This window comes from Gadus morhua, unplaced genomic scaffold (genome assembly GCF_902167405.1).
Source record: "Gadus morhua unplaced genomic scaffold, gadMor3.0, whole genome shotgun sequence".
Classification (NCBI taxonomy): Eukaryota; Metazoa; Chordata; class Actinopteri; order Gadiformes; family Gadidae; genus Gadus; species Gadus morhua.
Genome location: NW_021964147.1, coordinates 140,933 through 213,021, shown reverse-complemented (window position 1 = coordinate 213,021; position 72,089 = coordinate 140,933). Strand labels below are relative to the sequence as shown.

General features: G+C 44.2%; 5 long non-coding RNA genes across 6 annotated transcripts; all 5 read left to right on the top strand.

Annotated features, from left to right (window-relative positions):
* Window positions 1-21,783: 21,783 nt before the first annotated feature.
* Window positions 21,784-27,270, top strand: LOC115539285 (uncharacterized). Its single transcript, XR_003975806.1, has 7 exons — window positions 21,784-21,819; window positions 22,548-22,573; window positions 22,705-22,741; window positions 25,291-25,313; window positions 25,453-25,483; window positions 26,896-26,957; window positions 27,216-27,270. It is a non-coding gene; the product is annotated as an uncharacterized LOC115539285 (long non-coding RNA).
* A 4,466-nt stretch (window positions 27,271-31,736) lies between these two features.
* LOC115539290 (uncharacterized) lies at window positions 31,737-32,955 on the top strand. Its single transcript, XR_003975811.1, has 2 exons — window positions 31,737-31,780; window positions 32,363-32,955. It is a non-coding gene; the product is annotated as an uncharacterized LOC115539290 (long non-coding RNA).
* A 6,146-nt stretch (window positions 32,956-39,101) lies between these two features.
* LOC115539282 (uncharacterized) lies at window positions 39,102-42,165 on the top strand. 2 transcript variants are annotated; one of them, XR_003975802.1, is made up of 6 exons: window positions 39,102-39,429; window positions 39,541-39,666; window positions 39,950-40,082; window positions 40,528-41,001; window positions 41,333-41,358; window positions 42,155-42,165. It is a non-coding gene; the product is annotated as an uncharacterized LOC115539282 (long non-coding RNA). The 2 variants fall into 2 exon arrangements; XR_003975801.1 differs by lacking the exon at window positions 42,155-42,165 and having other exon boundaries at window positions 41,333-41,751.
* Window positions 42,166-58,885: 16,720 nt separating this feature from the next.
* LOC115539291 (uncharacterized) lies at window positions 58,886-60,116 on the top strand. The gene is made up of 3 exons (XR_003975812.1): window positions 58,886-59,128; window positions 59,260-59,293; window positions 59,969-60,116. It is a non-coding gene; the product is annotated as an uncharacterized LOC115539291 (long non-coding RNA).
* Window positions 60,117-62,751: 2,635 nt separating this feature from the next.
* Window positions 62,752-64,846, top strand: LOC115539288 (uncharacterized). The gene is made up of 2 exons (XR_003975809.1): window positions 62,752-62,867; window positions 63,688-64,846. It is a non-coding gene; the product is annotated as an uncharacterized LOC115539288 (long non-coding RNA).
* The last annotated feature ends 7,243 nt before the right edge of the window (window positions 64,847-72,089 follow it).

Here is a 72,089-nt window from a genome sequence, read left to right as displayed (position 1 = left end):
CAGCTCTTTGGGAAAAGCTGTTCCTCAGTCTTGTGGTGCGGGCCCGCAGTGTGCGGTACCTCTTCCCTGATGGGAGGGGGACAAACAAGGTGTGTCCAGGGTGAGTTTTACCTGTGCTGATTGACCTTGCCTTCCTCTTCAGGCGGTCAGCACACACAGAGTCCAGGTCTGGGAGCTTAGCTCCTATGATCTTTATTGCTGACCTAACCACCCTGGCCAAGTCCCTCCTGCTCTCCGCTGTGCAGCCTGCATACCACACACTGCAGCCCTGGCAGAGGATGCTCTCAATTGTGCTCCTATAAAAGTGAATGAGCAGGTGTGTGGATAAACCAGCCTGTTTGAGATTCAGTAGAATGAAGAGCCTCTTCTGGGCCCTCTTTACAAGGTCGGAGATGTTAGTAGCCCATGTTAGGTCCTTGGTGTTGTACGTTCCCAGGAATTTAACAGAGTCCACCCTCTCCACTTCTTCCCCGTTGATGGTAAGTGGGGTCTGCGTGGTCCTCTTGGACCTCCTAAAGTCCACGAGGATCTCATTTGTTTTGGTGGTGTTTAGGACCAGGTTGTTATCCACACACCACTCTGCCATGTGTTGGACCTCCTGCCTGTAATGGCCCTCATTGTGGTCACTAATGAGCCCCCCCACAGTGGAGTCATCAGCTCATTTGATTATGGTGTTGGATGATGGATGGGTACGCAGTCATGGTGTAGAGGGCTGGGCTGAGTACACACCCCTGGGGCGCACCGCTGTTCAAGGTTATAGTTGAGGATGTCAGATCCCCTACTCTGACATTCTGCAGTCTGTTTGAAACAAAGTCCTGGATCCATGAGCAGAGTGAGGTGGGGAGACCAAGATGAATGAGTTTGAGGACCAGTTTATGGGGGATTGTGGTTTTGAAGGCAGAGCTGAAGTCCACAAAGAGCATCCTTACATATGTGTTGTGGTACTCCAGGGGGGACAGGGCTGTGTGGAGTGCGATGGAGACATCGTCCTCTGTGGATCTGATTGCCTGATGGGCAAACTGGTGGCTGTCCAGGTCCACAGGGAGGCGGTCTCTGATGTACGCCAGTATCATCCGCTCAAAGCACCTCATGATTACTGGGGTGAGGGCGACTAGGCGGTAGTCATTGAGGCAGGTAATGGCAGATTCTTTGGGGATAGGGACGATGGTAGTAGGGCTGTCAAAATTGCTCAAAAATGACATTCGAATGTTCGTTTGGAAAAAAATCACGAATTCGAACTATTCGAATATCTGGTTGCCTATTTTACGCAGTTGCCGTCAATATGTCAATAATGCGACAAAACCATGGTTCAAATTAGTGGGATATATATATATCCTATAAACAGCCCAGTAACGTGGAGGCCTAATCATAAGAAAGCAACAACTTTGTATCGCTTGCATTTCACCACCACACCTGCAAGCGCGCAAAGTAATCTGAAGAAGACGCCCGCTTCTGAATGTTACAAAGTATGCTAGTGGTAACGTTCCTTGCTTTGCTTACCATTTATCGAGAAGGCCTATTAAAATCGATAAAGAAAAAAATGCATGTCGCCTACGTCTTCCACCATGCCAGCGAAAGGGCCAGCACTACGCACCGTTCGGATTCATGAAAAAAAAGCTGTCTCGGACTTTGCCGAGAACATTGCGTTATAGCAGCTTTCACCAGCCAGACTACTAGCTCCCTGAGCTCTACTTCGGATGCTTATTGAATGGCATAGCCGAGCACTGGAATACCTATATCCAAGTACGGAAACCCCGAGGGGATAAAATACATTCGCTCTTCACAATACTAGTCTGTTACACTGGATTGCACCGCGGGAGTGTTTTTTCACATTCGAATATTATGAGGGACATCGCGAACAGACAGAGGCTCATTCACAAAGCAGATAGAGGCGCTTGTACCGCGGGAGTGTTTTTTCACATTCGAATATTAATTTTCACGTTCGAATTCGCGTTTTTGGATACATTTCGAACGAATATTCGAACTTCGAATATTCGTTGACAGCCCTAGATGGTAGTGGTCTTAAGGCAGGTGTGAACTGCAGCTTGTTGCAGACAGAGGTTGAAGATGTCTCTAAAAGCTCCTGCTAACTGGTCGGCACATGACCTCAGTATACGTGTCACGACACAGAACGGGAATCAATAGCAGATCAAAAAGGGTTTATTTCCATACAGTCCAGCGGGCAAATCAGATTCCAGGTACAGGCAGGGTTCGTAAACGGGCAGGCAGGCAGACAGATACTGACGGACAGCTACAGGCAGGAGATCCAAAAACTGATAGGCAGAAGGCTTAATCCAAACAGGCAGGGTTCAAAACCGGGAAGAACAGAAACTATTGTCTCTCTTTAAAGAGCTTCACGCTAGTCGCACTCACGTGGCAGTCGGGTAGCAAACAGTACCTAACGTGACGATCTGACAAAGTGAGCAGAAAGGGCAGCGTTTAAATACTCCACCAATCAATACAAAATGAGGGACAGGTGGACAGAGAAAATGGAGGGCACAAACAAAAGGCAGGAAGTCGCCCAAATAAGGACATGGGTGTCACCCCGGACACATGACCAACACATGGCTCCAAACATAAACAAAGTCCAGAACAATCACACTCCAACAGGTAGGGGGAGACAAAAACAACAGTCCATGCGAGGATCCTGACAGTACCCCCTCCTCTACCAACGCCTCCTGGCGTTGACCGAGGTAGGAGCGGGATGCTGACGGTGAAAGTCTTCGATGAGCGAGGGGTCAACAATGTTCCGGGCAGGGACCCAGCTCCTCTCCTCGGGGCCGTAGCCCTCCCAGTCCACCAGATACTGGTGGCCCCGACCCCGACGGCGGACGTCGAGCAGGCGGCGAACTGTGTAAACCTCAGACCCATCAACGAGTCTGGGGGGTGGTGGGGGTTTGGGGCCGTAGTTGGAGCCCGGACGGCAACACCGGAAGGGCTTGACACGGGACACATGGAAGGTGGGGTGGATGCGGCGGAGGGCAGGAGGGAGGTTCAAGCGAACCGCAGAGGGGTTGACCACCTGGGAGATGGTGTAGGGGCCGATGAAGCGTGGATTCAATTTTGGGGAAGTCACCTTCAGAGGAAGGTCACGCGTGGAAAGCCACACCCGCTGCCCCTGGGTGTAGTGGGGAGCCTTGATGCGGCGACGGTCTGTCTGACTCCTCATTCTGGTCTGTGAGCGAAGAATGGCGGCCCGGGTCCGCCTCCACGTTCTGCGACAGCGTCGGATGAATGTCTGTGCTGAGGGAACCCCAACCTCCTCCTCCTGGGTCGGGAACAATGGAGGCTGGTAGCCGAGGCAGCACTGGAACGGAGACAGACCAGTAGACGCAGATGGCAAGGAGTTCATGGAGTACTCCACCCATGGCAGCTGAAGACTCCAGGCTGTAGGGTCCTGTGACGTCAGGCACCGCAACGCTGTCTCCATCTGCTGGTTGGCTCGCTCCGACTGGCCATTTGACTGGGGATGAAAGCCTGAGGACAGACTGACCTTAGCACCGAGAAGGTTGCAAAAAGCACGCCAAAAATTAGAGGTGAACTGGGGACCTCTGTCTGAGACCACATCCACTGGGAGCCCGTGTAGCCTGAAGACATGCTGCACGAGTAAGTCCGCTGTCTCCTTGGCAGAGGGTAACTTGGGTAAGGGGACCAAGTGCACAGATTTGGAAAAGCGATCCACGATAGTGAGGATTGTAGTGTTACCGTGAGAAGGTGGCAAACCAGTGACAAAGTCCAGGGCAATGTGGGACCAGGGTCTCCTGGGTACTGGTAGGGGTTGTAGAAAGCCAGCAGGTGGTAGGTTTGATGGTTTATTCTGGGCACATACAGAGCAGGCTTCCACAAACTCACGCACACTCCGCTCCATAGCAGGCCACCTGAAGCGTTGCTTGATTAACGCGGTGGTACGTCTGACACCCGGGTGGCAGGCCAGTTTGGATGAGTGACCCCATTGCAGGACCTGGGAGCGGACGGATTGTGATACAAAAAGACAGTTAGGTGGGCAAGTGCTGGGGCCGGACTCACCAGACAGGGCTGTGCGGACAATGGTCTCAATATCCCATCTAGCAGCTCCTATGAGGCACTGTGGGGACAGGACGGTGCTAGGTGCAGGAGCAGGATCCGAATCTGGGAACTGACGAGACAGGGCATCCGGTTTACCATTCTTGGATCCTGGTCGGAAGGACAGACAAAAGTCAAAACGGGTGAAAAACAGAGACCAACGAGATTGCCTGGGATTTAAGCGTTTGGCCGAACGTAGATACTCCAGATTCTTATGATCCGTCCAAACTAAAAATGGCTCCTTAGCTCCCTCCAGCCAATGACGCCACTCCTCTAGGGCCAATTTTACTGCCAATAGCTCTCTGTCGCCAATGTCATAATTGCGCTCAGTGGGAGTGAGTTTGTGGGAGTAGAATGCACAGGGGTGGACCTTCTGATCTGCCCCAGACTTCTGAGAAAGAATAGCCCCCACCCCAACGTCTGAGGCATCCACCTCAACAATAAACTGACGGTCAGGGTCGGGTTGGCTCAAGATCGGGGCCGATGTGAAACGACTCTTCAGGTCATTGAACGCTGCCTCGGCAGCTGGTGACCAAGTGAACTTCACCCTGGAGGAGGTTAGAGCGGTTAGGGGAGCAGCCAGAGAACCATAGTTGCGGATGAACCGCCGGTAGAAGTTAGCAAATCCCAGGAATCTTTGTAGTTCCCGCCTAGATGTTGGACGTTCCCAGTCGGTGACTGCTTTTACCTTCGGACCATCCATCTGGACCCCTCCAGCTGTGATGACATACCCCAGGAAGGAAACAGTCTCTTTGTGAAATTCACATTTCTCCGCCTTAACGAACAGTTGGTTCTCCAAAAGGCGCTGCAGGACACTACGGACATGTTGGGAGTGCTGGGAAACCGACGGAGAAAAAATTAAAATGTCATCTATGTAAACAAAAACAAACTTGTTAAGCATATCCCTCAGGACATCATTAATCATACCCTGGAACACAGCTGGGCAGTTGGAGAGACCAAAAGGCATGACTAAATACTCATAGTGACCTGAAGGAGTATTAAATGCAGTCTTCCATTCATCCCCCTCCCTTACTCGGACCAGATGGTAAGCACTGCGGAGATCCAACTTGCTGAAAATCTTGGCCCCCTGCAACAACTCAAAAGCTGAGGACATCAAAGGCAGAGGGTAGCGGTTCTTCACAGTGATGTTGTTTAGGCCCCTATAGTCTATACAAGGACGCAGGGTGCCGTCCTTCTTCCCTACGAAGAAAAACCCGGCACCAGCAGGCGAGGAAGAGGGGCGGATAATACCGGCAGCTAGTGACTCACAGATGTACTTGTTCATAGCTGCGGTTTCGGGAGAAGACAAGGAATAGAGACGGCCCCTAGGAGGTGACGTACTAGGTAGAAGCTCGATGGCCAGGTCATAGGGTCGGTGCGGTGGCAGGGAGGTTGCACGGGCTTTACTGAACACAGCCTTGAGATCCAGGTACTCAGGTGGTACTTCAGACAGATCCATGGAATCATCTGTGGCTGGTGAGACTGCAGGCGGGGGGGTAAGGGCATTCTTAAGACAGTTATTCAGGCAGAATGTGCTCCAGCCTAGGATGGTGTTATTTGCCCAATCAATGTGTGGATTGTGCTTTACCAGCCAGGGCCGGCCGAGGACGATGGGAGCAGTTGGTGAGTCTAACATATGGAACACTAGGTTCTCTTGATGATTGCCAGAAATGAGTAGACTCACCGGGGGCGTGACATGGGTTATCTGGGAGAACCTTGCTCCGGTTAGTGCTCTTGCCTCCAGAGGCGTCTTCAGCTGGGCTGGGACGAGGTGTAGCTCAGAGACCAGGGAGGTGTTCATGAAATTGCCATCAGCTCCCGAGTCAATAAGTGCAGACACGGGGTGGGAATGAGCTCCTGTAAAGAGCGTGGCAGGGACAAGGGTACGGATGGTAGAAGAGGGATGAAGAGGAGTGACGCTCACCAGTAATCCCCCTTCTACGGGTGAGCGTTGCCTTTTGCCGGGCATTGGGCGGAGTAATGGCCCGGTTTACCACAATACATGCAAGAATTGGTGTCCCTTCTTCTCTGTCTCTCAGCTGGGGACAGATGGGTACGGTCCACTTGCATGGGCTCTGGTTGGCTAGGGTAAGCCGGCGCTGGCAGGAACGGGAGAGGGGCCTCCGAGGCGGGTGACCTCGGAGGAGGGCGGAACTCTCGCTCCCCGGCGCGCTGCTTCAGGCGTTTGTCCACTCGGATGGCGAGCTCAACGAGGTCATCAAAGGTGAAAGGCAGCTAATCGGTGGCGACCTCATCCTTGATGGCCTCAGAGAGTCCATAGAGGAAGGCATCATACTGGGCCTCTGGATTCCATCCACTGGTGGTGGCGAGGGTGCGGAAGTCTATTGCATAGTCAGAAGCAGACCTCCTGCCTTGACGGATCTGCAACATCGCTCGGGCGGCCTCTCTCCCGTGCACCGAGCGATCAAAGACCTTCTTCATCTCATCTATTAATACCTGATAACTGAGACAGACTGGGGAGTTGGAGTCCCAAACCGCAGTTCCCCACTCTCTTGCACGGCCCGCCAGGAGGGTAATGACATAAGCAACCCGGGACCGATCCGACGGAAAGGTGGCGGGCTGCAGCTGGAACACCAGCGAACATTGTGAAAGGAACGATCTGCAGGTTCCAGGTTCCCCGGCATAAAGTGCAGGAGCTGGCAGACGGGGCTCTCGGAACAGGTTACCAGGTGGACCGGGGGGGTCGGGCGGTGTCGCCAGTTGAGGCTGGGGTGGCCGCACCAGGGCCAGTTGGACCTGCTGCAGCTGGGCCGCCAAGTCTGTGATGCTGGTTGCGATGGCCCCCAGAGAATCTTCAACTGTCTGAAGGTGTGCTTGATGTCGACCGAGAAGCGCTCCTTGCCTCTCCAGCACAGCCTTCACCTGATCCAGATCTGCTGATTCCATCTTGGTCAGATCGTACTGTCACGACACAGAACGGGAATCAATAGCAGATCAAAAAGGGTTTATTTCCATACAGTCCAGCGGGCAAATCAGATTCCAGGTACAGGCAGGGTTCGTAAACGGGCAGGCAGGCAGACAGATACTGACGGACAGCTACAGGCAGGAGATCCAAAAACTGATAGGCAGAAGGCTTAATCCAAACAGGCAGGGTTCAAAACCGGGAAGAACAGAAACTATTGTCTCTCTTTAAAGAGCTTCACGCTAGTCGCACTCACGTGGCAGTCGGGTAGCAAACAGTACCTAACGTGACGATCTGACAAAGTGAGCAGAAAGGGCAGCGTTTAAATACTCCACCAATCAATACAAAATGAGGGACAGGTGGACAGAGAAAATGGAGGGCACAAACAAAAGGCAGGAAGTCGCCCAAATAAGGACATGGGTGTCACCCCGGACACATGACCAACACATGGCTCCAAACATAAACAAAGTCCAGAACAATCACACTCCAACAGGTAGGGGGAGACAAAAACAACAGTCCATGCGAGGATCCTGACAATACGGCCCGACACCCCATCAGGGCCAGTAGCCTTGTTGGTGTCAATCCTTCTCAAGGTGGACCTCACCTATTGGTGCTGAATTGTGTGTGTCTGCTCCTCCCCCTCGCTAACCAGTGTGGTCTTATATTTGTAGTCAGATAGAGTTTTGATTCCTCTCCACATGCTCCTGGGGTCCTTGTTTTCAAAGTGACCCTCAATACGCTGTCTGTACTTGCCTTTGACCTCTTTAAAGGGGACCTATCATATCACCAGGTGTGAGTGTGATTAACCATTACAAGCTGTTTTCAAAATGTGCAGCATTGTGACATCACAGGTGGGCATGTCCAACTAGATGTATGACGGACAGATGAGCAACGTTTGCTACAGTCCACTGGGTAGGCTGGTAGACTGAGCTATCCAGCACACATCTAGATGGACACGCCCGCCTGTGATGTCCCAATGCTGCATATTTTCAAACCTGCTTGTAATGGCTAATCACACACAGTTCTATTGGCCAGCATGTCCCCCGACCTGAAGGCAGTATCTCTCGCCCTGAGCAACGACCTCACATTACCGTCAAACCAGGGTTTCTGATTAGGGAACACCTTGATGGTTCTGGTGCGCAGTACTGTCTCAGTGCAAAACTGAATGTAGTCCAGGACGTTAGAGGTGTACTCCTCCAAGTTGGCTCCCTGAGAAAATACCTCCCATACTGAGCTCTAAAAACAGACCTGTAGTGATGTAACAGCTTCCTCACTCCATACCTGTACTGTCTTCACAGCTGGTTTGGTTCTACAGCAACTGGTTTATAAGATGAAATCAGTGTCAAGGAGATATGATCTGATAATCCGAGGTGTGGGGATGGTTCAGCTTTATATGCCCTGTGTATATTTGTATATACTTAGTCCAGAGAGTTTTTATCTCTTGTTGGAAAGCATACATTTTTGTGGAGTTATTAGAAGATGACTTTTAATGAACCCAATGTTGATATTTTATTTAAATTTTTATCTTATAGAAAAGGGAATCACTGAAAACTGATTGGACGTTAACTGGTAAGTTCTTATTCAACATGTTTCACTGTGTTCATGAGTAACAGATAACTTATTAATATCCAGTGATTTGCAAGGGTTACTGACTCACACCAAGCCAAATAATGTCGCTGTGATTCAAAACATTTCATCTAATTGTACCAGAGAGTCAGAGCCTACCTAGCAGAGGGACCAGAGTGGCAGACCTACTGAACAACATCATCTAGATCAGGCCTATTCAACTAGCGGCCCGTGGGCGAAATGCGGCCCCTCTTAATTATTTTCCGGCCCGCAAGAGGTTGCATGCAAAAAATAAATAAAATAAAGGAGAAACATAGTTGCATGCAAATCAGGTTTCTCTGTGTAGCCGGTGATACTAGCCAGTATCAGTACCCCACAATCAGGAACTGGCATCACTTATTCTGACAATGTTTGGCTCAACCGATACGTGTGAGTCTAGCTTTTCTCATATGAATGCCATCAGAACAAGGGCACGTTGCTCCGTGACCTATGAGAAGCTGCATGAGTGTCTCAGGATGAGCCAAACTAGGCAAACAAGGCAGTGCAATCTTTCCCACTGACTCTTTGGCTCAAAATGTCTCATATGTACAGTAGTTCTGTTTTGTGATGATTCAAACAACATTGTTTAATTCTAAATACGTGTCCAAAATATGTGAGAACAAAATCTTTTATTATGATACGATTAAAAGTGAAGAAGGAAGGAATTTTTATTTATTTTTAGTTTATTTTAGTTTATTCCATGTAGTAGTACTATATATATTAAGTTACCACTACTTTAAGTACGATTTATTTGTAGCGATTCATTCACGTAGTTTTACTCTGTGTGGCCCAAACCCCCAGTGGTTTTCCTTTTCGGCACACTTGTTAAGGAGGTTGAATAGCCCTGATCTAGATATAAGATTATAGAATGGAGCTATCCATGTATATAAGACACTACTTTCATAGCTGGGGCGATGTGGCCAGCATAACGTCAGCTTAGTGGCGTTTACAACGTAGCTCACTGAGTCGTCATGACAACACAGAGCAGGGACAAAGGGTAGAAAGACTTCTGTCCTTGTTTGACCACGATAATGGCAGCTGTCTCCCTACACGTATTCAGTCCGTCAAGATGTTTTTCTGTGTAGAGGCTAATTCAGAGTGGAAACCAGGAACTGGTTCAACTGATTCTACTTGATTAGAATACATGGAGCAGTTCATAATAATAATAGGATGGATACGTTTTATAATATCAACCATAGTCCTGGGAGGTAAGGGTTACATTGAACTCTATCATCTATCATGTTACATTAAACTAACATGTATCATAGTTACAATAAACAAACATGTATCATGGTTAGATTTAAATAACATGATTCATGGTTGGATTCAACTAACATGTATCATTGTTACATTAAACTAACATGTATCAGGGTTATGCTGAATGATGTGACTGCTGTCCTGACATGTTGATGTGTTGTTTCTCTCTACAGAATTGGAAAAACAAATAGATAAGATGGTAAGTGTTATTACTGGTTTGATACAGAACACAATAACATGTGTGATCCTAGCTGGCAGTGGTGGAGTTATTAGATGATGACCAGAGGCGGATTAACACCCAGGCTAGCCTCGGCTGAGCCTAGGGGCCCAGGTGTGCAAGGGGCCCTGGATTGGCCAGACTATTTTCAATTTTACTTAAATAAAAAAAAAAGACTTGACTCCTATTGGCCCATAACAAGAACAATTAAAGAGTGAAGCAGCTGATTGGGTAGATGTGTGGGCCACGTCATGTGACCAGGGACATTAAGTCAATTTGGTTGTAAAGGAATAGGTCATGTCTGCTGGACGGCAAAGAGGCAGAATGCCTGAAAAGTGTTTCCATTTGTCGATATAGCACTCAGACTAATTATGACTATGCCTGTGACCAATGCCAGCGGGGGGGCGCTCTTTTTCAAAATTGGCGCTTGTGCTGGGCGGCATTCCGGTTCACACCGCATACCGGCGTGTATTTTCGTTATGATCTAAATTTTTTATGTGCCGCCATACCGGTTTATTTGATTAGCCTACACAACGTTTGGAACGCTGCGCCGAGCGACACTGTTTCAGACGGGACCCTTTTCATTGTTGCGCTTCTAAACACGCATGTTACGACTACGACTGCAACTTTCTTTATAGGACCATGACTGCGAGGTGTGATATTTCAGGCCAAATGGTAAAAGTCACGGCTTAAACATATAAATCATAAAGCCAATGGATGCCTCGGGACGGACTTGTCAACGCGCTGCGGCATCACTTACTTGATGTTGTTTTGATTGAAGATCGGCAGGTTGTAGTGGCTGTGTCACGCCAAATTTGTACCGGCTGCCAAATTTGTACCGGGCTCGTCAACAGTTGTCCGTTGCCAGGCAACGGACAACTGATTACGTAAGGGTTGTCCGTTGCCGGGCAGGTTTTAAAAAACATTCACGCTCATGTTGCCAAAGACGAAATAACATAATACAGTTAACGGATCACTAGATAACACTTTTTTTTACTTTATATTTGTATTGTATTTAATTGTTTAATCAAATTTAGCTAGTAAACTGAGTGTTTAAAGCGGGTTTCAAAAAACATTCGCGCTCATGTTGCCAAAGACGAAATAACATAATACAGAAAACGGATCGCTAGATAACACTTGTTTTTACTTTATATTTGTCCTCATCCTCCTCCTCATCGTCATCCGCTTATCCGGGGTCGGGCAGCGGGGGGAGCAGCTCAAGCAGGGGGCCCCAGACTTCCCTTTCCCGGGCCACATTGACCAGCTCTGACGGGGGGATCCCGAGGCGTTCCCAGGCCGGTGTTGAGATATAATCTCTCCACCTAGTCCTGGGTCTTCCCCGAGGTCTCCTCCCCACTGGACGTGCCTGAAACACCTCCCAAGGGAGGCGCCCAGTGGGCATCCTTGCCAGATGTCCCGAAATTGTTGTATTATATTTGTATTGTATTTAATTGTTTAATCAAATTTAGCAAGTAAACTGAGTGTTTAAAGCAGGTCAAGGACAAAATAGCACAATACAGATAACGGATCACTAGATAACACTTGTTTTGAACGAGCTTGAAGGTTCGCGAATGTTCGTGAACCTTTCAAGTCATTCGACACGATCGTCCGTTGCCAGGCAACGGACGTCGCGATCATCTGTTACCAGGCAGGTTTGGAATGGATTACGTATGGATGACGTGCCCGGTACAAATTTGGCAGCCGGTACAAATATGGCGTGACAGCTGCATGCGTGAATAACTGAACGTGTGTGTGTCTGTGTGTGTTGCGAGCGTATGCGATTTCAAAGTAACAAAAAAAAAAACTCAAAGCCGATGCATGCATCCAAAACTATTCGTTCAACCAAATAAAATTATTCAAAAACAGAGTCGCTTATTTGCTTCAAATACTTTCTTTTATTTTCAAAACTTGGCAATTAATACGGTGCGGTACCGAGCGGTTGAAAACAATGTTGGCGTCTCCTGTGGCTCTGTCACGTTAAAATTTTACCGGGGGCGAAAATTGTACCGGCCTACGTCTTTAGTTGTCCGTTGCCAGGCAACGGACAACAGATTACGTAAGGGGTTGTCCGTTGCCAGGCAGGTTTCAATCGCGCTCATGTTGCCGAAGACGAAATAATATAATACAGATAATGGATCGCTAGATAACACTTGTTTTTACTTTATATTTGTATTGCATTTCATTGTTTAATCGAATTTAGCTAGTAAACTGAGGGTTTAATGTGTATCATAGTCTAGCTAGCTTGTGTTAATTTAATTTCCTTAATTAAATGTAGAGAATAGATTATAGGTAATAGATAGATAGATAGATAATAGATAGATAGATGGGTAGATAGGTGCGCAGGCATTTACTAACTGGTAAATGTTTTTTATTATTATTATTCACGTTATCCACATAACATTTAGCTATTACTGTGTAGGGAAATAGATAAATACAATTCAATACAAAACAAATATAAAGTTAGGAACGCTAATAAATGTAATTTGTAAAATAAGTGTTATCTGTCTTGTCGCGCTCAATGAACGAGTTCGCGAATGTTCAAGAACCTTCCCACGTCATTCTACGCGATCGCGATCCTCTGTTGCCAGGCAGGTTTGGAATGGATTGCTATGGATGATGTAGGCCGGTACAATTTTCGCCCCCGGTACAATTTTAACGTGACAGCTACCTCGCGATCCTGCGTTATATTACTTAATATGACTTTGGCAGTGATGTTTTACACCCCGCCATTCACGCAAGTGTAAACCCGAGTATCTGCGTGCATGCCTCCTTTCAGCATGTAATTATTATTCTTTGTGATTAGGCCTATTTATTTTAAATTATTTAAAATATATATATAGATTAGTAGATGAGTCGACTAATCGAAAAATTATTCGAAAGATTAATCGTTAGAAAATTTGTCGTTGGTGGCAGCACTAGTGAACACCTGATAATAAACGTAATATACCGTGAAACCGTTGAGAAAAATACTGCGATATCAATTTTTTAACACTAATTGGCACTAGTAAAAGATAGACTGAAATCCACCATGGGCCAAAAGAGACTGAATCACTCGTCTCTGAAAGTGATATTCTGGGCAAATTGGATTTTACCAGCCTCATTAAGGAGTTCTCTGTCGGTCGGTCGGTCCCCAGAAATACATGGTTGCGGCAGCTATGGGGAACTCACTCTTGTTTCTGTATCATTGCTGTTTTAGTGAAGGCCGTCTCAATGTGTGTGTGTGTGCCAGTACTCCCCGAGTGTGTGCGTGAGGGCCATGTAATTTCTTAGCACGCTTTTACACTTGGCACTGAATTTATTTTTTTCTGCGTGATCAGTAAGGGGGCCTCACACAAATAGTAGCCTAGGGGCCAATGACCACCTTAATCCACCACTAATGATGACCTTGTGATGAAATCAATGTTCATATTGGATTGACATTTTTATTTTATTAAAAAAGGAAACACCGGAACAGGAGAATAACTGTTACGGTAAGTTCTTATTCCACATGCTTCACTTTGTAAATGAGTAACAGATCACTTATTAATATCCATGATTTGCAAGAGTTAGTGACTCACACCAAGTCAAATGATATTGCTGTGATTCAAAACATTTCATCTAATTGTACCAGAGAGTCAGAGCCTACCTAGCAGAGGGACCAGAGTGGCAGACCTACTGAACAACATCATCTAGATATTAGATTATAGAATGGAGCTATCCATGTATATAAGGCACTACTCTCATAGCTGGGGCGATGTGGCCAGCATAACGTCAGATCAGTGGCGTTTATAACATAGCTCACTGTGTCGTCATGACAACACAGAGCAGGGACAAAGGGTAGAAAGACTTCTGTCCTTGTTTGACCACGATAATGGCAGCCGTCTCCCTACACGTATTCAGTCTGTCAAGATGTTCTTCTGTGTAGAGGCTAATTCAGAGTGGAAACCAGGAACTGGTTCAACTGATTCTACATGATTAGAATATATGGAGCAGTTCATAATGATAAGATGCATAGGTTTCAAAATATCAATCATAGTCCTGGGAGGTAAGGGTTACATTAAACTCTATCATGTATCATGTTACATTAAACTAACATGGATCATGTTACATTAAACTAACATGTATCATGGTTACATTAAACTAACACGTATCACAGTTACATTAAACTAACATGTATCAGGGTTTTGCTGAATGATAGTGACTGCTGTCCTGACATGTTGTTGGATTGTTTATCTCTTTATAGAAAAGGCTAATCTAATCCGTCATAAGGTAAGTGTTGTTACTGGTTTGATACAGACACAATAATATATGTGACCCTAGCCAGGGCCGTTGCTACAATTCCTGGGCCCCTAGACAAGATTTACTGATGGGCCTCCCTGCGCTGAATTGTTGACGGGGGGGGGGCCCCCCTGGGCTGTGGGCCCCTAGAATCGTCATCACCTTTCACCCCTTATCGACGGCCCTGACCCTAGCTGGCAGTGGGGGAGTTATTAGATGATGACCTTGTAACAAACCCAATGTTGTTATTTTATTTACATTTTTATTTGATAGAAAAAGAAAACACCGGAACAGAATAAGAAGCTGGAGAGTAAGTTCTTATTCCACATGCTTCACTTTGTAAATGATTAACAGCTAAGCAGTTCATAGTAATAGGACGCATATCTTTCATTATATCAATCATAGTCCTTGGAGGTAAGCGTCACATTAAACTTTATCATGTATCATGTAACATTAAACTAGCATTTGTCATGACAAACTTGTAGTAGGGCTGGGCGATTTGGACCAAAAGTCATATCTCGATATCTTCAAGCACAATGGCGATATAAGATAAATGTCGATAGTTGTTGATGTCATAACATAGTTGCCGTTGCCGCGCTCCAACTCGTCATTCTACATCGGTGGCGTCGCTGTGCTCTCATTCTCAGCCTGCCTGCGTCGTGGTGCTCGTTAACCTGCCTTGCTGATGGGGGGGGGGGGGCGACTTACCGTTATTACTATAGCCTACCTACCTACCGTTTGGATTTACCGTTACTATTTCTACCGCTCGGAATTGAATACAGTTTGATGGTTGAATAAACCGTGGACTAGACACTGCCTCCGCCTCGTGTTTGAGAACATTACAATTATAATATATAATATCACGCACCCGCCGGAGCTGAGCTCCGGAGGCGCACACAACTTTTGGCTGTGATTTTGATATATTCTATTGTAATGTTCTCAAATATGAGGCGGAGGCAGTGACACCCACCGGGGCAGTTGTCCGCTAGTGCTGAACGGTTTGGTGAAAAAGTCATATTGCGATAATGTGGACAATATTGCGATTGCGATATAATAAACAAATGGTGTCATGAGTCTACTTGCCTGGTTATCGAGAAAAATGTACACAGATTGCTGATAATTTTAAAATGTTTATTTCTCAACTCAAACATACAAACTTAAACTAGCTTAAAAAAATAACAATATTTTACAAATTAAATAAATAATGAAAAATTTATCTTTTTCAAAATAAAGGCATTTCTGCAGTGCAAACTTGTTGGGGCAATTGCTCTGTCGCTAGCTTAGCCACTTTTTAGAGTTTAACACGGTTTTAAACTCAAGAAGTCACGTGACGTCTTAAGCTCCATTGCTGTGTCGTATGTACTTGTGGTTGAACCTGCAGCTCCGTTTTACCTTGATCTCAATTGCTGTGTCTTCAGAGAAATTCACATCAGACACTAGAGGGCGTATTTTGTGCTCGTTAGTCTAATCTCAAAACTGACGTGGTTTTAGAGGAGACTAAATCAGTTTGCAGGATGAAGCAAGGCTCCATCATAACCGACACACACACAGAATTAGTTTTATGAATTATTTACACTTATTACATCAGGTAGGCCTTCAGTACAATACAGGCTACAATATAGGAGTTGCTTAAAGTGCCCAACTAAAACTCTAAAAAGAACAGATTATTTGTATGTAAAAAATATAAATGAACGCACAGAGGATCGTACCATTCAACGAAACATAAAAAGGTCAATGCTTAACTAAAATGGTCCTAACTCTCCTTCTCCGAGAATTGAAAGGCATGACATTACCCTAATTACTCGCACAGGCCTATTAGTTCGTCTTTATTTAATTAAGTAATCACGTTTGCATACACACACCAAGAGAAAACAATGACAAGTAATTGATTGACGTAGGTGAGGGCAGATTCCAGACTCAGATTTCCACAAAAAGTAGCCTAGACTATTTCATAATATATGTCAACATTATTAGCTTTTTTATTTATTATAGTTTTATTATATCAAAGTTCACTTTACATTCCCATTAAGTTTTTATTGGTAATTATAGCACAAAATGCATCCACCATGAAGTTAAGACTGCATCTGCTCTGGGGTATACTATAAATCAGAGTACTTCCGGTTTCCAAGCAGTTTAAACCGAGTCAGCTAGGAATCAGCTGATCCTGTACGAGTCGTTACACTGCAATCACGTTCAACCTCGTGCGCAGCTGCGTGTTAAACTCCAGCGTCCAGGCCCGTTAGGTTTTTCTCAATAGTACAACTAAATGAAATATATAGAATAAATAAGAAAATACAAAAAAAGAATTGCATTCTTTTTTTTTTATTAAATCGCAGCCTTTTGCAGTTATACAATCGCAAAGGATGATGTGATTCGATTAATCGTGCAGCACTAGTGTCCGGGAGTCCGCAATAATTTTGGGACGAGATTTGAAGTACTCTCTACAAAGTAACTGATTCTATAATTCGTCAGACACCTGGTACGCAAACCATTTCCAAACTATGGAGCCATTTTTCTTCCGCTTACATACAAGCTCCTCCGCGCCGCGTTTGCCGGCGAACTCCATGTTTTGCACCGTAGGGGATTTAAAAAAGTGAGGTGAGTGGGAGGGGGGCCGGGCCGGAGCAGGGTGTGTGTGAGCCGGAGGCAGAGCGGGAGAGAGATAAGCACAGTTACGAAATAGCAGGCAGCAGGCACGGTTCGAAACTGCTGTTATTTGGAAAAAATGTGCTGTACTTTCAACGCTAATTAAACTATACCGATGTTGCCGATAGCGTCTCGTTCCATATCTCGTTCGATACCTAGTAATTAGGGGACTGTAAAAGGAAGGGTTACCCATTCATCATATTACATTAAACTCTGACGTGTATCATGGTTAGATTGAACTAACATGTATGAGGGTTATGCTGAATGTTATTAACTGCTGTCCTGATATATAACTGTATTGTTTGTCTCTAAATAGGATTATATCCTCGATTTGTGGAGGTAAGTGTTTTACTGGTTTGATACAAAACACAATAATATGTGTGACCCTAGCTGGCAGTGGTGGAGTTATTAGATGATGATCCTGTGATGAACTCAATGTTGATATTTTATTCACATCTTTATCTTTTAGAAAAGGAAAACACTGGATATTCAGTTAACTGGTAAGTTCTTATTCCACATGTTTCACTTTGTAAATGAGTTACAGATAATTTTATTAATATCCAGTGATTTGCGAGGGTAACTGACTCCCACTACGTCGCTGTGATTCAAAAGATTTCATCTAATTGTACCAGAGAGTCAGAGCCTCTATCTAGATGATGTACTGAACAACATCATCTAGATATTAGATTATAGAATGGAGCTATCCATGTATATAGGACACTACTTTCATAGCTGGGGCGATGTGGCCAGCATAACGTCAGCTCAGTGGCGTTTATAACGTAGTTCACTGAGTCGTCATGACAACACAGATCAGGGACAAAGGGTAGAAATGGCGCTTTCACTCCTTTAGTTCGTAGACTCGGTCCGATTCAGGGTGAAGGTGAGGCTTTGTTACATTTTCATTTGGTTCAGTCAGCGTTCACACTGGACTCTGATAGGCCGACCGTATTGTAAACCAACGCCTCGCGGTAGAGCGGGTCGCTCGTCTGTTGGACAGAACCTCAGAGGGAAACTCACAATTCTTCATAGTTCAGGACAACATCAATGAAGCAACTTTGTGCGATCTTTTCATTTTGCTTCAATGTTTCTACTAATTAAAAATCATTTGGAGGAACTTCCACCATTCCTTAACTGAGTAATTTAAATCAAGTAATCTATGGCACGCAATTTTATGAGCCACAACATTTCTTAACATAATCTTCAGGCCATATCTCGAATAACTGCTTTCACCTCCTGATTGCACCACGGCTGACTCACTTTATTCTCTAAAAGTTTGCGTTTACCTGGCTGAATAGGCATTTCATAGTTTCCTGTGTGTTAAAAAAAAGTGCACATTCCGTTCAAAAGGCATTGTGTGGCGGTTCGCTTCCTATAGTTGACTGCGGTCAAGCCGGCCGCCCCTAAATTTGGAGTGCACCCATATTATATCCTTTATGGCAAATTAATTGAAACAACCACGGCCGAGCTGACATGGAGAGTATGCGACTTTTCACACGTGACTACGTCCTGTTTACAAAACAAGGTGTTGTTTTGTAAACAGAGAGAGCCGCTCTGAGAGAGCCGCTCAGAGAGCCGCTCCGAGAGAGCCGCTCTGAGAGAGCCGCTCAGAGAGCCGCTCCGAGAGCCGCTCCGAGAGCCGCTCAGAGAGAGCCGCTCTGAGAGAGCCGCTCTGAGAGAGCCGCTCTGAGAGAGCCGCTCCGAGAGCCGCTCTGAGAGAGCCGCTCTGAGAGCCGATCTGAGAGAGCCGCTCTGAGAGCCGCTCAGAGAGCCGCTCCGAGAGAGCCGCTCCAAGAGAGCCGCTCAGAGAGAGCCGCTCCGAGAGAGCCGCTCTCAGAGCGGCTCTCAGAGCGAGCCGCTCTGAGAGAGCCGCTCAGAGAGCCGCTCTGAGAGAGCCGCTCCGAGAGAGCCGCTCCGAGAGAGCCGCTCCGAGAGAGCCGCTCAGAGAGCCGCTCAGAGAGCCGCTCTGAGAGAGCCGCTCCGAGAGCCGCTCCGAGAGCGCCGCTCTGAGAGAGCCGCTCTGAGAGAGCCGCTCTGAGAGCCGCTAAGAGAGCCGCTCTGAGAGCCGCTCTGAGAGAGCCGCTCTGAGAGCCGCTCTGAGAGCCGCTCTGAGAGAGCCGCTCTGAGAGAGCCGCTCTGAGAGCCGCTCAGAGAGAGCCGCTCTGAGAGCCGCTCAGAGAGAGCCGCTCTGAGAGAGCCGCTCAGAGAGAGCCGCTCTGAGAGCCGCTCTCTGAGCGCTGGTGGGCTTGTTATCTTGGTGTGCAGCTGTGCCATTTAAACGTCAAACTGTAAAAAAGGACCTTCAAAGCTTTCTCAACAATGTTGGGGATTTTGTTACGTCTCTTCTTTTGTTGATGAGCGGTGCTTGATGTTACACGTTACATAAGGTATAGGTTACATTAACATGTTTCATGGTTCGATTAAACTAACATGTATCATGTTACATTAAACTTCAACATGTTTCATTGTTACATGCAACTCTTAACATGTATCATGGTTACATTAAACTCACATGTATCATGGTAATGCTGAATGATAGTGACTGCTGTCCTGACATGTTGATGTACTGTTTATCTCTTTATAGAACGGATATATAGAAAAAAACTGAAGGTAAGAGTTATTACTGATTTGATACAGAACACAATAATATGTGTGACCCTAGCTGGCACTGGTTTTATTAGATGATGACCTTGTAATGAACCCAATGTTGATATCTTATTTACATTTTTATTTTATTGAAAAGATAACAGAGAAAGACAACAAGACGTTAAATGGTAAGTTCTTATTCTACATGCTTCACTTTGTGAATGAGTAATCAGGGCTCCTCAACCTTTTTATTACTGAGGCCCGGTATGCATATTTATATGAGGGGTTAGGGTTAGGCCGAATACCGTTACACCCCTTGGCTCAAACCCTTAACCCTACCCCTACCCCTTAACCCTACCCCTCAACCCTACCCCTAGCCCTTAACCCTACCCCTCAACCCTACCCCTCAACCCTACCCCTAGCCCTTAACCCTACCCCTCAACCCTACCCCTACAAAATGGGACGACAACCCTTCAAGACCCAGCTACAGTACGTCATTAGTAGTCGTTGACGGGGTTTTGACCTTTATTTTAATTTAATTTTTTTGATCTTTTGATACAATATCTGTCTCTGGAATTTTACGGTATAGTTTGATTGTCTTAGGAATGCAACCTTACCATCATGGAAAAACACGGTATGATTAGATAATAATATTTTTCATGCTCACAATCTGTTAGAATCTGCAATATTGCACTTTATTATGAATCAAACATTAAAGAAGATCAACATAATATATCAAACCAGAATAAACATAGAACTAGAGGTAGTATGCCATCCATGTAAAACATGAATATCATACAAACAAGAACCAGTGATATAATGGAACTAATATTGCACATTACAGAAAGGCGTCAACCATCACATTTGATCAATAACTCAGTTGGTTTTAAACCATCAGTGGATGGTTAGTTGGAAGGCATTGCGGGAACAAGTCACAACTGTAGCGTTGCTGGGGTGCCCATCTAAAATCTAAACTTCAAGGGGATGTTAGCCCTCCCCTTAACCCTTAACCCTTACCCGTGAAGGACTGAGACTGAGCCTAGGGTGAGGGTTAGGGTTAGGGTTAACGTGAGGCCTCTGCTGTTGTCCTGTAGTAGTCAAACTCAACATATGAATGGCCACTACATCTTTTCCCATTGATACAGTAAGCACCATCAATCCTGTCCTGAAACCTGATCCACACTTATAACGAGTATTTACAGAAACACAGTGGCATGAAGACTTTAGCATGATATAGAAGTGGGGTTATGATTGATTGGTGTGACAGCCTCTCATTTGAAATTTGTGGTAGGATTATTATTTTTTTATTTTTTTTCGGGTAGGCTTTTTTCTAAATCGCTGCGGCCCGGTGGTCAATCGTTTTTTTATAAACTGAATAGGAATAAAGAGTCTACCGAATTTATAACTATTAGGGTAGTATATTTAAGCAATAAACGAAGAATAAAATACAACAAACAAACAATAATCCAAGGCCTAACATACAATCATCCGAGGCCTCAGGTGGGAGTTCTCCCTGCGTCTCTCCAAGAGCTCCACAAGGAGAGGTCGGATCCATTGGCAAAAGCAAGGACTTCAGGTCTGAGGAGGCTGAGAACAGCTCTGACCCCAATATGACTAAAGTATTGGTTAACCACATGGTACACTATCAGTGCACCTCCTCAGGATGTCATAAGGGGGACGTAGTCATGCCTAATCAGTTAGAGCCCTGGCTTCTCGACCTTCCAGAGGGGGTCAAGGAAACAGACCCATACCAACAAATGGAAGCTAGAGAAACGGAATTTTTAAATATAATTTTCCCATTACACCTGATCTAGATATTATATTACAGAATGGAGCTATCCCTGTATATAAGACACTAATCTCATAGCTGGGGCGATGTGGCCAGCATAACGTCAGCTCAGTGGCGTTTATAACGTAGCACACTGAGTCGTCATGACAACACAGAGCAGGGTCAAAGGGTAGAAAGACTTCTGTCCTTGTCTAACATGTATAATATTACGTTAAACTAACATGTATCTGGGTTATGCTGAATGATATTGACTGCTGTCCTGACATATTACTGTATTGTTTATCCCTTTATAGTATGGATTGATCAATTTCTGAAGGTAAGTGTTGTTACTGAGTTGATAAAGACCATAATAACATGTGTGACCCTAGCTGGCAGTGGTGGTGTTATTAGATGATGACCTTGAAATGAACCCAATGTTGATATTTTATTGACATTTTATTTTATAGATGGAGGAAATTACCAATACAGGCAATAACAATGGTAAGTTCTTATCCCAAATGTTGAACTTTGTAAATGAGTAACAGATCATTTATTAATATCCAGTGATTTGCAAGGGTTACTGACTCACACCAAGTCAAATGATATCGCTGTGATTCAAAACATTTAATCTAATTGTACCAGAGAGTCAGAGCCTACCTAGCAGAGGGACCAGAGTGGCAGACCTACTGAACAACAGCATCTAGATATTAGATTATAGAATGGAGCTATCCATGTATATGAGACACTACTCTCATAGCTGGGGCGATGTGGCCAGCATAACGTCAGCTCAGTGGCGTTTATAACGTAGCTCACTGAGTCGTCATGACAACACAGAGCAGGGACAAAGGGTAGAAAGACTTCTGTCCTTGTTTGACCACGATAATGGCAGCCGTCTCCCTACACGTACTCAGTCTGTCAAGATGTTCTTCTGTGTAGAGGCTAATTCAGAGTGGAAACCAGGAACTGGTTCAACTGATTCTACATGATTAGAATATATGCAGCAGTTCATAATAATAGGATGGATACGTTTCATAATATCAACCATAGTCCTGGGAGGTAAGGGTTACATTAAACTCTATCATGTATCATGTTACATTAAACTAACATGTATCATGGTTACATTAAACTAACACGTATCACAGTTACATTAAACTAACATGTATCAGGGTTTTGCTGAATGATATTGACTGCTGTCCTGACATGTTGTTGTATTGTTTATCTCTTTATAGAAAAGGCTAATCTAATACGTGAGAAGGTAAGTGTTATCACTGGTTTGATACAGAACACAATAATATGTGTGACCCTAGCTGGCAGTGGTGGAGTTATTAGATGATGACCTTGTAATGAACCCAATGTTGATGTTTTATTTACATTTTTATTTTTTAGCAAAAGAAAAAACAGGAACTGGATACGGATTTAACTGGTAAGTTCTTATTCCACATGTATCACTTTGTAAATGAGTAACAGATCATTTATTAATATCCAGTGATTTGCAAGGCTTACTGACTCAGATCAAGTCAAATGATATCGCTGTGATTCAAAACATTTCATCTAATTGTACCAGAGAGTCAGAGCCTACCTAGCAGAGGGACCAGAGTGGCAGACCTACTGAACAACATCTTCTAGATCAGGGGTCGCCAACACGGGGCCCGCCCTGGTCGCCCGCAGGGAAACTTCTAAAAATAGCAAAAAACAACTCATCATGATTGGGAGGAAGAGTTATTTTCCACAAGTCAAATGTCTCTGTCTTATTTGCAGGCAGACTGTTGCGATGGCCAAGCGGCACAATGTGGAGCGACATTTCATTACCTGTCATAATAGCTTCCAGGCTAACTACCCACCTGGCAGTGCCCTACGGGCAGAACATATATATATATAATATATTATCCAGGAAGTTTGTATCAAACAAGTAGCCCTTCGTACGACTCAGTACCCTTGATGTAGGCCTCGGGGTCAAAAGGGTTGGTGACCCCTGAACTAGATATTAGATTATAGAATGGAGCTATCCATGTATATAAGACACTACTTTCATAGCTGGGGCGATGTGGCCAGCATAACGTCAGCTCAGTGGTGTTTATAACGTAGCTCACTGAGTCGTCATGACAACACAGAGCAGGGACGAAGGGTAGAAAGACTTCTGTCCTTGTTTGACCACGATAATGGCAGCCGTCTCCCTACACGTATTCAGTCTGTCAAGATGTTCTTCTGTGTAGAGGCTAATTCAGAGTGGAAACCAGGAACTGGTTCAACTGATTATACATTTAATAATAATAATAATAATACATTTAATTTAGAGGCGCCTTTCAAGACACCCAAGGTCACCTTACAGAGCATATAGTCATCAATTTAAATATGTGGAGAAGTTCCTACTGATAGGATGGATACGTTTAATAATATCAGCCATAGTCCTGGGAGGTAAGGGTTGGATTGAACTCTAACATGTATCATGTTTCATTAAACTAACATTTTTCGTGTTAAATTAACGTGCCCAAGTCCGTTTGACACCTGTACCGTACTCAAGTACGATACAGGTGTACCCCCCCCCCCCCCCCCCCCATTGTTGTGCCGCTGGTCTGTTCTCACACTAGGCATTCTCAACTGGACCTGAGTACGGTTGCCCCTTGTACATACGTCATCACCAGGCCTCTGATCAGAGGCAGTATAGGCCAATGCTACGGACGCATCCATCCGCCGGGGGCGCCAAAAATATGTTTTGTTTTTTTTTGTTTGTTTTTTATACTGTATTCATCTAACTTTAACTTCAATGTTTATATTTCTTAATACCAGTAGTTATGTCGAAATAAATATTAGACAACATAGCATAACATGCAAAATAAAAGAGTGCCTAGGGCACTAGAGCCGGCCCTGGTCATCACCAAGCGTCCGCTGCATAGTAGAACAACAGAGAGAACACAATTGACACTTTACTGACTTTGTTGCTTATTTGGAGCCGTTCTACTCAGATACAGCACTCTCTCACTGAGCGTTTTTACACTGCAAATATGCCATTTTCTGCACTCCTTTTTCACGGCACGGTCCGCGCGTTTACACTCCCCGACGGTAAATTGCCTGCTTCAGCTAGAACCCCAATTTACCCTCCTGGACCCTGCACACATTGGAGGTTTATCAGCCGCACCATCATGAACAAGCCCGATCTCGTCTGATCTCGGAGGCTAAGCATGGTCGGGCCTGGTTAGTACTTGGGCTTGGGTAGAGGTGTTGGTGCGCTGTCTCCACAGAGACAACGCAGAGATATGATCATGAGCAGTTCTAACTGGAGAGAAAATGAAATCCGCGAGCTGCTGATCATGTGAGAGAAGGTTATGCAGCCGTATTAAACAAATACGTTGAAAGGTGGTGCGATCTACGAGAGAGACGCAGAGGAACTGTCCTTACGACGCTTTTATCGGGATAAAAAACAAGTGGTCAGCAAAATAAAGAATGTGTTTGTGTTTTTTTTGCACTTGTAAATAGTTAAAACGTTTGTAGCCTACACTCAGAGGTGAACTTATTCTTGCATGCGGGTGTCTTCATTCATAAAAAAATAAAAACATTCGGGAGTAAACAAATTATTCTAAAGAGGTCTAGACTCCGTGCGCAGCCCCGCCTTCTCCTGTGAACCAAGAAAGCCCGCGCCGTGACGAACTGGGGATTTTTTATCAAAAACTCAAGTTCACTATCGCACCAACGTGAACCCACTCGTGAACCGTTTGCCACCATGTTTATTGTTTATTGGGAAAGAAGGACAGAAGGACTATCTATCATCCAGCTCAGGTTGCGTAGCCGTGCGTGTGCGCGTGTCGGCTCATTAGCATCTGTACCGTGGCCTGAGCACGCCTCTAACCCTCGTGCTCAGGCCACGGAATTTATCATAATGTATCATGGTTACATTAAACTAACATGTATCATGGTTATGCTGAATGATAGTGACTGCAGTTCTGACATGTTACTGTATTGTTTGTCTCTGTATAGAATTGATTGATCAACTTCTGGAGGTAAGTGTTATTACTGGTTTGATACAACAGAACACAATAATATGTGTGACCCTAACTGGCAGTGGTGGAGTTATTAGATGATGACCTTGTAATGAACCCAATGCTGATATTTTACTCACATTTTATTGTATTGAAAAAGGAAACAAAGGAACAGAAGATGAAGTTAACTGGTAAGATTTTGTTCCACATGTTTCTCTTTGTAAATGTGTGACCGATCATTAATTAATATCCAGTGATTTGCAAGGGTTACTGACTCACACCAAGTCAAATGATATCGCTGTGATTCAAAACATTTCATCTAATTGTACCAGAGAGTCAGAGCCTACCTAGCAGAGGGACCAGAGTGGCAGACCTACTGAACAACATCCTCTAGATATTAGATTATAGAATGGAGCTATCCATGTATATAAGACACTACTCTCATAGCTGGGGCGATGTGGCCAGCATAACGTCAGCTCCGTGGCGTTTATAACGTAGCTCACTGAGTCGTCATGACAACACAGAGCAGGGACAAAGGGTAGAAAGGGCGCTTTCACTCCTTTAGTTCGTAGACTCGGTCCGATTCAGGGTGACGGTGAGGCTTTGTTTCATTTTCATTTGGTTCGGTCAGCGTTCACACTGGACTCTGATAGGCCGACCGTATTGTGAACCAACCCCTCGCGGTCGGCAGGTCGCTCGTCTGTTGGACAGAACCTCAGAGGGAAACTCACAACGCCCCCTAGTTGAGGACAACATCAATGGTGAAACTTTGTGTGCTCTTGGTTATTTTTTATTCTGCTTTGGTCTACAAATTAAAAATCATTTGGAGGAACTTCTGCCATTCTTCACTGAATAATTTGAAACAAGTAATTGGTGACTCAATTTAACCACAAAATTGCTTTATACTCACACTTTCACCACAGAATCCCTTTATATAATCTTCAGACCATCAGGGATAAGGGCATAGGCCTCATAGGCAGTCGCCTGGGCCTCCCAGCCCTCATAGGAAGAAAAATAATAATATTAATAATACAATTCATCAGGCACCTTTCCCCATGTTCTGCCTTGAGGTAACAAATTAACAAATAAAGAAAGAAAAAAAAGTAATACACTTTGCAGGTTTTCATCTTGTAGCCTACTTTGCTCACTGAAAGTGTGGGGGGAAGGGTTACTGTTTGATGCTGAAAATCCCCAGACTCATTTGAAGTGCAGAGACCCCAAACACCAGGACAGCGTCTGGACACCAAGAGTACAGAACTCTCTCAGAGCTGCTCAGAGATAGCTGCTCCGAGAGATCTGCTCTGACTGAAAAAAAATACTTTTCAACGTTGTTGGACATTTGGTTACATCTATAATTTTGTTGATGAGTGCTGCTAGCCTGGTTCCAGCGCCCAAAGTTGAACATATTTTAACTTTATTGGACGGTGAAAAAAGCCAGAGAGCGAGAGGCAGGCTTCAGGCGCGCAATTTAGAAAATGGAGAAAACAGGAGGAGGAGGAAAGGAAAGCCTTCATGTGTGGTGGCTAGCTAGCTACTCTGCAGCAGCAGCTACAGGTTCTGTTTGTGATGTTAGGCTAACTTCATCTACTCTGTAACCGTCCAGGTGGAGCTGCTGGAGAAGGGACAGCTCGTTACACATCCACACCTCTCCTCTCTCCGGAGCTTGTACGTTCAGCCCATTATATGTGGTCTCTGTGTCATTAATAATAAACTGCTATTTAGTCTTTATTATTATAGTTGTGATTATTATTATTATTGATATTGAATGTTACAATTACACCTTGTTACTACCGGTAATTAATTGTAGGTCTTAGTCAAATGATATAAAGTGTATTTGTACAGTGCCACCTTATATGTAGTAGAATGACAGAGGACTTAATGCAGTGGTGTAACAGTATGGATGACCTGTGTGTTTGAACACAGCCTGCAGGTCTAGAGACATCCATCCCTCCAGCTCCCTCCAGTGAAACACAGCCTGCAGGTCTAGAGACATCCATCCCTCCAGCTCCCTCCAGTGAAACACAGCCTGCAGGTCTAGAGACATCCATCCCTCCAGCTCCCTCCAGTGAAACACAGCCTGCAGGTCTAGAGACATCCATCCCTCCAGCTCCCTCCAGTGAAACACAGCCTGCAGGTCTAGAGACATCCATCCCTCCAGCTCCCTCCAGTGAAACACAGCCTGTTGAAAGTGAGTTGCGTTAATTATGTTAAAGCTTCAGTTATATAATTAATGACAATATGAACTAATCTAGATTATATTAAATATCACGTTCAATTCACCCTGTACCTCTGAAATGTTTTGTCCACAAATAGATAAGAGGGAATATATAAGAGTGCAACTTAATCCCATAAAAAAATAATTTCAACCAAGATGACCTTTGGACCTTTTTTCACTTGTCTAATTGAACACTACTGGTCAACCGTTATCTATAGTCATGCTCATTGTGTGTGTCTTGTTTTTTGTGTGTGGTTGTGTGGGTTGGTTGCGTTACTGGTTTTGGGGGGTGGTTGTGTGTGTCTGGTTGAGTCTCTAGTTGTGTTGGGTGTTTGTGTTTCTTGGTGAGACCCTGGTTATGTGTTTCTGGCTTTGTGTGCGTTTCTGGCTGTGTGTGTGTGTGTGTGTGTGTGTGTGTGTGTGTGTGTGTGTGTGTGTGTGTGTGTGTGTGTTTAGCTGTATCTGGTTGTGTGTTTGGCTGTGTCTGGTTGTGTTTCTGGTGGTGTGTGTCTGGCGGTGTGTGTCTGGTTGTGTGTGTCTGGCGGTGTGTCTGGCTGTGTGTGTTTCTGGTTGTTTGTGTGTCTGGCTGTGTGTGTTTCTGGTTGTTTGTGTTTCTGGCTGTGTCTGGCTGGGTGTGTGTCTTTGGCTGGGTGTGTGTGTGTGTGTCTGGCTGTGTGTGTGTGTGTGAGTGTGTGTGTGTGTGTGTGTGTGTGTGTGTGTGTGTGTGTGTGTGTGTGTGTGTGTGTGTGTGTGTGTGTGTGTGTGTGTGTGTGTGTGTGTGTGTGTCTGGGTGTGTGTGTGTGTGTGTGTGTGTGTGTGTGTGTGTGTGTGTGTGTGTGTGTGTGTGTGTGTGTGTGTGTGTGTGTGTGTGTCTCTGGTTGTGTCCTCATCTCCACCTGAGAGTACCCAGCTGCAGAGCTGCTCCACTGGGCTTCAGTCTTCAGTGAGTGTTGCTGCATGTGGAGGCTGGCTGTATGTCCTGACTCTGCTGCCTTCTCTTCCAGTACCTACTAGTGACTGTCCTGAACCAACCAGGGACCAACAAGAATATACCATAACGATCCCTTCTGCCACTATGGATGATCAAGACGATGACCAGAGTCTGGGTCGAGCCCCTCCCATAAGCCCCACAGATAATGGATCTGTCTCACTCACAGTCGATCAGGAGGACCATCAGCCTGTCCTCATCAAGAGAGACAATGGAGCCTCCCGGTCCACCCCCCTCAGTCTGGGTCCCCCCTCCCCCTCCCAGTCCACCCTCCTCAGTCTGGGTCCCCACTCCCCCTCCCAGTCCACCCTCCTCAGTCTGGGTCCCCCCTCCCCCTCCCAGTCCACCCTCCTCAGTCTGGGTCCCCCCTCCCCCTCCCAGTCCACCCTCCTCAGTCTGATGCGCTCCTCCACCTCCCAGTCAGCCGGCGAGCGTGTTTCACTATTGATGGATATTGATGTTGCCGAAGGAAATACACCAGTCTGATTCCTTCCTGATGCCAGCTTTCACAGGAGAAGAGGAGTGGTGTGTTGATCATCATTAATTGATCGTTCCTCACATTACTCTTCTATATATGGCTCACCGAGCAAAGACAAGCAAGGTGTTAATAAATAGTGTGAGGTGTGCTCTATGAGGCGTCCTGGGGTGTGATGGTAACGTTGGCTTGGGTCCAAGCTCCACCTCTCTTGGGCGACCCCCAAGGAAGACGATAATTTTTTTATGTATATATTTTTTACTTTATACTATTTTGTAAACGATGACATCTGCATATTTCACCCATGCAAGTATCTTTTGTTGTTCTTTGTCTGCTAAACTTTTAGTAACACCACTTTTTTTTTAAGGCTTTTGACCTTTTAGCTTTTTGGTCATTTAGGGAATAATATGTAAAATAACAGATGCAAAACCTTTAATGAAAACATCTGCCAATATGCTGCACTGTATTTCATTGAGGATATCTTCTTCAAATTTAATGGATTAAATTTTTTAAGTGTAATTCCTGTATTTTTGTTTTACTACTGTTCTTCAGTTGATCGGGAAGCATTTGGGGCGCTGGGAATAGCATTAAATGGTCTTATTTCATGTGTCAGTCAAACATTGGTAGTAACATACTATTGTTTGTGATCAAGTGGAGTCAGAGAGGGCTGGTTGTAGGGTATCCTGTGATGAGAGCACACTAATAAAGGGTTGAACATTGCGTCTTAGTTTGTGGTCTGTTTGTGACAAGGGACCTGGAAACTCCACCTAAAGTGTGGTCTCACGTGAAGATTGCAAAAACACAAAAAGGGCACAAGGCCGCTGTAGACTGAGACAGGGAAACAATCCAAACAAAGGAAGAAAAGACATGTCACCTTCTGAAGAGAAGTCAGGGAGCAGGCAGAGGGCAGAACCGCAGGCAAAGGCCAAAAACAGGCAGGAACCAGGCTGGCAGGAGCCAGTCAGTCAGACTGCAGGGCCTTTTGAACGGACTAGATAAGCCAAGACCAAACGTAAGATCATTCTAACAAGGTGGCCCTGACAGCCCAGGATATACATAGGCTGAGTAGTTATCACAATGAGGAACAGGTGAGCAGGAAAAAGGGCGGGAAACTAACACCGGCAGGATGTACAGGTGAGAGGCGGAGTCATGAGCACAACAACAATAGACGCATGGTGGACAAAACACAGAATAACCAGCAGGAGGCCACAGAGTCACTGAGCCCAGAGAGGTGCTGACCATCAAAGGTTTAACATTTATTTTCCATTCCTTCTGTCTATATGTGTGGGTTGTCCATTGAAAAAATATATTATTGTGTAGAGGGTGTGTATGTACACAAGTGTACATATTCCCAATACTAATTCGGACAGTGTCATGACTGTCTTGTCTGATGTTGTGGACTCACATTTAATTGCATCACCCAATGAAAATGACCCAAAATACTGTTTAAAGGGGACATATAATTCCACCAGGTGTGAGTGTGATTAGCCGTTACCAGCCGTTTGAAAATGTGCAGCTTCTGACATCACAGGTGGGCGTGTCCACCTAGATGTGTGCTGGATAGATCAGTCAACCAGCCTACCCAGTGGACTGTAGCAAACGTTGCTCATCAATCCGTCATACATCTAAATTTGTTCAGACGTTCAGACTTTTACCGTTCAAATCTGGTCTTGTTTGTACATAAAACTCCGAGAGATCTAACCCACTGGCTTCAGCGGTAGCTCTGTTGTCATTATTGTTTTAAGAGGCCATGCTGGCATCATGCCTGTTGCAGTTAATCCACAGGAGCCGGTAAACAGTGCGTGAGCGTCGTTCAACGTTCACAAAATATATGAGAGCGTTCAATGAACGCCGCTCTTTTAGCGCGCTCATGCACCCCACTGGCTGGCAACACGAGGTCTCTGGTTCAGGTGGAGCAGTTGGGTTAGAGGATAGACTAGACCAGGTTTTGTTTGTTATGTAAGGCTAACTTTATCTACTCTATGACCGTCCAGGTGGAGCTGCTGGAGAAAGAACACCTTGTCCCTCATCCACACCTCTCCTCTCTCTGGAGCTTGTACGTTCAACCCATTATTTGTGGTCTCTGTGTCATTAATAATAAACTGTTATTTCGTCTTTGTTATTATTATTATTTTTAAATTTTGCAGTTACACCGTTGTACTAATTAATTGTAGGTCTTAGTCAAATCATATGAAGTGTATTTGTACAGTGCTACCTTTTATGTAGTAGAATGACAAAGGACTTAATGCAGTGGTGTAACAGTATGGATGAACTGTGTGTTTGAACACAGCCTGCAGGTCTAGAGACATCCATCCCTCCAGCTCCCTCCAGTGAAACACAGCCTGCAGGTCTAGAGACATCCATCCCTCCAGCTCCCTCCAGTGAAACACAGCCTGCAGGTCTAGAGACATCCATCCCTCCAGCTCCCTCCAGTGAAACACAGCCTGCAGGTCTAGAGACATCCATCCCTCCAGCTCCCTCCAGTGAAACACAGCCTGCAGGTCTAGAGACATCCATCCCTCCAGCTCCCTCCAGTGAAACACAGCCTGCAGGTCTAGAGACATCCATCCCTCCAGCTCCCTCCAGTGAAACACAGCCTGCAGGTCTAGAGACATCCATCCCTCCAGCTCCCTCCAGTGAAACACAGCCTGCAGGTCTAGAGACATCCATCCCTCCAGCTCCCTCCAGTGAAACACAGCCTGCAGGTCTAGAGACATCCATCCCTCCAGCTCCCTCCAGTGAAACACAGCCTGCAGGTCTAGAGACATCCATCCCTCCAGCTCCCTCCAGTGAAACACAGCCTGCTGAAGGTGAGTTGTGTTAATTATGATACAGCTTCAGTTATATAACTAATCACAATATGAACTAAACAAGATTCTATTAAATATCAGTTCACACTGTACCTCTGAAATGTTTTGTGCACAAATAAATGCGAGGGAATCTATTACACTATATTAGATTGCAACTTAGTTCAATCAAAAACATAATTAAACCAAGGTGACCTTTTTTCTCACTTGTTTAATTAAACAGTAGGTCAACCGTTATCATGCTCATTGTGTGTGTCTTGTTTTGTGTGTCTGGTTTTTGGGGGTGGTTGTGTGTGTATGGTTGAGTGTGTGTCTGGATGTGTGTAAGTCTGGCTGTGTGTGTGTGTGTGTGTGTGTGTGTGTGTGTGTGTGTGTGTGTGTGTGTGTGTGTGTGTGTGTGTGTGTGTGTGTGTGTGTGTGTGTGTGTGTGTGTGTGTGTGTGTGTGTGTGTGTCTGGTCGTGTCCTCATCTCCACCTGAGAGTACCCAGCTGCAGAGCTGCTCCACTGGGCTTCAGTCTTCAGTGAGTGTTGCTGCATGTGGAGGCTGGCTGTATGTCCTGACTCTCTGCTGCCTTCTCTTCCAGAAACTACACCACTAATGTCCAGTGAATCTCCTGCACCCACCGGGGACCAACAAGAACATATTTCAAGAACAAGTACCCCTGATGTAACTATGGATGGTCATGATGATGACCAGAGTCTGGATGCCCTCGCCTACCGGTCTGGTACTGGACAGCTAGACATTGAGATGGGTCCAGTCCAAACACTGCCCAAAGATCGTAACAGGATTCTTTAATATCGCTGTTAGACCCAAGTTTCCCATCGACCGTGATTCACTATTGAAGGGGAATGACATTACAGGATACAAAGTAACGCAGTTCGAGAAATTCTGGATCAACATGAAAGTGAATCTGATGGTTCAAACTCAGAAACTAGGGGAGGAAATACACCAGTCTGATTCCTTCCTGATGCCAGCTTTGAAAGGAGAAGAGGAGTAATGTGTTTAACATCATTATTTGATCAATCCTCACATTATTCTTCTATATGTGGCTCACAGAGCAAAGACAAGCGAGGTGTTAATAAATAGTGTGAGGTGTGCTCTGTGAGGCGTCCTGGGATATGATGGGTAACGTTGGCTTGGGTCCAAGCTCCACCTCTCTTGGGCGACCGCCGAGGATGATGTACAGGGAATGATGATATGGAGATTACAATTTTTTTACATTATTCTTACCATTTGATTAAAATGTTTTAAAGTTCAAAAGCTTTATTTAAGATTTTATTATGAGAAAGTCAAGGGACACCAGAGGTGTCAAAAGTATTCACATTCATTACTCAAGTAGAAGTATAGATACTAGCGTTTAAAAATACTTCTGTAGAAGTTGAAGTATAGACTCAAGCTTTTTAATTAAGTAAAAGTATAAAAGTACTGGTTTCAAATCTACTTAAAGTATTAAAGTAAAGTAATGCAAGGGGAAAAAAATGCCATTAAGGACAAAAGCGTAGGCCGTGCCACAGGGGCCTATAGAATTACAATCAGCTTTTTTTGCCAAGTATGCTCACACATACAAGGAATTTGGTCTCTGCATTTATCCCATCTGTGAATTAGTGACACACACAGCCACTTCCCCCCCAAAAAACATTTTTCTAAAGGCCATCTAATGACTATAATGTTAATGTTGAAAAAATTGGGATGCACCTGTTTCAGACACATTTATACCCATTTAAATTGAATGCATATTAGTACAATGCAAATACATTAAAGAATATGTGTACTACTGAGCATTAACATGTGTTTCATGGAGCAGAAGATATGATGACTAGTTCCCTGTAAGTATTGGAATGGTGCAAAAAGTCAAACTTCAGAGGCATGTTATCAAAAGCCTTTATTGGAACATACTGCAGCTAGTAGGCTATGTTCCAAGCTTAGCTGCAGGAATTTAAGATGTAACGAGTAAGAACTGAGTTTGTTTTTGCATCCAACCATCTCGAAAAATTCTTCCAGGTACGGCCAGGGATGTAGAAGGGTTGGCTGGTCTTCTTGGCTACCAACCTCCTCACTGGTGCTTGGTTGGGACATTTCGCTCATCGTCTGCTATTTCATAGCTGGAATGTGGCGCGATTTATGTCATGTCAGAGAATGTAGACGGGCTCTGGTCATGCGCAGGTGCCATGGATCGCGTATAAACCAATAAGGTGTCAGAATGGTATATGTTTCTATTCTCATCCAACCAATCAAATTCACTCTATCCGATGGCGCGAATCATCTGGATAGGTTTTTTTGAACGCCGGCGGAATAAAAACAAGCCGAAATTAAATGGGAGTAACGAGGCCATTTTTAAAAAGTAAGGAGTAGAAAGTACAGATAAGTGCGTGAAAATGTAAGAAGTAGAAGTAAAAAGTAGGCTGAAAAATAATTACTCCAGTAAAGTATAGATACCCAAAATTTCTACTTAAGTAAGGTAACAACGTATTTGTACTTAGTTACTTGACACCTCTGCGTGACACTAAAGTCACCCTCACAGTCAACATGTGAGAGTGCACGTCAGTGAGAGACATGAAGTGCATACTTCTTGAGTCACCGAGCGGTTAGGGGACAACTCAGAACTCAATGCATTATGTTTGGACACGAGACGTGCCCTAGCGGCAAATGGCCGCTGAGCGCAGTGTGGGGCTCCTACCACTAGGGGGTGGTAGAATTCCCATGGGCCCCCCCCTGCCTTGGGTCCCCCAAGCCTGTCCACCTTACACCCCCAGTCCATCGGCCCTGCGAGCCACCACTCATTTAAAATGCGTTTCGATTGAGTTTTCCCGTTCAGTGGGTCTCCCCAAAGAGACTATTCTCCCCAAAGAGACTATTCTCCCCTATCACATACGGCCACTAGGTGGCTCCTGGTCACGCTGAAAAAACAATGAATTCATTAACGTTGCACATTCAGTCGGATTTCTTTCTTGTAAAATATTGCATTTATTGTTAGTTTTTGTTTCTTTTTTGTCTCTTCCCAAATATTTCAGAACTTCAACATGAAAATGATGGCAGCCAAAATATAGTGTGGACCATATATATTTTGAATGAAAGCATGTCAAAAAAATAAACCTTATTTTGCATTGAATAACTGAAACACAGCTGCACAACTTTGCTGCCATCACAATCGGTCAAACTGTTATAGTTAAAGGTCATACAAATTGGACATTTATTTATGATCTTACTTTTATCATATATTTATTTCACTGACATTTGCTATTGTGTCATTCTGTTCAGCTACAGTGGTGAGTGCCGACACAAATATATAACGGTTACAGGTTGTTAAGCACATAAGCACGAATTAAGTGGTGAATTATTCTAAATACTATGTTAAATCTTAAATCTGTAAATAAAGACGTTTTACACTGCAGTAAGTGCATGAAACAGTAGATGAAAACGTACTACTACAGCCCTGCTGAAATGATGGCGCCAAGGCCAGGGGGGACGGGATGTGTCACGGCGGACGTATAACGTAGGGTTTGAATAAGTTCCTGCTCCCCCTGACAAAGAATATCAATGTAATATTCCATGTGTACTATTAGATTCATACCAATGTTATTGGTGAACTTGTTTATTCTTTTCTTACTGTGGTAATTTACAGGTCTATCCCTTATCAAACCAACAGGTTATTATAATACATTAGCAATGCAGTTTATAGTATTGCGTAATGTTGAGAACCAGTTGATGCTAGCCTCTGGACCAGTTAACGGTCATGATACTCATGTATAGAAAGGGTTGATGTCCCTGAGAGTTATTGGTGATACCACTGTTCCACCTTCCGGTCCCCGAGTCGTCCTCCAGAGCGGCTCTGCATGTCTGCTGGTCTGTCTAGCGTCCAGCGCCCGGGCCGTCCCCTGGGGTCTCCTGCTCCTTCCCGGGCCGTCCCCTGGGGTCTCCTGCTCCTTCCCGGGCCGTCCCCTGGGGTCTCCTGCTCCTTCCCGGGCCGTCCCCTGGGGACTCCTGCTCCTTCCCGGGCCGTCCCCTGGGGTCTCCTGCTCCTCCCCTAAGGTTCCCGGCTGGTCTATCCGGCTATCAGCCCACTTGCCCCTGAATCTCTCCTCCAGACCACCTCCACCCACCCTGCTCGGTTCTCCTGACAGACCTGGTGGGACGTCTGGATCTGGGCCTTAAGGTCCTGGTCTCACTTTGTCTCTCTGTTGTTCAGTGTTCGTTCTCTCCCTGTCCACCAGATGCTCTTTGACTTCTCCAATCCCTTCATTCCCCTTCCCCTGTGCGTTCTTGTCAATCTTCCCGCCTGCCCCTCATTCCCTCATCAGTCTCTCCCACTATATCCAGGTTCACTTCCTTTGTTCCCGTGTCAGTTTGTTGTTTTGGGTCAAGTCCCTTATTCCTTGTGGGTCCCCAATTGTCGTGTTTTTCTGCCTGTTCATGGAACAGAGATATTGAGTTTCTTTATTAAAAGCCTTTTTTTGTAATGTCCTGAGTCGTCTGCATTTGGAACTACCCCTCCTTGTTCCTGCTGCCCCGCAAGCACCCGACCATGACAGTCTCTGTACTGTCTAACCCCTACCCGCCCCTTAATGACCTGTCTCTGTACTGTCTAACCCCTACCTGCTCCTTAATGACCTGTCTCTGTACTGTCTAACCCCTACCTGCTCCAGATGTTTTGATATAAGAATGTATGAATGACCTTCTCTTCCTTGCATTATTGTCAGCAATCTTATCAATTTAATTCTATTTTAATCCTGGCTAAAGTTTAATCTATACAATTCCTCCTCACCTGAACACAGGGCAGGCTCTTAACTTCAGCTCCAAACCCTGACCCCATCCCCAACAATCCTCAGCACTGAAGGAACAGTTGTGCATTACATCATGCTTCTTTTATGAATGTTATGGCCTCATTTATCTATTCATGGCTTTATGAATTAGAAATCATCAACTGCAGTTTATGCCCATGCCCTTGAAAGTTCTTACTTTTAAATGGCATTACTATGCAGTAATGTCATATATTTATGTATATATATATATATATATATATATATATATATTTACATACATATAGGGAATTTCGAAATCTTCCCAAATATATGTGACCCACTTTTAATATATTTCTAATAATCCTGTTGATCCACAAGCAGAACAGTACTGCCCTTATTTAGGCATTGTCATGTAGAATGTACTATGGACACCATATACTCCTTCATGTCCACGCCAAGTAGGCCTACTGCTGAACGCAACGGACACCATATAACTCCTTCATGTCCATGCCAATACTGCTGAACTTTGAGCTTTCATTCTCCAGTCTCATTTCATACAGTCACAGAGACAAAGAAAGCAAGATCTAATGTGCGATGCCTCAAACTATTTGAAATACATTTTGTTTCCCCAACGTCTTTCCACGTTTTTCAGCCAGAATTCAGTCTCCTAAGGCAACATCGTCGATAAGGTCAGTGTTGAGTTATGAATGATTTGTATTTTCAAACTTTAGTTCACTGTTTGAAAAGCAGTAGACTCTAGTCAATCTTATTAGCTTTGCCGTGGTTCTCAGTAAAACGTCTTTTATATGTTGCCTTTTCTACGGTTTATTGCAGTGGATCTCAACTGGTCCTCAAACTAGCCTCTGGACCAGTTCAGAACCAGTTGAGGCTAGCCTCACGTATCATTAGTCTTTAAGTCAACACCCCCAAAAAAGGTTTTTACTAGGGGTGACCTCAAATCTTCGCCGACCCAGCAAGTCATTCTGATGGGTTAACCAGAACCCTAATGGGTGATTTGCAGTTTTATTAAATGAATGTCAAATGACAGACACCTGCCACTGGTTGGGTCATAATGTTTTATATTAATTACAGTACATTATTATTATTATATATTTATATTTTATAATTACCATGGCGTATAGTAGACTATATTTTTTTCCCAATTGATTGACATGAACGGATGCGCATGTTGTCATCATATTGTGAAAGGCGAATTTGTTGGTAGAGGTGCTCGTCGTCAGTGATGTGTCTGGGATGAAGATTCATATTTGACTTTGCATAATCAAATCGAGGACAACCCTAGTAAAAGTTACTGAGGCATACTGTCATGTGAACGCGGTGTCGCCCCCACATGGCAGATTAAATGCATTGCACAATCACCGACTTGGACAAGAAGAACTCAAAGGGCATGTCTCTCACTATCATAAAAATATAGTTCTGTTGAGGGCAGCAGTGATCACACATAACCTGCTGCCTCATTTGTGGTCCTGGCACACATGGATATATTGCAGATGTTTCATGAATGACCCCTGAGTTCATAGACTATAACTCTTAATTGAGTGTGTACACTGCAGCCTTGAGAAGTTACTCGTTTTTTGATTTTGATTTGAACCCAAAAGTGTCCCTTCCCAGTTCAGCAGTAATTACTGTGTTACAGACTGCAACTTTGGTGACCAAGTGGCGGTCTGCTCTCCCACCCCTAGAATCAGTGTGAGGACAGCGTGACATGATAACGTCACCTCAGCGCAGATCACTGTTTCTCCATGAATTATATTATCTGATAAATGTAATCTGTTGTTGTGGCGCCTATCAGAATGGAGGCTCATTCTGTCATTACGAGGCAAACTTTAAGAGCCACAACTCCAGGTGCAGACCTCCTGTAGGCCCGCGGCCTGCTCATTGGGTCCAGGCCTACACCCAGTCCTCCAGGCTGGGGATCAGCCCCTAGGCCTGGGGCCTGCTCATTGTGTCCAGGCCTACACCCAGTCCTCCAGGCTGGTGAACAGCCCCTAGGCCCTGAGATCTTCAGCAGCCAGATGACTGTTTGGAGTTTAGTTTGGGATGAGTAAGGTGGAGTGTTTCACCCAAAGTAATCCTATATTAAACAAAGGATCCAAAGACCAAATCAATCTAGAAAATGATGTAGCCCAATGAACATAAGAGTGATACATTATATTTGTGAGACACTTATAACACTGACAGATATATTTTCTTTATCACAGCAAAATAAGTATTAGATCACAGTTAATGCATACATACAAGGCTAACAACACTTTGTTTAACAGCTCTAATGTTTTCAAACGTCATATTATTTTGGTTTAGAGAAAAGTGTTAAGGATACTTTTTGATTTGCTTTATTTTAGTGCTATTTAAATTGTTGTCCCTGTGTGTTTGTCTGTAACTGTTTGTCTGTAACTGTGGTTCATTGTGCTGCTGCCTGTCTTGGCCAGGTCACCTTTGAAAAAGTGATTTTTAATCTCTGTAGGTTTTTCTCCTGGTTAAGTAGGTTAAATATATATATATTTTTTTTTTAATTTATTAACTGCTGAATATTTTCTTTTATCTCTCCAGATGTATCTGAACTTCAAGAAAAGTCTGTAGCTGCATGGCAATGATGATATGGCAGCCAAAGTATAGAGTATCTGGCCCATATATTTAGAATACACAAAGCAGGATAAAACAATAAACCTTATTTGGCCTTGGCTGAATAACAAGACACAGAAGAAATATCTGCCGAAAATCTGCCATCAGATGGTTGAAGGTCATTCAAACTGGACCACCATGTTCTTCCAAATCCTGTTCCTAATATGTTCAGTTTGTAATACTTATGGCGTTGCTAGTGCTGCATCACCATCGTGTGCCAGCGATGAATACAGAGTGGGACAGCTCTGCTGCCTTGCATGTCCTCGTGGTAAGAGTCCATCAACCCAGCTCTCGTCAAGCTGTTGTCCAAAATAGTTCTTTATGATTTCTTCAACCAAATCCATTGGTAAACAACATACTTTAACGTTCTCTCCAACAGGATATAGGGTTCATAGGGATTGCTCAGCGACAACCAATACAAAGTGCACAAAGTGCCCCGATGGTACTTTCAAAGAAGGCCTTAGCGGACAGAAGCAGTGCTCTAACTGTACAGAGTGTGTCAGAGGTACATCTATACTATTAAATGGAAACGCCCCCCATGCAACCCCCATATGTTGTGGTGATGAGAATGTTGCGTTGTCCATGTTTGTATCAGAAGTTGTGTTGTTCATGTTTATATCAGAGAAGTTGTGTTCATGTTAATATCAGAGAAGTTGTGTTGTTCATAATGATATCAGAGAAGTTGTGTTGTTCATGTTTACATCAGAAGTTGTGTTGTTCATGTTTATATCAGAAGTTGTGTACTCTCAGGTTGTCTTAGGTTCCTCTGTAACTGTTGTGATTGACAGGTCAGAAGGAGAAGAAGTTCTGTACTCCAACATCAGATGCTGAGTGTGTGATCCCGGATGGATTCTTCTGTAGTGAGTCAGCAGATAAAGACACATTCTCAGAGACCACATTGTCATGCCAACCCCACACGATGTAAGTGGAGTTCATTAAACAATCTATACATAAAGTACAATAATGGTTGTTAAGAATTAGGCCTGGGCAATATATCATGTACTGGTGTGGCTTTTTGCCTGTTCTTAAAATACATACCATAGCCATAATGTTATATACTTTACTCTTCTATTTAATAATACAAATGGCAGAATAAGATATTATAAAAGTGTTGTTCATGCTTGACAATATATATAACTTACCATTCAGTCATTTTCTCCAAAGCGGTGTACAGTGAATTCAGACACAGGGAGATACAGGTCATTAGGAACAGGTAGGGGTCAGGCATCTAGCTCAAGAACCTTCCTGAAGGCCTATAGGTTGGTTGTGGACATTGGGGATCGAACCCAGTACCTTTTAAACCTGGAGTCCAACACCCAGTCTACTACTCTTAGAACTAACCATGGTTTTGTCCTTCTGGTTTCAGATGTGATTCTGTGGGAGGGGTGCAGATACAACCAGGAACTGATTCCACTGATTCTACATGTCTTAAATATGTGGCAATTGTGTTCATAATAATAGGATGCATGGCTTTATTAATCATAGTCCTGGGAGGTAAGCGTTACATTCAACTCTTTTATGTATCATGTTACATTAAACTCTTAACATCTATCATGGTTGCATTAACCGTACATTTATCATATTACATTAAACTCTGACAAGTATCATGGTTACATTAAACTGCAACATGTATCATGGTTACATTCAACTAACATATGTATCATAGTTATATTCTACTAGCATGTATCATGCTTACATTAAACTAACATGTATCATGTTACATTAAACTAACATGTATCAGGGTTATGCTGAATGATGGTGACCTCTGTCCTGACATGTGTTGTTTATCACTTCATAGCATTGTTTTATACATGGCTGAAAATGGAAAGGGATTTAACTGGTAAGTTCTTATCCCACATGTTTCACTTTGTAAATGAGTAACGGATCATTTATGAATATCCAGTCATTTGCAAGGGTTACTGACTCACACCAAGTCAAATGATATTGTTTGACCACGATAATGGCAGCCGTCTCCCTACACGTATTCAGTCTGTCAAGATGTTCTTCGTGTAGAGGCTAATTCAGAGTGGAAACCATGATTTAACTAACATGTATCATGGTTATGTTAAACTAACATGTATCATGGTTGGATTCAACTAACATGAATCAGGGTTATGCTGAATGATAGTGACTGCTGTCCTGACATGTTGATGTGTTGTTTCTCTCTACAGAATGGGAAAAACAAATAGATGAGATGGTAAGTGTTATTACTGGTTTGATACAGAACACAATAATATGTGTGAACCTAGCTGGCAGTGGTGGAGTTATTAGATGATGACCAGAGGCGGATTAACACCCAGGCTAGCCTCGGCTGAGCCTAGGGGCCCAGGTGTGCAAGGGGCCCTGGATGGGCCAGACTATTTTCAATTTGACTTAAAATAAAAAAAGACTTGACTCCTAATGGCCCATAACAAGAACCATTAAAAAGTGAAGCAGCTGATTGGGTAGATGTGTGGGCCATGTCATGTGACCAGGTTCATAAAGTCAGTTTGGTTGTAAAGGAATACGTCACGTCTGCTGGACGGCAAAGAGGCAGGATGTCTGAAAAGGCGAAAAGCACAAGTGTTTCCATTTGTCGATATAGCACTCTGACTATTTATGACTCTGCCTGTGGCCAATGCCAGAAGGGGGCGCTCTTCCTCAAAATGGGCGGTAGTTAAAGGTAGACTGAGATCCACGATGGGCCAAAACAGACAGAATCAGCCGACTCTAATCTGTCCATTGATAGCGATGTTCTGCCCAAATTGGATTTACCAGCCTCATTAAGGAGATCTGTCGGTCGGTTGGTCAACAGAAGGGAGGCCATGTAATATTCCTAGCACCCTTTTATACATGGCGAAAAACATATTACTTTTTTACTGCGTGATTAGTAAGGGGGCCTCACAAAAATACTAGCCTAGGGGCCAATCACCACCTTAATCCACCACTTATGATGACCTTGCAATGAACCTAATGTTCATATTTGATTCACATTTTTATTTGTATTGATAAAGGAAACACCGGAACAAAGGTTGGACTGTTACGGTAAGTTCTTATTCCACATGCTTCACTTTGTAAATGAGTAACAGATCATTCGTTTATTTACAGTGATTTGCAAGAGTTACTGACTCACACCAAGTCAAATGATATAGCTGTGATTCAAACCTTTCATCTAATTGTAGCAGAGAGTCAGAGCCTACCTAGCAGAGGGACCAGAGTGGCAGACCTACTGAACAACATCATCTAGATATTAGATTATAGAATGGAGCTATCCATGTATATAAGACACTACTCTCATAGCTGGGGCGATGTGGCCAGCATAACGTCAGCTCAGTGGCGTTTATAGCGTAGCTCACTGAGTCGTCATGACAACACAGAGCAGGGACAAAGGGTAGAAAGACTTCTGTCCTTGTTTGACCACGATAATGGCAGCCGTCTCCCTACACGTATTCAGTCTGTCAAGATGTTATTCTGTGTAGAGGCTAATTCAGAGAGGAAACCAGGAACTGGTTCAACTGATTCTACATGATTAGAGTATATGGAGCAGTTCATAATAATAGGATGCATACGTTTCATAATATCAATCATAGTCCTGGGAGGTAAGGGTTACATTAAGCTTATTCAACTCATTCAACTAACATGTATCATGGTTACATTAAACTAACATGTATCATGGTTATAACCATGATGTTAGTTTAATCTATAGATTTAAATAACCTGTATCATGGTTATAACCATGATGTTAGTTTAATCTATAGATTTAAATAACATGTATCATGGTTATAACCATGATGCTGGTTTAATCTATAGATTTTAATAACATGTATCATGGTTATAACCATGATGTTAGTTTAATCTATAGATTTAAATAACATGTATCATGGTCATAACCATGATGTTAGTTTAATCTATAGATTTTAATGACATGTATCATGGTTATAACCTGACCCAAAACAGACGGGAATGGAGATCCTTTGTTGCTGCCCTACATGCCAGAAGGCATAAAGGGCAGTCAGTAAGTACCATGGTGACATTAGACTAACTAATGATAGTGACTGCTGTCCTGACATGTTACTGTATTGTTTATCTCTATATAGCATTGAGGAAACGACTTGATAAGGTAAGTGTTATTACTGGTCTGATACAGAACACAATAATATCTGTGACCCTAGCCAGGGGCGATTCTAGGTAGTGTGGGGGCCCTAGGCAGAGGATTGTTGGCGGGGGGGGGGGGGGGGGGGGGGGGGGGGGGGGGGGGGGGGCGATTGTTGACAGGGGGGGGGGGGGGAGCGATTTTTTTTATTTATTTTTTTTGGCTCTAGGGGGCCCCCCTAGAGCCAATGCCTAATGGGATGCGGCGCCTCTGACCCTAGCTGGCAGTGGTGGAGTTATTAGATGATGACCTTGTAATGAACCCAATGTTGATACTTTATTTACATTTTTATTTTATAGAAGAAGAAAACCCAGAAACAGCAGATGAAGTTTGATGGTAAGTTCTTATTCCACATGTTTCACTTTCTAAATGAGTAACAGATAACTCAGATAGAATATATTGAGCAGTTCGTAATAATAGCATCCATACCTTTCATAATATCAATCATAGTCCTGGAAGGTATGGGTTAGATTAAACTCTGACATGTATCATGGTTACTTTAAACTCTATCATGTATCATGATAACATTAAACTACTGACATGCATTGTGTTTAGATTGAACTAACATGTATCATGATACATCAAACTAACATGTATCAGGGTTATGCTGAATGATATTGACTGCTGTCCTGACATGTTACTCTACTGTTTATCTCTATACAGAATTGACGCGTCAATATAGGGAGGTAAGTGTTATTACTGGTTTGATACAGAACACAATAATATGTGTGAAGGTTCAAGGAGTTTAGTCGTCATTGTAGTACACAACGAAATACAGGTATGCAGTCTCTAGCAGCAGTTTAAGTTCACACACACACACACACACACACACACACACACACACACACACACACACACACACGCACGCACGCACGCACGCACGCACGCACACACACACACACACACACACACACACATCGCCCTGTCCATATTGTGCCCATCAAGTCCAGTCTGTTGTGTGTGTGGAGGGGCGGGGCGGGGGGGTTGTGGGGGTCTGAAGCTACTGCTCCTGGAGGAGAGTTGTCCTTAGTGCTTTGTTAGGGGGTTGGGGGTGATGGAGGCTACAGCTCTTGGGGAAAAGCTGTTGCTCAGTCTTGTGGTGCGGGCCCGGAGTGTGCGGTACCTCTCCCCTGATGGGAGGGGGACAAACAAGCTGTGTCCAGGGGGAGTTTTACCTGTGGTGATTGACCTTGCCTTCCTCTTCAGACGGTCAGCACACACAGAGTCCAGGTCTGGGAGCTCAGCTCCTATGATCTTTATTGCTGACCTAACTAGGGATCGACCGATACCGATTTTTTAGGGCCGATACGATACCGATATTTTTTCATCAGCCTTAGCCGATACGCCGATACGCCAATACCGATTTTCTTGAGCCGTTTTTTTTTTTTTTTTTTAAAGGAATATTTATTGAACTTCAATATAAAAAACAATATTTAACAAATAGTAAAAACAGGTGAAGTAGAACAAGTAAGAACAAGTAGATGAAGAATATTTAACAAATATTAAAAACAGCTGAGGTAGAACAAGAAAAAAAAAAATAAATAAAAATAAATCGGTGAAAATCAGCCGCGTATCGGCCGATACGATACACGTAAAAAACCCGAATATCGGCCGATAATATCGGCCGACCGATATATCGGTCGATCCCTAGACCTAACCATCCTGGCCAAGTCCCTCCTGCTCTCCGCTATGCAGCCTGCATACCACACACTGCAGCCCTGGCAGAGGATGCTCTCAATTGTGCTCCTATAAGAGTTAATGAGCAGGTGTGAGGATAAACCAGCCTGTTTGAGCTTCAGTAGAAAGAAGAGCCTCTTCTGGGCCCTCTTTACAAGGTTGGAGATGTTAGTAGCCCATGTTACCCTCTCCACTTCTTCCCCGTTGATGGTAAGTGGGGTCTGCGTGATGAGTCCACAAGTCCACAAGGATCTCATTTGTCTTGGTGGTGTTCAGGACCAGGTTGTTATCCACACACCACTCTGCCATGCGTTGGACCTCCTGCCTGTAATGGCCCTCATTGTTGTCACTAATGAGCCCCACCACAGTGGAGTCATCAGCTCATTTGATTATGGTGTTGGATGACTGGATGGGTACGCAGTCATTGATGAAGAGGGTTTATAGGGCTGGGCTGAGTACACACCCCTGGGGCGCACCGGAGGTCAAGGTTATAGTTGAGGATGTCAGGTCCCCTACTCTGACATTCTGCGGTCTGTTTGAAACAAAGTCCAGGATCCATGAGCAGAGTGAGGTGGGGAGACCAAGATGAATGAGTTTGAGGACCAGTTTATGGGGGATTGTGGTGTTGAAGGCAGAGCTGAAGTCCACAAAGAGCATCCTTACATATGTGTTGGGGTACTCCAGGGGGGACAGGGCTGTGTGGAGTGTGATGGAGACAGCGTCCTCTGGGGATCTGTTTGCCTGATGGGCAAACTGGTGGCTGTCCAGGTCCACAGGGATGCAGTCTCTGATGTACGCCAGTATCATCCACTCAAAGCACCTCATGATTACTGGGGTGAGGGCGACTGGGCGGTAGTCATTGAGGCAGATAATGGCAGATTCTATGTGGATAGGGAAGATGGTAGTGGTCTTAAGGCAGGTGGGATCTGCACCTTGTTGCAGAGAGAGGGTGAAGATGTCTGTAGAAGCTCCTGCTAACTGGTCGGCACATGACCTCAGTATACGGCCCGACACCCCATCAGGGCCAGTAGCCTTGTTGGTGTCAATCCTCCTCAAGGTGGACCTCACTGGTGAGAAGCAACAAACGCAAGTAGCTTTGTGGACGGTTCTATGGCGATGTTGCTATTTTACCGGCGGATAAATGACCTTTGCGCCCGACGCAAATCTAAAAAGGGTTGGTCTGAAGTAGCCTAATCACCTATAGGTGTGGTTTGGGCGTAACGTACAATAAACCAAACAAGTTGATATTTTGACAGGAATTTCAAACTTCAAATGGCTCAGTTTATGGCCAAATAATATGGCCTAATTCCCACATGGAATAGCGTTTTCTTCCACAACTTCAGAAATACTGAGTCCTCAAATAAATTTCGGCAAAGGAAACTTAATGCACACATGATATACGGTAACTGTGGATCTATTTAAGGATATACGCAAGACATTAATAAACATCGTTTCTTACCAGTATTGTATGCATTATCGTTACCGCCTTGTGTTCCTAATATGCATGTGTCCCCCCGTTAATACACATTGCCATGGACTGTATTATGTGTTACGTGTTTAGTTTGCGTGTTTTTAAACAGATTGACGCAAACACGCGCAGCCGCATTCATTAATTATTTTACATGCACACACGCGCACCCGCATTCTTTTTAACACTCACTCGCGGTTTAACAATGTTTTCTCCTGATCAAATACTCATCAATCCTAAAAGTTATGGGCTTGTACACGATGTCTGTGTCAAGAAAATATGTGTTTGATGTACGGTGTTTGCAGATGCATTGATTTAAAAGTACAACTTATTACTGCTGTATCAGCTGTTCTTTCCCAAATAATTTACCAAGAATGTGTAGCTAGGTAGATGAGCGAAGCAAAGTGTATGCGCGAGGTGCACAAGCAACATTGTGCATGCACCCTTAAAATAGCATCTGGACAACGTGCCACTGACTTTAAACCAGGTTTGTGGCGGAATTGTTTTCTGAAACTGCAAAATATCACCAGGGAACGTTAGCGCCAGAACACGCCGCCTCCTTTCGCCGAACCGCCCCTTGGGGCGCAAGATCATTCCCTAATTTAACGACCAGTGGCGGTGGAAGGAAAAGAACGCTCTGCGCCAGTTGCAAACCAGCAACGACACATGCGTCAGTGTAGAAAGTCAATTGGGCGGTACACGGTAGGGCCTCGGGTGTGTTACAGCTCCTGCTGCCGCACCAGAGACACGCCTCCACAATCCCCTGAACCATCCAGAGCGAGGTCATCACAGTGGTCTGATATTTGTAGTCAGTTATAGCTTTGATGCCTCTCCACATGCTCCTGGGGTCCGTGTTTTCAAAGTGACCCTCAATGCGCTGTCTGTACATGCCTTTAGCCTCTTTAAGGCCCTTTTTTAGGTCTCGTTGGGCAGTTCTATAGGCCAGCCTGTCCCCCGACCTGAAGGCAGTATCTCTCACCCTGAGCAGCGACCTCACATTACCGTAAAACCAGGGTTTCTGATTAGGGAACACCTTGATGGTTCTGGTGCGCAGTACTGTCTCGGTGCAAAACTGGATGTAGTCCAGGACGTTAGAGGTGTCCTCCTCCAAGTTGGCTCCCTGCGAAAATACCTCCCATACTGAGCTCTCAAAACAGACCTGTAGTGATGTAACAGCTTCCTCACTCCATACCTGTACTGTCTTCACAGCTGTTTTGGTTCTACAGCAACTGGTTTATAAGATGGAATCAGTGTCAAGGAGATATGATCTGATAATCTGAGGTGTGGGGATGGTGCAGCTTTATATGCCCTCTGTATATTTGTATATACTTGGTCCAGAGTGTTTTTTTATCTCTGGTTGGAAAGCATACATTTTTGTGGAGTTTTGGTAATACTTTCTTGGTAATACTGTCTACCTGGCAGTGGTGGAGTTATTAGATGATGACCTTAATGATGAACCCAATGTTGATATTTTGTTTACATTTTTATCTTATAGAAAGTGGAAAAAAACGACCTGGTTTGGGAGTTCAATGGTAAGTTCTTATTACACTTTGTAAATGAGTAACAGATCATTTATTAACATCCAGTGATTTGAAAGGGTTACTGACTCACACCGACTCAGATGATATCGCTGTGATTCAAAACATTTCTGGGGCGATGTGGCCAGCATAACGTCAGCTCAGTGGCGTTTATAACGTAGCTCACTGAGTCGGTCAGCGTTCACACTGGTCTCTGATAGGCCGACCGTATTGTAAACCAACGCCTCGCGGTCGGGCGGGTCGCTCGTCTGTTGGACAGAACCTCCAAGGGAAACTCACAACGCCTCTGAGTTGAGGACAACATCAATGGAGAAGCTTTGTGCAGTCTTGGGTTCTTCATTTTGCTTCGGTGTTCCTGCAAGTTAAAAATCATTTGGAGGAACTTCCACCATTCTTTAACTGAGTAATTAAAACAAGTAATCCAGGACACACAATTTTATGAGCCACAAAATGTCTTTACATATTCTTCAGGCCATATCTCGATAACTGCGTTCCCCTCCTTATTGCACCACGTCTGACTCACTTTAATCTCAAAAAGTTCACTTATACCTGGCTGAATATGCTTTTTATATTTCCTGTGTGTGGAAAAAGTGCACATCCCGCCCACGAGGCATTGTGTGTCTTGTGGGTGGGATATAGTTGACTGTGGTCAAGTCGGTCGCAGTTACATTTGGATTGCACCCATTTTCTATCCTTTATGGCAAATTAATTTAAATGGTTACGGCCGAGCTGACATGGAGAGTAAGCGACTTTTCCCATGTGACTACGTCCTGCTTTAAAAACAAGTTGTTAACACAGTTCAACCCGGTATCACGCGTTTTCGTGCTCATGCGCACGAACGTTAATCTATTGAATCGTGTCCCAGAGCACGATTTTCCGGCTTTTTTCGTGCTAAACAGAACGAAATGTAAACCAATGCAATTTGAATGGGAGCGTTTTTCGGACGAGAGAGAGAGAGAGAGTGTGCGCAGACAGTACAGTGCATCCTCTAGTTATATATATGTCAATATTTCTGATTTTTAAGCAGACCTCCTCAAAAACTGAAATGAACGTGCTCCACAGAACGCGGGTTTCTCAGACAATTATTGTGCTCCACAGAACAAAACGAGAGAGAGAAAGAGAGAGAGGGAGAGAGAGAGAGAGAGAGAGAGAGAGAGAGAGATAGGGAGGTATAGAGAGAGAGAGAGAGAGAGAGAGAGAGAGAGAGAGAGAGAGAGAGAGAGAGAGAGAGAGAGAGAGAGAGAGAGAGAGAGAGAGAGAGAGAGAGAGAGAGAGAGAGAGAGAGAGAGAGAGAAAGGCTTCAGAAGGGGTGTGCGCAGATACAATGCACCCTCTACTTATGTTGTGTGTGTCAAACAATAAATGTGTCAAAACAATAAATGCATCAAAGGGTAAATCTAGTGTACTATTTCGTTCTGCTACACAGAACGAAATTGAATCCATTGCGTTTCAATTGGGATATTTTCTTCAACCACAGAAGGGGTGTGTGCAGATAGTACATTGCACCCTCTACTTATGTATGTGTCAAAACCTATCAAGTGACATGGAATGGCTCCTTGTCCAAACCTTGCATGCTTGAAACTGGTGTCCCTTAAGGCTCTGTACTGGGGCCTCTTCTGTTCTCCCTCTATACCAGATCTCTGGGCTCGGTAATTGCGTCACACGGCTTTTCCTATCACTGCTATGCTGACGACACTCAGCTATTTCTCTCTTTCCCCTCATCTGATAAAGCCCTGATTGCAACACGCATATCGGAATGTCTGGCGGACGTCAGCACCTGGACAACTGCCCATCACCTGAGGCTTAACCTCACCAAAACCGAGCTCCTCCTAATCCCAGGGAAAGATTGCCCACACATGGACTTACTGGTCACCGTCGAGCACATCACTGTATCTCCCTCTCCAACTGCCAGAAACCTCGGTGTGGGATTGGACAATCAGTTATCCTGCACCGCAAACATCACTGCGGTGGCCCGATCCTGCAGATTTGCGCTTTACAACATCCGCAGAATCCTGCCCTTCCTCACAAGGGAAGCAGCTCAGCTTCTAGTCCAATCACTGGTCCTCTCCCGCCTCGAGTACTGCAACTCACTCCTGGCTGGACTTCCTGCCTCTGCGATTAAACCTTTGCAGCTCATCCAGAATGCGGCAGCGCGCCTCGTGTTCAACCTACCGAAGTTCTCCCATGTGACCCTCCTCTTGCGGGACCTCCACTGGCTCCCTGTAGTAGCTCGCATCAAATTTAAGACGATGGTACTGGCATACAAGGCAGTCGATGGAACTGCCCCTGCCTACCTCCAAGCACTGCTAAAGCCACAAACCCCAGCTCGATCCCTCCGCTCAACTGCCTCAGCTGGACGTCTGGTACCGCCATCGCTAAGAGCTAGCAAAGGCCGTTCAGCAAAGTCACAACTTTTCTCGGTTTTGGGACCTCAGTGGTGGAACGAGCTCCCTGCTGCTCTCAGGACCGCAGAGTCGCTCACTATCTTCCGAAAAAGACTCAAGACTCACCTGTTCAGAGTCCACCTCAACACTGCATAGCCACCCTCCTCCTTCTGGCCACCATTGTACACTGCTGAAGCGACTCTACATCATGACAGCAAAAAGCTGGACAGCCGGACATACAGCTATGAAATCCTACAACACCTTCACTCACAACAGCGCGATTACTGGGTGAACCTGCACCTACAGGGTAAACTCGCATGCCTACAGTGCGCGGACCCAGCAGTTTCCCATTCGGCGCTCCATAATCCAGCTGTTAACGCAGGCATTCTAAAATTTGTAATCAAAGCAAGACTGCAAGCACTCCCGACACAATATAACCTGGTAACCCTTCCTTTTACAGTCCCCTATTTACCCGGTACATACATGGTAAATCATAGTGTATTACTGGGTAATTACCACTGGTAATAAGAAGGTAAATACAGAGGTAGTTACCCGGTAAATACATGGTAAATCATAGTGTATTACTGGGTAATTACCACTGGTAATAAGAAGGTAAATACAGAGGAATTATCCGGTAAATTATAGTGTATTACTGTGTAATTACCACTGGTAATAAGAAGGTAAATACAGAGGAATTACAGCTGATGTACTAAGTAGAACCTCCACTATTACCCATCAACTCAACTAAGTAGTGTGTAGTTGTAACTGTTTTAGGTTGGTAATAACTCCGATATTGTGTACTTCCTATGAAATTAGGCAACCAATTCTTAGAAACACCAATTATCCAAGGTTTATGTTGGTAACAGCCCAAATTTAATGATGTACTATCTAGAAATTAGCATAGTACTTTCCAATAAAATACTTTTTCTTAGTTATTATTCATAGCTACACCCATTTAGAAAGGGTTTATTCGATTTACCACTAAGGAATTACTTACCTGGTAACAACCTCTGCAGGAACAGTTTTCCTCTAGTGTCATGGTACATCTTCTTAAATACTGGGTACGAAGCCGTTTGTTTCGATGGTATTACCAGGTTCTTACCATATAATTTATAATAGATACATTCCATTATCCATGCAGTCAACACAAACTTGTACCATGTTGTACGTTCTGCGACGTTACCAAGTAAAACACGACAATTTACCCAGTAAGTAAGCTGAAACTGTACTGTAAAAAGAAGCCTCGTTTGTTTCCATGGTATTACCAGGTTCTTACCATATAATTTATAATACATTCCATTGTCCATGCAGTCAACACAAACTTGTACCATGTAAGTTCTGCGACGTTACCAAGTAAAACACACCAATTCACCCAGTAAGTAAGCTGAAACTGTACTGTAAAAGGAAGCCTTGTTTGTTTCCATGGTATTACCAGGTTCTTACCATATCATTTGTAATACATTATTCCTTTTTCCATGCAGTCAACACAAACTTGTACCATGTACGTTCTGCGACGTTACCATGTAAAACACGACAATTTACCCAGTAATTAAGCTGAAACTGTACTGTAAAAGGAAGCCTCGTTTGTTTCAATGGTATTACCAGGCTCTTACCATATAAGTTGTAACTGGTTATTCCCTTTTCCATGCAATCAACACAAACCATATATGTTCTGCAACATCGTTCACCAGTAGTTAAGCACTTTAATTGTTGTTATAAAACCCAAAACCACTGTTGATGAAAGGCATATTAAAATTAAACAAAATCAAAGGCATATCTTTCAAACAATGCATATCTCACAAACAGGCACTGAACACTGAAATAATCATAAAAAAAAAAGAGCCGTCGACATCAACTCAATTTAAATGTTACTGATGGTGTTTTGATAAAACACATGACAGTGTTATGGCAAGTGACCACAAGGAAGACTGCTTCAACCTCTACAATTTGAATAAGTGGTGAATGCCATGCAGCAATCTGCCTATGGGAGCATCTTTGTGGTCATTCGCAAACCAATGAGTCCACTCGATGAATGAGAGATGACTCTTTAGTGTCTTCTCTGTGAGGTATCCCTGCAGTCTCCACATCTGGGATTTGAAGGCTGACCAAGACCTGACCAGGTACCTCCAATTCTCCCCTTCCATACTGTAATAAGGAATCAGAAGACAAGAAAATAAACATTAGGACTGTCAATTAATGAACATTTCTAGAACATGTAGAACTCAAAGATTATTTTGTTTATCAGTTAAGAAAGGATGCTGGTCCTCGGGCCATTGTGTTTGGTCATATTGAAAAGAGAAAAAGGCATAGCCATAAATACAGTTAATAGGACGGGAGGGGACAGGCTGTTAGCTCCGGTTAGCACTTTAGCATCGAGCTAGCGGAGCTTCGCCAAACTCACCGTTGAAAATCCACTTCTGTCTATATGTAAATGTGGTTCAGGTATACCAGACAATATTAAAATATTCATAATTTAAAAACGATGTAAAAAAAGAGGTTATAGTTAAAAAAAAAAGAGGTTATAGTAAAATTATTATGACCATGGAGCCTTTATTTCCTTGCCGTTATCATTGCATCCTTTCTCGTTATATCGATATGAATTCTCGAAACACAGTGGAAAAGAGAGAGAGGGAGCCATAGAGAGGGACACTGATGCACTGCGGAGCCAAGTAACTGATGGGCATATATACATATATACTATATATATATATATATATATATATATATATATATATATATTTATATATACCTATTCTGAGAAACGCTCCAATCCTAAATGCATGGGTTTACATTTCGTTGTGAGCAGTACGAATAATGTCGGACGATCGTGCTCTGGAACACGATTCAATAGAAAATAGTCAGAAAAATAATTGACATATATATAACTAGAGGGTGCACTGTACTGTCTGCACTCTCTCTCTCTCTCTCTCTCTCTCTCTCATCTGAAAATTGCTCCCATTAAAAATGCATTGGTTTACATTTCGTTCTGTGTAGCAGGGAAACATTGGAGAAACGCCCCCATTCAGAATGCATTGGAGTACATTTCGTTTTGTGTAGCATGGACACATCAGAGAAACACTCCCATTCAGAATGCAGTGATTTACATTTCGTTGTGTGGAGCACAACGAAATGTTTGAGGAGGTCTGCTTCAAAAATTTAAAAATGGAAATATTGACATTTAAATAACTAGAGGGAGCACTGTACTATCTGCGTACACCCCTTCTGAAGCCTCTCGCTCTCTCTCTCTCTCTCTCTCTCTCTCTCTCTCTCTCTCTCTCTCTCTCTCTCTCTCTCTCTCTCTCTCTCTCTCTATCTCTCTCTCTCTCTCTCTCTCTCTCTCTCTCTCTCTCTCTCTCTCTGTGAGAAGGTGAAATCCTCCCCCTTCTCACTGTCCCGCATTGGAGGAATTATTATTATATTGTGTGTGTGTATACATTAGATTGGGCTGGTATAGAATTGGTCTTCCGTCCCGGTAGGGGGCAGTATGCTAAGGGAGCTTAGGATCAAAGTATCAGGGAATAGCCCAGGGGGGTGTTGATAGAAACAGCTGTTTTTTAAATAGCTTTAGGTTCTGCACAGGGTGTGGGTATATATGAATTTGGTGATTGTTTGTTTAGTATTATGTTTGTTTAGTATTCACACAATGTACTTTCTGTTCAGTTATGTTGGATTGTTAGCTTTAGGTAAATGTTCCCCCAGCTAATGGTCTGGCCCATATGGCCGTGATTGGTCCAATTACCATTTCCCTATTTAAGGGCCTTTTCATTTGGTGTTTGGGGCTGAAGGTGGTGCTGGCTTGGAGTGAGGCCAGTACGAGAAACGTATGTTATGGTATGCTGTTTTATGTTATCTTAGTTTGGTTTGCTGACTGATGCAGTCATTTCCTTTTCATTTTTGAACGTTGCTCTATTTTTGTGAATGTTTGGAGAGATTAAAACTTCACTTTTCTTAGTCGTCAGTCCATTGCCCTCATTCTTGCCCACACTCGCGATACCCAGTTGCCCGTATCCCAGATACGTGGGGCGACCACTCCGGTCCCTCACACTCTCCCTCTCTTTCTCTCTCTCGTTTCGTATTGTGGAGCACTTTAATTGTCTGAGAAACACGCGTTCTGTGGAGCACATTCGTTTCAGTTTTGGAGGAGGTCTGCTTAAAAAATCAGAAATATTGACATATATATAACTAGAGGGTGCACTGTACTGTCTGCGCACACGCTCTCTCATTCGTCTGAAAAACACTCCCATTCAAAATGCATTGGTTTACATTTCGTTCTGTGTAGCACGAAAAAAGTCGGACAGTCGTGCTCTGGGACACGATTCAATAGATTAACGCCTGTGCGCATTAGCACGAAATCGCGTGATCCCGGGTTGAACAGTTCATACAGAAACCGCTCTGCCTACACACTAACAAAAAATCAAGCATGTTATAGACGAGTCTGAGCGCGTTAAAAACCTAAAGCAAACCAACCAGAGTTCACTTGGAAGCGGACAAAGAACCCCGTTTTCAAGCAGACCAAGGTTTTATTGTTCTGTCCAAACTAGAGAAGAGAAAATAATAAAGAAAGGAAAAAGTAATACAGTTTGCTGCCCTCACTAGTTTTTATCTTGCAGCCAACTTTGCTCACTGAAGGGGGGGGGGGGGGGGGGGTTACTGTTTGATGCTAAATCCACATTTGAGTTTCCACATCAAAGTTAGTCTGTTTGATGTAGAATCACAGAAACCCCCAGACTCATTTAAAGTACAGAGACCCCAAGCACCAGGGGCCGGTTGCACCAACTGGGCGTAACCCTGGTCGTAACTACGCCTGGTCGTAACTTGGCGTTCTAAGTCCAACCTAACCGTTACGCCGGTTGCACCAACTGGGCTTAGCGTTCTTTTCACTAAGACCAAGGCGTAAATCCTACGCCTGGTCAGGGGGAGGCGTAGAGTCGAAATTTCTGCTGTTTCCATAGCAATTACAATGATAAAAAAAACGTTACAATCAATCCATCCAGCGCTAATATGGCACGTATTATCCATAGGGTGTACAACGAGCGGGCATTTAGACGGGAAAGGGTAATTAGGGACAGAAGCAATCCATTGGACATTTATAATGACGAGGAGCTGATTGAGAGGTTTCGATTCTGTAGGAGAGATCTGTTTGAATTAATAGAAGAGCTGTCAGCTCATTAATCAGTTGTAAATATTGTTTTAATCATGTATATATGTTTTTTATAGGCCGACACGAACTGTAAATCCGGTGACAGCTCTTCTATTTATTCGAACATATCTCTCCTACAGAATCGAAACACCTCAATTAGCTCCTTGTCATTTGATGATGTTCACTGCATTGCTTCTGTCAAAAATAACCATTCCCGTCTAAATGCCTGCTCGTTGTAAACCAGACAATACATATTGTACTCACTTTCGTTTGCAGTGTTTGATTGTTATGCATTAAAAAAATTGATGAACGAAAATGAATGAAAGAATGATTGGAAGGAATATTTATTTGAACAGTAAATCTTAATTTGAACAGTAAAAAGTAAAACATTAAAACACAGAAATATAATATAATAAATATAATAATATAATAAATAAATATAATCAAACAATTATCCTAACTCTAAAATATTTATTTACATTATTTACATTGTACAGGGATGGTCACGGTTGGTCTTCAAAAATAATTGTTTGGGGCCTAATTTGTTGCTGGAGCAAATTAATTTGGAGCCGTAATTTAATTTTTTCTAATTCAATTTTTTTGGTCTCTGCCTCTAATTTAATGGTCTCCTTCTCCACCCGGACAATTTCCTTCTCCATGAGGACCTGTTGAAGGTCCTCACTTCTCCTCCGCTTCGTTGCCGGGGGTGGGGATGGAATTGGACAGGAAGGGGTTGCCACTACTGGTTCCATCGGTGGTGGTGGTGTTGAGCTGGTAGTGGCACTTTCCAAGTCTGAAACAAAATGTGAATTTATTAATTCTGGGCAATAAGGCTAGTCCTGCTTATTCAACTAACAAACCATCCTCAATAAATATGCTAGGCTACATACCTTCTTCCAACTGCTCCGGCGGTTGAGGACATCCGCTGTCCACCCCGTCCAACCCGACGAAGGCTGGTGAATCCTCCCCGAAAATAGCGACGATAATGTCACTATAGGGTGACGTTTTCGGGGGAGGACCACCGCCAGTGGGATGGTGCTTTAGAGAAGAGACGTCCTTCTTGGCCCGGGACAGGAGGTCTTTCCATTTCTTTTTGATGTCACCATCCGTCCGATGACAGCCTGAGTCCGAACAGCTGTTCAGACTCTCCATAATAAATCTCCATGTCTCTTGCTTTGTTTTGTTTTTTACGACATTGGACTGCTTGGCAGTCAGTGCCGTCTTATTCTCACTGTATAATTCTATTAATTTTCTAATTTCAACGTCGGTGAAGTTAACTTTTCTCTTTCTGTTTTCCTCCATCATGTCGGTTTGTCGGATTTGTCGATTTGTCGGATGTTGGTAAAATAGTAAACAGCTGTTGTCACGAGGTATCCTAGCAACACGGTGATATGCGCATCACATGGAACATTCACATGGCCGCGCATGGCTAAGACCGGGCGTAGTTGAGACCAGTCGTAAGTCCCGTTGGTGCAACCGGCGTTAGTTCCATTCTAACGCCAGGTCGTAACTAAGACCAACTTAGCAGTTACGACCAGGCTTGGTTACGCCCAGTTGGTGCAACCGGCCCCAGGACAGCGTCTGTACACCAAGAGTACAGAACCGCTTTGGTCCACGAGGACGCTTCAGAACCCCCACGGGAGAGTGCTCCGAGAGAGCCGCTCTGAGAGCCGCTCAGAGAGCCGCTCAGAGAGCCGCTCAGAGAGCCGCTCAGAGAGCCGCTCCGAGAGCCGCTCTGAGAGAGCCGCTCTGAGAGCCGCTCTGAGAGAGCCGCTCTGAGAGAGCCGCTCTGAGAGAGCCGCTCAGAGAGCCGCTCAGAGAGCCGCTCTGAGAGCCGCTCCGAGAGAGCCGCTCCGAGAGAGCCGCTCCGAGAGAGCCGCTCCGAGAGAGCCGCTCAGAGAGAGCCGCTCTGAGAGAGCCGCTCTGAGAGAGCCGCTCAGAGAGAGCCGCTCAGAGAGAGCCGCTCAGAGAGAGCCGCTCTGAGAGAGCCGCTCAGAGAGAGCCGCTCTGAGAGCCGCTCTGAGAGCCGCTCTGAGAGCCGCTCTGAGAGAGCCGCTCAGAGAGAGCCGCTCTGAGAGAGCCGCTCAGAGAGCCGCTCTGAGAGCCGCTCTGAGAGAGCCGCTCTGAGAGCCGCTCTCTGAGCGCTGGTGGGCTTGTTATCTTGGTGTGCAGCTGTGCCATTTAAACTTCAAACTGTAAAAAAGGACCTTCAAAGCTTTCTCTACAATGTTGGGGATTTTGTTACGTCTTTTCTTTTGTTGATGAGCGGTGCTTGATGTTACACGTTACATAAGGCATAGGTTATATTAACATGTTTCATGGTTACATTCAACTCTTAACATGTACTAAGATAACATTAAATTAACAAGTATCATGGTAATGCTGAATGATAGTGGCTGCTGTCCTGACCTGTTGATGTATTGTTTATCTCTATATAGAACCGTTTTATAGAAGACGTCTGAAGGTAAGTGCTATTACTGGTTTGATACAGAACACAATAACATGTGTGACCCTAGCTGGCAGTGTTGTTATTAGATGATGACCTTGTAATGAACCCAATGTTGATATTTTATTCACATTTTTATTTGATTGAAAAGGAAACAGAGGAACCAAACAGGAAGTTAAATGGTAAGCTAATATTCCACATGTTTCTCTTTGTAAATGAGTCACAGATCATTAATTAGTATCCAGTGATCTGCAAGGGTTACTGACTCACACCAAGTCAAATGATATCGCTGTGATTCAAAACATTTCATCTAGAGTGAGAGCCTACCTAGCAGAGGGACCAGAGTGGCAGACCTACTGTACAACATCATCTAGATCAGGGCTCCTCAACCTCTTTATTACTGAGGCCCGGTATGCATATTTATATGGGGGGTTATTGTTAGGGTTGGTGTGAGGCCTCTCCTGTTGTCCTGTATTAGTGAACTTCAAAATATGAATGTCCACTACATTTTTCCCCACTGATACAGTAAGCGCCATAAATCCTTTCCTGAAACCTGTTCCACACACATAACGACCCAACATAACAACAGTGGCATGAAGACTTTATCATGTGTAGCAGGCTAGTGGCTGTGGGGTTTCCACGCTACCAAGTTGAATAGCAAACCACACAATACACAGAGCAGTACAACGTCACATGATTTATTTACCAGGTGAATAACAATCACCGTGGTGGGAAAAGGTTAACCGTAGGCGGTCGGTGCACAGTGGGGATAGTCAGAAGGTCCTCTCCCCCTCTCTCTCTCTCTCTCTCTCTGTGGTAGCCTGCTCTCCCCTTTAAGCCCAAGTACTCCTGCCTAATGCACTTCAGGCTTGCATCGTTAAGGGAGTTACTTGTGTTACTTACTTTCGTTAATTGATAAGAATATATGGGGCAGTTCATAATAATAGGATGGATACGTTTAATAATATCAACCATAGTCCTGGGAGGTAAGGGTTAAATTGAACTCTAACATGTATCATGTTACATTAAACTAACATGTATCATGGTTGCATTAAACTAAAATGTATCATGGTTACATTAAATTAACATGTATCAGGGTTATGCTGAATGATATTGACTGCTGTCCTGACATGTTACTGTATTGTTTATCTCTATATAGTATGGATTGATCGACTTCTGGAGGTAAGTGTTATTACTGGTTTGATAAAGACCACAATAATATGTGTGACCCTAGCTGGCAGTGGTGGAGTCATTTAGATGATGACCTTGTAATGAACCCAATGTTGATATTTTATTCACATTTTATTTTATAGAAAGAGGAAATGACCAATACAGACAATAACCATGGTAAGTTCTTATCCCACATGTTTAACTTTGTAAATGAGTAACAGATCATTTATTAATATCCAGTGATCTGCAAGGGTTACTGACTCACACCAAGTCAAATGATACCGCTGTGATTCAAAACATTTAATCTGATTGTACCAGAGAGTCAGAGCCTACCTAGCAGAGGGACCAGAGTGGCAGACCTACTGAACAACAGCATCTAGATATTAGATTATAGAATGGAGCTATCCATGTATATAAGCCATACTCTCGTAGCTGGGGCGATGTGGCCAGCATAACGTCAGCTCAGTGGCGTTTATAACGTAGCTCACTGAGTCGTCATGACAACACAGAGCAGGGACAAAGGGTAGAAAGACTTCTGTCCTTGTTTGACCACGATAATGTCAGCCGTCTCCCTACAAGTATTCAGTCTGTCAAGATGTTCTTCTGTGTAGAGGCTAATTCAGAGTGGAAACCAGGAACTGGTTCAACTGATTCTACATGATTAGAGTATATGGAGCAGTTCATAATAATAGGATGGATATGTTTCATAATATCAATCATAGTCCTGGGAGGTAAGGGTTACATTGAACTCTAACATGTATCATGTTACATTAAACTAACATGTATCATGGTAATGCTGAATGATAGTGACTGCTGTCCTGATATGTTGCTGTATTGTTTATCGCTATACAGAATTGGCTGATCAAATACGTAAGATGGTAAGTGTTATTACTGGTTTGATACAAAACCCCATAATATGTGTGACCCTAGCTGGCAGTGATGGAGTTATGAGATGATGATCTTAACGGACCCAATGTTGATATTTTGTTTACATTTTTATTTGATAGAAAATACTAAAAGAGGAACAGGATGTGGTGTTTTACAGTAAGTTATTTTTCTACATGTTTCACTGTGTTAATGAGTAACAGATAACTTATTAATATCCAGTGATTTGCAAGGGTTACGGACACCAAGTCAAATGATATCACTGTGATTCAAAACATTCTATCTAATTGTAGCAGAGAGTCAGAGCCTACCTAGCAGAGGGACCAGAGTGGCAGACCTACTGAACAACATCCTCTAGATATTAGATTATAGAATGGAGCTATCCATGTATATAAGACACTACTTTCATAGCTGGAGCGATGTGGCCAGCATAACGTCAGCTCAGTGGCGTTAATAACGTAGCTCACTGAGTCGTCATGACAACACAGAGCAGGGACAAAGGGTAGAAAGACTTCTGTCCTTGTTTGACCACGATAATGGCAGCCGTCTCCCTACACGTATTCAGTCTGTCAAGATGTTCTTCTGTGTAGAGGCTAATTCAGAGTGGAAACCAGGAACTGGTTCAACTGATTCTACATGATTAGAATATATGGAGCAGTTCATAATAATAGGATGGATATGTTTCATAATATCAATCATAGTCCTGGGAGGTAAGGGTTACATTAAACTAACATGTATCATGTTACATTAAACTCTAACATGTATCATGTTACATTAACCTAACATATATCATGGTTAAATTAAACTAACATGTATCATGGTAATAAACTCTGACATGTATCATAATTACCTTCAACTAACATGTATCAGGGTTCTGCTGAATCACATTGACTGCTTCCCTGACATGTTACTGTATTGTTTATCTCAAAATAGAATTCATTGATCAACTTCTGGAGGTAAGTGTTATTACTGGTTTGATACAAAACACAATACTATGTGTGACCCTGGCTGGCAGTGGTGGAGTTATTAGATGATGACCTTGTAATGAACCCAATGTTGATATTTTATTCACATTTTTATTTGATTGAAGAAGGTAAAAAAGGAACAGAAGAGGGAGTCAGCGGGTAAGTTCTTATCCCACATGTTTCACTGTGTTAATGAATAACAGATTATTTATTAATATCCATTGTTTTGAAAGGGTTATTGACACCAAGTCAAATGATATTGCTGTGATTTAAAACATTTAATCTAATTGTACCAGAGAGTCAGAGCCTACCTAGCAGAGGGACCAGAGTGGCAGACCTACTGAACAACATCATCTAGATATTAGATTATAGAATGGAGCTATCCATGTATATGAGACACTACTCTCATAGCTGGGGCGATGTGGCCAGCATAACATCAGCTCAGTGGCGTTTATAACATAGCTCACTGAGTCGTCTTGACAACACAGAGCAGGGACAAAGGGTAGAAAGGGTGCTTCCATTGAAAATATCAATGGAACAACTTTGTGTGGTCTTGGGTTTTTTCATTCTGATTTGGTCTACAAATTAAAAATGATTTTGAGGAACTTCCAACATTCTTTAACTGAATAATGGAAAAACAATTAATTGGTGACTCACACTTTCACCACAGAATCCCTTTATATAATCTTCAGACCATCAGGGCTAAGGGCATAGGCCATATAGGCGGTCGCCTGGGCACGTCACCTCTAAAAGGAAAAAATAAAATAATATTAATGATAATACAATTCATCGGGCACCCTTCCCCATGTTCTGCCTTGCGGAAAGAAATTAACAAATAAGGACAGAAAAAAATGTAATCCACTTGGCTGCCCTCAGAGGTTTCATCTTGTAGCCTACTTTGTTCACTGAAAGTGGGGGGATGGGTTACTGTTTGATGCGAAAAAATCTCCAGACTCATTTGAAGTGCAGAGACCCCAAACACCAGGACAGCGTCTGTACACCAAGAGTACAGAACTCTCTCAGAGCTGCTCTGAGTGCTGCTCCGAGAGATCTGCTCTGACTGTAAAACTGTAAAAAATGAACTTTGAAAGCTTTTTCAACGTTGTTGGACATTTTGTTACATCTATTATTTTGTTGATAAGTGCTGCTATCCTGGGTCCAGCGCACAAAGTTGAACATATCTAAACTGTATTGCTCAGTTGAAAAAAGGCCGAAAGAGAGAGGCAGGCTTCAGGCGAGGAACTTAGAAAATGGAGAAAACAGTAGGAGGGGGAAAGGAAAGCCTTCATTTGTGGTGGCTAGCTAGCTACTCTGCAGCAGCAGCTACAGGTTTTCTTTGTGATGTTAGGCTAACTTTATCTACTCTATAACCGTCCAGGTGGAGCTGCTGGAGAAGGGACAGCTCGTTACACATCCACACCTCTCCTCTCTCCGGAGCTTGTACGTTTAACCCATTATTTGTGGTCTCTGTGTCATTAATAATAAACTGCTATTTATTTTTTATTATTATAGTTATTATTATTATTATTATTGTTGAATGTTACAGTTACACCTTGTTACTAATTAATTGTAGTTCTTGGTCAAATGATATAAAGTGTATTTGTACAGTGCCACCTTATATGTAGTAGAATGACAGAGGACTTGATGCAGTGGTAACAGTATGGATGAACTGTGTGTTTGAACACAGCCTGCAGGTCTAGAGACATCCATCCCTCCAGCTCCCTCCAGTGAAACACAGCCTGCAGGTCTAGAGACATCCATCCCTCCAGCTCCCTCCAGTGAAACACAGCCTGCAGGTCTAGAGACATCCATCCCTCCAGCACCCTCCAGTGAAACACAGCCTGCAGGTCTAGAGACATCCATCCCTCCAGCTCCCTCCAGTGAAACACAGCCTGCTGAAGGTGAGTTGTGTTAATTATGTTATAGCTTCAGTTATATAATGAGAATGACAATATGAACTAATCCAGATTCTATTAAATATCCACGATCATTTCACCCTGTACCTCTGAAATGTTTTATCCACAAATAGATGCGAGGGAATCTATTAGACTATATTAGAGTGCAACTTAATCCCATCAAAAAATAATTTAAATCAAGATGACCTTTGGACCTTTTTTCACTTGTCTAATTGAACACTACTGGTCAACCGTTATCTATAGTCATGCTCATTGTGTGTGTCTTGTTTTTTGTGTGTGGTTGTGTGGGTTGGTTGTGTTACTGGTTTTGGGGGGTGGTTGTGTGTGTCTGGCTGAGTCTCTACTTGTGTTGGGTGTTTGTGTTTCTGGGTGAGCCCCTGGTTGTGTGGAGTGGTAGTGTATCTCTGGTTGTGTGTGTCTGGCTTTGTGTGAGTTTTTGGCTGTGTGTGTGTGTGTGTGTGTGTGTGTGTGTGTGTTTCTGGTGGGGTGTGTCTGGCTGTGTGTGTCTGTTTGTGTGTGTGTCTGGCTGTGTGTGTCTGTTTGTGTGTGTGTCTGGCTATGTCTGGGCTGTGTGTTTGTCTGGTTGTGTGTGTGTGTGTGTGTGTGTGTGTGTGTGTGTGTGTGTGTGTGTGTGTGTGTGTGTGTGTGTGTGTGTGTGTGTGTGTGTGTGTGTGTGTATGTGTCCTCATCTCCACCTGAGAGTACCCAGCTGCAGAGCTGCTCCACTGGGCTTCAGTCTTCAGTGAGTGTTGCTGCATGTGGAGGCTGGCTGTATGTCCTGACTCTCTGCTGCATTTTCTTCCAGAAACTACACCACTAATGTCCAGTGAATCTCCTGCACCAACCGGGGACCACCAAGAACACACTTCAAGAACAAGTACCCCTGATGGTCATGATGATGACCAGAGTCTGGGTCCTGAGGACGATGTCATCAGGAGAGACATTAGCGCCTCCCAGTTTATCCCCTCCTCCTCCCAGTCCACCTCCCAGTCCACCCCCTCCACCTCCCAGTCCAGCCCCTCCACCTCCCAGTCCACCTCCCAGTCCACCCCCTCCACCTCCCAGTCCATCCCCTCCACCTCCCAGTCCATCCCCTCCATCTTCCCCTCAGCCCGCAGGTCTGGTGCTGGAGAGAGAGACATCGAGATGGGTCCAGGATCAGACCCTAAGTATCAACCGTGATTCACTATTGAAGGGGAATGACATTGCAGGAGACAAAGTTACACAGTTCTAGAAATTCTGGATCAACATGAAAGTGAATCTGATGATTCAAACTCAGAAACTAGAGGAGGAAATACACCAGTCTGATTCCTCCCTGATGCCAGCTTTCACAGGAGAAGGGGAGTGGTGTGTTTAACATCATTATTTGATCAATCCTCACATTATTCTTTTATATGTGGCTCACAGAGCAAAGAGAAGCGAGGTGTTGATAAATGTGATGGGTAACGTTGGCTTGGGTCCAAGCTCCACCTCTCTTGAGCGACCACCAAGGAAGACAATATTTTCTTCATGATATATTTTTTTACAACGTTACGAACTATTTTGTAAACGATGACACGTACATATTTCACCCATGCAAGTATCTTTTCTTGTTGTTTTTCTGCTAACCTTTTAGTAACGTCACTTTTTTGAAGGCTTTTGACCGTAATCATTTAGGGAATAAAATGTGAAATAACAAATGCAAAACCTATAATGAAAATATCTCCCAATGTACTGCACTGTATTTCAATGGGGTAACCTTATTTACATTTAATGTCTTTTGTTTTTTTTAAGTAATTCCTGTACTTTACTTTTTTTTTTTAATCAGGACGCATTTGGGGTGCTGGGATTAGCATTACATGGCCTTCTTTCATGTGTCAGTCAAACATTGGTAGTAACATATTGTTTGTGATCAAGTGGAGTCAGAGAGGGCTGGTTGTGGGGTATTCTGTGATGAGAGCACACTAATAAAGGGTTGAACATTGCGTCTTAGATTGTGGTCTGTTTGTGACAAGGGACCTGGAAACTCCACCTAAAGTCTGGTCTCACGGGAAGATTGCAAAAACACAAAAAGGGCCCAAGGCCGCTGTAGACTAAGACAGGGAAACAATCCAAACAAAGGAAGAAAAGACAGGTCACCTTCTGAAGAGTCAGGGAGCAGGCAGAGGGCAGAACCCCAGGCAAAGGCCAAAAAGAGGCAGGAACCAGACAGGCAGGAACCAGGCAGGCAGACTACAGGGCCTTTTGAACTGACTAGGTAAGCCAAGACCAAACGTAAAATCAATCTAACAAGGTGGCACTGACAGCCCAGGATATACACAGGCTGAGTTAACACACAATGAGGAACAGGTGAGCAGGAAAAAGGGAGAGAAACTAACACCAGCAGGATTTACAGAGGGCTGCTTAAGGTAGCTGGTTTAACATACTGAGTTTAATCCTGCGCCGGTTGACTCAGAGTTCAGGGTTGAAAAGCAACTCTGGGTTTTCGGTTTCAGAACAGGTGATCAGCGTTGGGTTAATCAACTCTGAGTATGTTCACTCTGGGTTGAGGGCGTGGCTGTTGACTATGAAGAGCCATCATCAATGGATCTCTGATAACATGATCAAACATGGACCAAAAGCGTAGATCCACTTACTTTTCCCCCACGGAATTGGAAATTCTGATGAACGCGTATGTCGAGCAGTTACCCATTTTAACAAAAAAAAAAAGCAATACCGCCGCGGCTGCGAGAGCACGAGATAGAGCTCGGCAGGAAATAGCTGAACAAGTCAATGCGTGAGCAAAAATATGAGTAAAATAAAATAAGGTTTAATATCTTCCACTTATTCAATATGTAAAAATTGTGTGTGTGTGTGTGTGTGTGTGTGTGTGTGTTGCGGCGATCCGGCCCCAGGAATGTCTCTCACGTCAGAAATACCACACTCCAAGATGCGTTCAAAGCCCGGTGGGGCGTTTATTCATTAATAAGAAAAGTAAACTGCGGGGTCGGTACCCAACGCAGGAAAAACAAAAATCATACAAGTGACTCCGTGAGCCACGCTGGCGTCCAGGGAATTGTCTGGTGCGTGCCTTGTCGGCGCACGTCGTCCTAGGGTGCGCCGCCGGGAAAATCCGTTAGATCCAGCAGTCTGCTTGGCCGTATCGGGTCCTGGGGTTACTCTCGTCCGCTCTGTCTCCCGGTTTGCCTCTCTGGGAAAACAAACAGCATTTTAAAGGGTGCCTCACCCTCCGTCGCAGGTGTTCTCCATTCTGTTGATTGGCGTTACGCAATGGATGCTCTTTGGCTCCGGCTGGTGGATATCAGCGGTATACGCCCTCCACCACCTCTCCCTTGGGCCGCCTGGCCTGAGGGTTTGGGGCCGGGTTGCCACAGTGTGTGTCAATTTACGCAGGAACAACCCGAGTTGCCCCAAGAGGACTTGGCAGCAAATGAAGATGAAGTACAAAAATATAGTTCAAACAGGTAAACTAATGTTTAATTTGAAATCAAATCAATTGTGCTGTTTTGCCTGCTCTACCTAATTTAACAGCTATTATTCAACATGTGATGGGCCTATATTTAAGCAGAAAATGTAAGTAGTACATTTCTCAGCCACCCCGACACTGCCAATATTTAATAGGATTTAGATATATTAGAAGGCTACACCTAGGCAAAATGCATTATATATATTTATACAACGGGGGGCCTAAATCCAGCGATCTGATTGGTTCCTAACTGTTGTATAATGAGCGTATACATAACTGCTATGACGCCCGATTATTTTGTGAAAGTATCACTCCGCGCCTTGAAGTGGAAACCGTTATAACCGTTCTCTCGGAGGGACGCTAAAGTGTGTTGCATAGCGACCGTCGTGCATTTTGAAGGCAGCCAGGAGGGACTACTTTTTGGTAGTCTTTAATAAAACGGCTACTTTGACTTTCTTGGTTTCTTTTTAAATGTAGTGTGTCTATGACTTTCGTTTTGCCACAATAGTAACCGTTGTATAAAAGCAATAGATCACTTCAGTCAGTGGCATGTGCTCATTATACCACTGTGAAGGGGGTCGCCGGCCCTCCGCTGCGCGTCGGGCCGGACAACGCCCCTTAACAGTGGTATAATGAGCACATACCACAGCCTGGCGTGATCTATTGCTTAAATATATAACGGCAGGCAGCGCAGGAGGCGGGGGTAACCATGGCAGCCGCGGCGTGTTCAGCGCCGAGGCACCTAAAACACGCCAGGTGCCCGTCACCCGGAGCCAGAGAAAAGGGACAGGAGGTGCACTGAGGCCCTGAAAAGGGCCTAGCGCTCATAGATGCGCTCTCCAGTGGCCCTGAAGAGGGCCGTCGCCTCGCTCACAAACGCTTTTTCGTTTGATCAGTACAATTGCTGAAAGGAAAGGGAGGATGAGCGGCGGTATGCGCCGCCTTATATACACGGTACCGTGGGAAATGTGGGCGGTGCCCACATTGATTGGTGCATAGTTGAAATTTTCAGTGAGCGAGAGCACGCGCACGGGACAAACCCATAAGGCGAAGCCTAGACGGCCTAGCCTACATGAAATAGAACAGGAGCGGACCAATCTACTATCCTCCCCCCAGGATAGGATGTACACTACACACCCTGAAACTAAACCTGTTGTCTGGTCCATCTCATCTCAGATGTGAATCTGAGGGACTGAAACTGATGAGACCAGGAACTGATTCAACTGATTCTGAATGTGGAGATCAAGGTCCACATGCAGGACTAGTGGCAGGAGTAATACCAGGAGTCATACTGGTAATGGCTTTAATAATCATAGCCATTATTCACAGGAAGAAAATAAAAGGCAAGTATTGCATTAAGCTAACATGTATCAGGGTTACATTAAACTAACATGTATCATGGTTATTATACTGAATGATAGTGGCTGCTTTCATGTAGTTGCTGCTGTTCTGACATTACTGTATGTTCCTGTATTGTTAATCACACTATAGCTTGGAAACCAACCTCATCCTCATCTTCAAAACCGCTTATCCGGGGGCAGCAACTCTAGCAGGGGGCCCCAGACTTCCCTGTCCCGGGCCACATTGACCAGCTCTGACGGGGGGATCCTGAGGCGTTCCCAGGCCAGTGTTGAGATATAATCTCTCCCCCTAGTCCTGGGTCCTCCCCGAGGTCTCCTCCCCACTGGTCGTTATGGAACACCCCCCCAAGGGAGGCGCCCAGTGGGCATCCTACCAGATGAACCCCCTCCACTGACTCCTTTCTAGGCAGAGCAGCAGCGGCTCTACTCCGAGTTCCTCAGGGATGGCTGAGCTTCTCACCCCATCCCTGAGGGAGAGCCACCCTCCTGAGAAAACCCACCTGGGCCGCTTGCACCCACCATCTCGTCCTTTTGGTCCTCACCCACCCTTCTTGACCATAGGTGAGGAACGAAGATCAACCGGTAGATCCTCATCTATGGTCATGGACATCCACCCTTAAAGGGGAACTATGCAACTTTGGCCACTTCTTCGCTGTTTCCTTGGTTTGCGCTCGCACTGAGCTCCCCCTACAGCTTCGGAGGAGATATTTTACAACACTGTCGTAACAACTCATTGACGACCCTTCCCCATCCACTTCTACGCTTGCCATATGCATTTGTCTTCAAAGAAGCCGGCGAATGCTTGGAGTCATGTCCGATGTAGATGTTCATAAAGAGTAGACAAGGTTATACATTTTGAAAGGGTGTATGTGTTACAATAAACCCATCCTTTTTTATAGTTGACGGGGAGATGTTATATCCTAGATTAGAATGGTTTTATCTTTGGTTGTTGAACAGAACGATCAGTGTATGAGTGCTGGCCAAGATAATACATAACGATAGCATGAACAATTTGCGCAGCAATCGTACATTTAGGTATCTGCTCAAGTACATCACTTGTGTACGGAATTACAGGGAAATGGATTCAGAGATCGAGACGGTATGCTGTCGCTAGTCCCCGCAGGAGTTCTCATAGGCAGATGCTGTGTCTGGAAGATTAGGGACACTGTTACGTGCCGACAGCGGAAAAGTGCCTGTTAGGCGTTCTTCCCTCCTGGTCTTCTTTCTCTCCCTCTCCTGTTTACTCTTTTTTTTCTATAGGATCCTGACGACTTAATTGGAGCTCAACTGTGCAGTCTCATCCTGCTGCTGATTGGTTGCCTTGGACCAGGAAATTGGCATAAAACCATGCCGGTCGGCCGTCACTGGGCCTTCCTTGTTTTGCTGGGCCTTCCAGAATATTTTGTGCAAGGTATGTGAGGGAAGACGGAGGACAAGTTAAAGCTAGAGTGGGCGATTTGGGAGAAAACAGCCGTTGCGTTCTCTCTGGTCCCTCCCTGCCACGCTCTCCCTGCTGTAGCTCCTCCCTCCGAAAGTCAGTTAATGCACGTTCATGTGAATTCTGTTACATTGATAGGAAGACGAAACACCATGTCCGATTCCTAGGTAATTAAACGTTAATGCTGATAACTACATAAGTACATATATAGCATCAACATCTTACTCACAGACATACCATGTATGTTATCTTAAAATCAATGTAATTGCGCTGGTAGGCCTAAGAAAGGTAGCTGTATCAGCCAAGCAAGATAGCAAACTAATTGCAACTGTAATTCGTTAGCATAAGCTGGTTATGATTATGTCCCAGGTCCTAACAGCACAGGACGTGGGATATGTAGGGTCAGCGGACGTCCTCCTGGAGCTCTATATATAATATAATATAATATAATTTTATATATAATATCACGGCCAACAGCTCTGTGCGCCTCCGGATGGCCGTAGCGCGGGGAGCTCTCATAGGGATTGGGCTTCTCGGGGTTTGTTTACCGGCGTTGCTATGGTTTCCGGTCTTGTGTGTTCCAACGGTCTATTAGGTAGGCCCATCTAATAAATCTCCGTCTAATCAATACTTCATTCACTGCCTCTTCCGTACAATATTATGAATAGACTGCGTCGGGTCCTCCAACGTCTCTCCCTCTTCCACAAAAGGTAAAGACATGCAATGGTGGTTATCGTGTTATGACGCGACAAATTCGACAAAACTTGCACAGCGACGACAGATTATGATTTGTGGCGCGACAAAACTTCGGCGACAACGCGAACGGGCGACAAATGTCGCGTTTGGTGTGAACGCCCAGTTAGTGTGACCATAACTAACATGTAAAACGGACCGGGAAAAGAACCATGGGCCGATGCAAGACATCCTACAGAACTGTATTGAAACGGTTACATTACAGAACCGTAATGTAACGGTTATCGTGGCTTTGCCTAGTAAAAAACCATACCAGCCGACACTTTACATATTCATCACAATATACCATGGAGAGATAACACTATTCCTTACCTGTCTATAAGAAATGTATTCATCTCAGGTTTTAATGTTTACTCTGGTTTTATTTCGAGCTCTCTCCGCCTCCCTTTTAGCAGTTGTCCTTTCAACAAGTGTCTTTCCTCTTTTTTTCGCTGTCTTACCGCAGTGTTTGTTGTAAGTATCCGGGGAATGGGAAATTTAGGGGCCGTTGATGAAGACATTGCTATTCATTTGTTGTCCGCCGTAGTAGAGCAAAACTGTCAGACTGCTAGGCTCGTGAACGCTCACGCAGGGGCGCACCAACGTCGTTGCCAAGGGCGACGGACGGTCCCACAGCCAATAAGAACGGAGAATCTGAGCCTCGCTCTGATTGGTCAAAGTGTACATGAGCGGTGGCAATTTTTGGGGGCGGCACACAGAGGCAGGGGAGAACAAAGTGATGAGCAGATATTCTCAGAGCACTTCACCTACATGGCTGGCTATTATGACATTTTTGCCAAATATTAGAGTAAAGAAATTACCCACCCTAGCTTTAAGTTGGGGCACCCTGTACATACATGCAGAATTCAACCACTGTTAGAAACACTAGTTAGTTTGGTCGTGCCATCCGATTGTTTTGTAAATAGTATTTTTAGATAAGCCAGATAGGCCTTTTTGTTGCGTTCGTTTCTGAGAGGTAGAAGAGGGCCAGGCCTTGTTTTGTTCTACTTATTTCTTTGTTTTGGCCCGGCCACTATTCTTCCGGTCTCTCCCTCATATTTTGGTAACCTTGTTACGTTGATTATGATTTAAACCTTTGGAATAAACCCCTGTACTTGACACTTCTCCTAAGGACCCTTCAATGTTTTGGTTGTTGTGTTATTGTCTCCCGCATTGCCACCGCGGGGATGTAACAGACAGGAATCACTCGTTATCAAAATATCTACAGACAGATAATGACGGCTGATATCCAGTGCTGTAATATATATATCGTGTGATATACAGGGCTGTAGCCCTGTTTAAGTGGGCTCCAGCCGTGAAAGTGTAGCTTTCATGTTTTGCAGTGGAAACACGACTCAATGAGTGAAAGTACTTCATGGTGTACCATACAGATCAGAAAGCCACGAAGAAATGCACTCACATAAACTCCCCTCTATGAAGGTGTTTTAGAGTCTATGGCACAACAAACAGCCCATGATGTATAATAGCCCAGCAATTGGACAGGCCGATAGACACACTGCCCTCTAGCGGCCACAACAGGAACGTATTCAGAGTCTGCAAATTAAATACTCCTGCGTTTAGTGTAGATCCCAGTGCATCGGGGTGCTTTCACGTTTTGTGTGTCTGCTCTACATGATGACCCAACCTTCCGTTAAAAAGAACAGCCCTCTGCCTCGGCATTGAGAATCAGGGACTTCTGAATACTTACTGCAAGTAAAACAATATATTTTATAGGTCGGGTAATTTTAATTGTGAATGAATAGCCTACATTCTGATCAAACAGTCTGTTTGATCGACGCCAGGTGTGAAAACCGCATGGCAATGATGATATGACAGCCGATGTGGCCAATCGTATACAATCATGTTCAACCAAACAATAGGCCTATACCTACCAATACCATATTTTGCCTAGTTTTTATATTACTATGTCTACATAGTTCTCTTATGTTGTCCATAGGCCTATTTAATGCTGGTCTCTTGACTTTATCCTTGCACTGCGTTCCTATTTGCACTTCCATCTTGACACACATAGAGCACCGTATACCATACATACTGAATCACAGGGTCAGCCCTGTCACTGGAAGCTTATACAGCCCTTAATGTTCCATGTGGACTTTTTATTTACTATCTTCTATTGTCAATAGTATTCATCTCTTTTTTTATACTCCTGTTTGTTGTATGTGTATGTTATGTGTGATGTCTTTAAAGCTACTGGGACATTGAATTTCCCC